The following is a 72,089-nucleotide window of genomic DNA, read 5'->3' as shown; positions in this document are numbered from 1 at the left end:
ATTGCTATGAATTCTACATACCTGTCAGGATATTATATATAGCCCAGTTTCTATGGCATTTATTCAGAGACGCTGAGAAAGGGTTACTGTGGGTAAATTCAGGCATTTTCTCAATATAGAATTTGGTCAACATGCATTCTGAACAGCAAAATTTCACACTGCTTTCAATTTTCCTACAGTAATTGCCACCTCAACAAATGCAGGATTAAGTATAATGGATCATAAGAAGTTAGAAAGGAAAGATGGAAGAAAAGAAGGAAGGTAGAAAAAAGTTGTGTATGGAGTACATCAACATTTATGTAAAGAGTGGACCTAAAACAAACCTGAGGTTACCCTAAATAATTATTATATGATATAGAAGCTTAAATGAAAAAATAAAAAAAACCCAGCAAGGAAAACTCAAAGGTTCTTTGTTTTTTTCACTTTACTGCATATACACGTCCATCTTAAACAATTTATATGCTTATATCCAATAAGAGAGCATTGTTTTGCAAGGCTATTTGGGTTCTATCAGCATGTAAAGGTCGGACAGCTCAACTTTAGCAGAGTTAGCCTTCAGGTGAATAACTGCTTCTTTCAGGTTGTGAGCATTTGAATTTTCCAGAAATGTTTCCCAAAAAATGAAAACTAAAAGAGTCCTAGGACAGCGTCCTTTAGAAGTTTTATACTATCAAGGTTTTTGGAGGAAGAGTATCCTTGTCGATTATCAACACAATGATTTCAAGTAGGTCAATTTATGCTGAGAATATTATATAACAGAACCCACTTCACCTCCATTATACTGACAATGATCTTCCTTACTTCAACCTTGTGCTTCTTAGTAAAGTTGAAAATACTGAGCCAAGAACAGACAGTGACAATGCCAGAGACTCAGATGTACCTATAGGTGCCTTCAGACAACATCAGCCACCCAGGCTAAAGTCCTGGTTTAAAACATCCCAACATGAATGAATCTCAAAAACCATGTGCTGAGCAAGTGAAGCCAGATCAAAAGGGCACCTACTGTATTATTCAACTTACAGGAAATTCTAAACTGGGCAAAATTCATCTCTAAAGATAAAAACCAGATCCGTGGTTGACTTGGGGTGGGAGATGGGGATACTTTTGCAAAAGCCTAGGAGAAACTTTCTAGGGTTTTAGAATTGTTATCGATCTTTACGGGGGTGGTAGTTATACAAATGTATACATTAATTAAAAGTTACTGAACCGTTGACTAAAGATGTCTGCATTTTATTGTATGTAAATGATACCTTAATAAGGTTGATTACAAAATGAACCAAAAACAAAACAAAGCAGAAAAAAAAAACCTCTCAAGACCTCAAAGGAAATACACTGTTTTCTTCCAGGGTACCAGATTGGAAATGAGGCATTGGTCTGTTCTACCCTCAGATTATCCCTAGGATTATCTAGTCTATTTTAAAGCACTAGAGTCCCCTACCAGAAAAACTCACCCCATGTTTAATTACTTCGATTTCTTCTCTGCCTCTTCTCCCAACACAGTGAAGTCATTTACGGAAGAAAAACCAGTTTTTCCAAATTTGCATCATCACGTATTCTTTTCAAAGCTATTATTTATGGAATAAAATTTGGCTACACTTTGTAAAAATCTAGTTTTTTGAGCCTTACACATCTTAACAGTTAACCTAATTGCCTCCATTGGAATTTGGAAAAAACATTATTTTGAAAATGAATAGCTGAGATTTGACATTTTTGTTTTTTGTGATTTTCTCTTCCCCTAAGAGAGAAGTGAGTAGGAATGAGAAACACATACATAAAGAAAAAACAAATTATCTTGCTGCCTTTGCATGGTTGTAATTTATAGGAGGCCCTTTTCAACAATAATCTATTATCAGAATCAATAAAATATAATCTCCATGAAGGCCAGGCCAGGATATTTGTCTGTTTTTCAGCAGATTGCAATACAAACCACATTCATGGATATGCTTCTTGATGATCTTTGTAATACTGTAACAGTTGACCATTTCCTCATGCCTCTTTGCCTTAACTTAAATATGGCTTTTCACTAATGACCTCACATTTCCTTCTCTATCACTTGGTTGTCGGCCTCTTTTCCAACTCCAACTCCAACTCGCATTTCACTCTGGTACCAAAGGAAGACTCACACCTTCCTGCTTTTTTGTGATACCTCAAGGTCATTACTATATTGTGATCACCCTGAAGAGTAGCCAGACAATTGTTATTTCAGAGCCATCTGACAGTTTGTATCTCTAAAAATTAACTAAGGACCGCATTTGTCAAAAATATTCTAGTTTAAGATTTTGGTAATACAGCAACAGTAATTCCGAAGTCATTTATGACAATCAGTGTGGGAAGCACCCTCCTTCGGGAAGATCCTTTGCCATACAATACTCTTTCCCTGTCAGGTAATAAGGAAGCACGGCCGTGGAAAGTAACCTTTTGTGGAAAGAAATACTTGGCTTCGAGAAGGCTTGAAGTTCATACATTCTTCTTGAATTAGATTCCCCATTAATTACTTTATCCACAAAGAGGTAATTATCAGAATTATGTAAGCAATTAAGGAGATGCTACTCCACATTCTTTCAGCTTGTTGACCTTTCTCACTTTATTTCATGTGGCTATCTGAAACATCAGTGATTTACAGGTCTTTCTTTTTTTTTAAACAGATTTCTGTGTGTGTGTGTCCCCATGATGAAAACATCATTAAAATAAAATATCATGAATAGACTCTTAAGAAGCAGAGTCTACTTAAAGTCCTGGAAAATGTGAAAGCACTAATATTCATGGACAACGCTACACTCTGAACGTTACTCCAAATTTTATTGATCTCTATTTTGTCTAGGAGTTTTTCAAATTTTCTACCATGATCATTTGTTAGTTTTATAATTACATAATAAAGGCATTACCTCATACAATCTTTTGTTATCCATTGCAGTTTTAAAACTATTCCTTTCCTTGTTCTCAGCAGATATGTCATAGATTATTAGTACACAAGCAAAGACTTTCAACGTAACAGTACGTTATAGTGAGAAGAACTATACTGAGCTGTCTCTATCCTAAAACAATGCACTAGGAAAGCACTAGGAATTCTTAAGCACTAGGAATACAGAGACGATCAAGGGGCAAGTTTCTTGCCTTCGAGTATACATAATCATTATAGCAAATGCTTAAATAGCACTTAGTATATAACTCACCACAGCAGTCTTATTATACTCGTTTTTAATAGGTGAGGAGAGGAAGTCACAGGGAAGTCACAGGGTAAAGCCAGAATTTAAACCTAGGTAGACTCTTCATGGCTTTAACTACTACGATAAAAAATATATATGTAAACGTTATATATATATATATATATATATATATATATATATATATATATATATATATATATATATAACTCCAAGTATTCCAGTTACAAAACACTTATCTACCAAAACTCAAAAAGGAGCACACAAACTTGCATAGAAAATAAACATGTAAAAGGTCATAAATAAACCACAATATAACCTGCTCCACATAATATACTGACTGCAGTGTCCTGGGCCTCTCCCATCCTTAGGTAGCTGGAAATTACAACAAAATAATACTTTTCACCTTTGGAAGCCATACCATCTCTCATACCAACCAAACAATTACTTCCTTAGAGAGAATAGGAAATTAACCTGAATAGCATATATATATATATAGCATTACTGATGTAGAATCTTTGTTCAAATACAATAACTTCAATAGCAGAGGGAATTTTACCATTGCAGGCTTCAGATAACCTCTATATTTCTCAGATTGTATGTTAAATCATAAAATGCCATATTGTGTCTGAAGCTATTTTTTCAATAGTCCATTTTCTTAAATGGACTAGCAAAGCAGTAAATACTGAGGAACATTTTGGCTCCCAAATCCTAAAGCCATTCTGATTATTCCTGGGTGATCATGGGGACATCATCGGAACTACCAGAGGACTGGCTGAAATACCAGTGTTCTGGCCAGCTTATAAATTAGAAATTATATAGAATCCAATTTTATTTTTTTGTTAAGTAATTCCTATGAGGCTTTTGGGATATCAATGTAAAGTCCTTTGATGTGTAATCTTTATCCATTAGATAGGGAACAATGCCAATCCCCATCATAAATACTTTCACAATCTGACACTGAAAATCCACTGTAGGGCATAGGACCTGCAAATAGGATATGAATCACACACATCCATTCATTCAGACAATCCACAAATATTCATTTTTAAGTCTACTATATGCCAATAATGTACCGGGCTCTAAGATGCTAAACCATGCTAAATGCTGAAACAGACATACTCAGTTCTGGCCCTCCTGGGACTTATTACCTACAGAAGTGCCTTCATTTTAAATGGTCAGGTCTCAGCCAATGCTATTATCATCAGCAGGTGACCAAATGATAGAGCTTGCTTTGTAAACAAGCTCCACACTCTTTTCTTTCAACATTTTTGCTTTCCTTCAAGGCACATAATCCAGTGGTCAGTTTCTCCCAGTTAGTGAGGTTTGGGGAAAATGTACCCAGTGAACAATTCCTTGTGGCCTCACTCTTTCCTCACACTCTCCTCTGTGCTCTTGAGCTAAAGAGACCTGGATTCAAGTCACTTGCTCTAACCTTATTATTTTAAAATAGGGCTGCTCCTGCTTTGAGGATTTCCACTGGACCAACACAGTAGCAAAGCAGCACTGAATCAGAAGCAGGTAAATTTCAAAATGACAGCTCTAAAAATATCCACTCTCCTTTTGTTCTCCTCCTATCCCTGAACACCTCTGCCCTGAGGCTTTGCCTTTACCCTTCTCTGATTACTGCTGCAAAAGGGTTTCCAAGAGCGGGGAGTATTTATGGTTTCATTTGCTCCCAAGTCCTTGGTGGAAAAGGATGCTTGCTTCCTGATTCTTACTAATTCCACACTCACATCGTTAACACAAAAATCATCATTTAAAAAAAATTTCCTCAGCTTCATATTTCTTCTGGGCCAACACTGAAAGAATATTTTCAAAGAAACAATATCCTCTCTCCTTTGCTCTTCTGAGTTTCACGTTCTTACCTCCAGTCTCATTTTCAACCCTTATTACGGGATGCATCACAAAAATAGAAGAAAGTTCTTTGTGCTTTCCCTGTACCAGCCAATTATTCTAATTTGTTCTGTCTCTAATGAACAGAATGCAAAATCAACACAAAGCCTGATTATGCGACCTCTTCCAAGGGAAAGGTCTGAGAGTTGTCTATTTACTAATGAAGCTCAGTGTGTATTAAGGGTTGACTGAAGCAATCATCAGGAATTTTCATCCCTTAAATTAGTGTTTTCCACCAGATGCACATCTTTCATTTTGGATAATATAACTTTTAAGTTCAGGATACAGCTGGACAAAAGAAAAGAAAAAAAGGTAACCAACACAACATTTGCAGTAATAACACAGTAACAGCTATCATCCTTCCCTGAGGAATTCAGTCTATTTTATGGACACAATTTAGTACAAACTCATAAGAAAGCTAACAAAGCCCAAAACCACTTCACAATAGCGTAGAGAGGTAAAGGCCAAAAATTATTACTGCCAGGCCCAGCAGACAATGGCACCTACTGGAAAGAGCACAGGGCAGGAAAACCTGGAAGCCTGTGTTCCAGTTTCGATTATTCCTGTAAGCATTAGTATGATCTGAATGAACTCAGCCTGCCCTGCTTTTTCCGTTTATAAAAGCCTACATCATCTTCTCAGTAGAATGAGATGCCACATCTGAAAAGTTGCAGATCTCTTTAGGAAAGAAACAAAACTCATGCTTTCCAACCAAAATGGGATAATTCAGTCAATGGAAACAATAAAAATCTGCTGTAAAGCAACTGTTTACTTGAAATCTATCTTTTGTGGTATGTTTATTGGGGTAAGGAGTGTAAGGAAATCATAATTAGAGTTACCAATTATTCCAGAAATCAAGATCATTAAGTTCAGATTCCAACTTTGACCTTGACCCAGGCTTACAGAGATGTAAGATGTCCCAATACCTCATATCCACCATACATAGGAGAAACAAGGTATGCCGACAGATCCTCTTATAAATATACCATATGTAGTGGTTTTAATACAGGGTCTCAGATTCGTTGCCATTCTCCGCATCCAGATGTGGCCATTTTCCCTTGAATTTGGGCAGGCTTTCCATGGCTTCAAACAATAGCACAGGGATCAGTTAATTATGGCTGGTGGGCCAAATCCAGGCCTCTATCAGCTTTTACAAATGAAGCTTTATTGGAACACAGCCATGTTCCTTAGTATATGTATTGTTTGTGTCTGTTTTCACATCACAGCAGCAGAGCTAAGTAGTTGCAAAAGAGACTGTATGGCTTGTAAAGCCTAAAATATTGACTGTCTTGACACTTTATGGAAAAAGGTCTCCAACGCCAGCAATAGTATATAATGAAAGTGATGCTATGTAACGTCTAAGACTAGGTCATAAAAGGTCATGAAGCTTTTGCATGATTCTCGTGGAATGCTTGAACCCTGGACACTCATTCTTGGGATACTCTATCTTGAATCCTAACTACCACGTTATGAGAAGTCCAAGCCACATGGGCAGCCAGATGGGCAGCCATCTATAGGCACTCCAGACAACAGTCCTTGTTGGGCCTAGTCTTCAAGTCATCCCATCTGAAGGGCCAGACATGTGAATTAAAATTATCTAGATGATTCCAGCCCCAGCCATTTGAATCCTCATGAGCTGAGGTTTCAGACATCAGTCATGGAGCAGAGACAAGCCACCTCCTCTGTGTACTGTTAAAATTGCTGACCCACAAGATCTGGGCACATAATTAAAATTTTTGTTTATTTCACCACTAAGTTTGGACTTCTTTATTATGTAGCAATAGATAACTATAGCACTGTGTCTGTAAACAGGAGATCTACATTTCACAGAGCACATACTTTTAGATGTGAATGTTGACTGCTCAATTTCTAAGAAGAACGTATACACACATATAGGTACAAAATGTTTATGTATATGTAAATATTAGACCTATATAAACTAATCTATATTATCCATAAAATGAGGGGCCCTTGATAATGGCTAACATTTATTTGCAGTATTTATTGTGTTCCAAGAACTGATAAATTCTTGCATTGTATGAATTTTCTGTTTTAACCCTCATAGCAACCCGTTGAGAGAAGTAATGTTATCTCTATTTTATGGATGAGAAAACTCAGGCAAAAACAGATAACATGCTCAAGAGTACTCAACAAGTAAATTTTAGAGTCAAGATTTGAACCCAAGTTCTCAAGTTTTAGATCCCTTACTCATAGTCACCAAGCTATATACTGAGGAAGGGGATGAAAGCTGAAACCATTACCTCATGCTCAAGAAGTTAGATGGAAACATAGCAGGTATGGTTGAAAGAAGACAGGACTTGGAGTCATAAGTCCAGAGCTTGAATTATGAAATGAATTCTCCTCTCATCTAGATATAGGTTTGTTTTTAGAAAATGAAGAAGAGCACTGCATATTTTGATTGTTAATTTCTGTACTTAATGATTACCAAAGAATGGAATTTTTCCAGGGAGCTATTTTGCAATGACATAAATTATTGATTCAAAATCAAAACTTTATTATAAATTATTGATTAAAAATCAAATCTTTATTAAGTCTCCCTTGCATCAGAAGTCTTTCCCACTCTTCATTTCTTTTTAAACCCTTTCCTGTCTACTCTTGGTGAAAGCTTGAAGCCTAATTTAACATTTGGAAATAAAATAATGAAATAGTCATAACACAGCAATTCCAATGTCTATTGAAACGGAAGCTCTAAATAATTTTTCAGATAATTTAGGAAATTAAAAATATTTACATCATAGATGCAAAGACAGGAGTTATTTGTGTAATAAAATAAATGGTGAGACAAAAAGTTTCTGGTCAAGTAGATTTGTTTAAATATGAACACTAATCTGAGTTCTACCCCTGTGCTAAAACCCAGTGACAGGTTGCATACAGCTTCTAAAGGGATAGTTCAGTGCATTTGGTCAAATTCATGCTATAAAAATGTAGACACCACACCTCCTTCCCAGACTGTCATTTTCCAGTCTGCCCTGTCTCCAAGTAGAGCCACTACCCATTTCACACGGCTGTTCCTAGTTCTGGAAACACACCACTCACTGGTAACAATGTCTCAGCCCATGCCTCGACTCATTTACCTGCAATGCTGGCCAACAGATAGACCAACTCTTCAAAGTTATGACAGAAAATTGAGTAAGTTATATGCTTGGAATTGCATTTATTATTATTAACAAGCACAGTTGTAGTGCTTAGACTATAACAAGTAATATTCTAAGTGCTTAGCAAATATTGACTCACTTAATCCTCACAATGGCAATCCTATCGGTAGGTAATATTCATAATATTCACCTTTTTGGGTGGAACCTGTGGCCCAGAGGGGTTCAATAGCTTGTCTAATGCCACATGGTAAGTAGGGGGCAGAATCCCAGGATGAAAACCAGACTGTGTAGATTTTCATCACTTTGCTGTGTCACCTTATTAGATGTTGTGGTTAGGGAAGGGACTAAACTGACAAGACTCTGAACTAGAGAAGGGAGAAATGAGAAAATGACTGATCCTAGAAACTAGAGAGGATTTCAGCTCAGAAATTTCTGGTGATGAGACCCGGAAGAACAAGAACTTGGTTGGAATATTAACTTGGGGTAGTATCTGAATCCATTGAGAAATGGTTTTCTTTTTTTTTTTTATTTAGAAAGGCCAGTTGGATGAAGATTAATGAAAAAAAAAGTAGAAAGGAAAAGAGGAAGGTGCCTTAAGTGAGACATAACCTCTTCCATCTAAGTACTAGGGGTGGGCGTCCTGTGGGAAAGGATGGAGCTCTCTCTACAGGTTTGTCACCAGGATGAACAAGGAGAAACATGGCAACCATTGTACTAGTTTTGATGATCCCTCAAAACCAAGGCTTCAGTTTCCAAGAACGACCTACGGTAGCATACCTACCGTGTGTCAGACATGCCACCAAGTGTGTTTCCAGGCACACATTTTAATTGGAGAAATAGTTCCTATGAGGTACGCATTAGTTCCCTATGGCTGCTGTAACAAATTACTACAAATGTGCTTGCTTAAAACAAAACACACTTATTCTCTTATGGTTCTGCAAGACAGAGGTCCAAAACCAGTTTCCCTGGGCTGGAACCAGGAGTTGACAAGGCCGTCCATCCTCCTTCTAGAGGCTCTAAGGGAGAATCTGTTTCCTTGTCAGCATTCCTTGACTTATGGCCACATCAATCCAACCCCAACTTCATCATCACATTCTCTTTGGAGTAAAAACTCCCTCTGCCTCTCTCTTATGAGAACACCAGTGGTTACATCTGGGTCCATCCAGGTAGTCCAGAAGAATCTCCCCATCTTAAAACCCTTACTTTCATCCCATTGGCAAAGTCCCTTCTGCCATTTAAGGTGACATTCACAGGTTCTGGGGATTAGAATGTGGACATTTGGGGCAACGGTATTTATTCTTCAGTCTACTACAAGGTAGATACTATTATCTTTCTCAGATGTAGGAAATGAAGTTTAGGGAAGTAATTTGTCTCAGGTCTACAATTCCAGAGTAGAGATAGAAATTCTGCCAGTGAGACTTTAGGACACACTTTAAACAACTTTCACCTGTGTCCTTAATTACTGCATAATCCTTGGTTAAGAGTCACACTTAGGTATCAAGACCCAATTGAATATAACACAAGTACTGTCTCCTCTTTCACTATGTCTGCCTGGTGTATTTATGAATCTTGCCCAGAGCAGAAGAGTTCAGAAAATTGTTATGCACGTTTACTAAGAGAAAACATTTACTGTTTGATGTGCACAGAGTAATGGAAGGCTATTTAAAATAAAATAAAATATGCCACCAAATAGTCAAGGGTCACAACAGAGGTAACCCCGTGGGAGTCTTGAGGAGACTAAAATGATCTCCAATTGTGCAGGTGAGAAAAGTTTCATTAAAGGCAGGTGTAGTTGAGCGAAACCCTACAGCACAGAAGTAGGAATTTGGATATGTACGAATGGGAAAAAAGACATTTTAGGCATGGGAAACAGTTTAATGCAGAATGGATGAGAAATATGCTTCGACCTTTCTAAATCAACTGACTTATTAACTCAGTAAATCAGATTTAGTCAGTCAAACTAGTTTTAACTGATTACTTATCCAGGGGATAACTGTTCAGAGTAATTTTTGTCATAGAACAGTAAATAAAATTGTTGAACTATAGCTTTAGGCTTGCTAAGTGAAATAGATTGCTCTAGATGATTTTCAAGTGACTTACTTGGTACTATTCACGAAATTGGGGGTTAACAATTGCTTAAGACAACACAGAGAATTGATCTTAAATAGTACTTGAAGTAGTTACTGTGTAAAGTATCTGTTCAGTAGCTCATGTTAAATGGATGTTTAAAATCCCCATTGGACAACCAACTACTTTTTTGCAAATGGTAATGTGAATTGCTGTTGCATAAACTATAGTAATGACCACCTATCTAATTTGTTGTCCAAACCAGAAATCTTCTAACAATACTGGTCTCCTAATAAAAATAAGCATGAAGGTAACACACACTGGGTGTCTCCCATGTGCCTGTGCATGCATCTATATCTCACTGAACCCCCATAACAGCCCCCAAGAGAGGGACTCTGAGTGTCCCCATGCTGCTGGTGGAGAAACAGGCACAGGAAGGTTCAATAGTTTATCTACCTAAGATCACACAGAGGGTGGGAGAGCCCGTTTTTAAACCATCTGCCTCCAATTCCAGGTGCCAGGAGCCAGACTCAGCCTACAGGCCTCTTCTGCTCGTCTGGAGGTGAAACCATGTGTAAGGATTAGTCAAATCCTGTCTTCACTCATCAAGGTAGCTTGAACACTTGCACGTCCTCCAAGTAGCATGTAGCATAAGCAATAAGATGTTTGTTTGCCCCGGTATTGTCCAGGAACTTGGAATCAGCTGTGTCTAGTTAGGCTGAGCTGGTTAAGACTGGAGAGGACCGCCGATCTTCCACCTGGGCAAGTGCCTTTTGACCTCATGCCATCAGAGGGCCGAAAACTCCAGCCTGAGAATGTGCTGAGCCCTGTAGCCTAGTTATGCCAGCTCAGAACAATGATGAGCACACCTTTTTCCAATCACCTTTCCTCATGCTCCCCATGCCTCATACTGCCCTGCTTCTTGATTCTTTATCCCACAGATACCCCAAGCCCCTTGCCTTTGGGGAGGCAGATTTGATACCTATTCTCATGTCACTTCCTCGCTTGGCTGCCCTGTGAATAAACCTCCTCTTTGCTGCAAACCTCAGCATCTCAGTGTTTTGGCTTGCTGTGCCTCAGACAAAATGGTTGGGAGCAGTGGTAAAGGTCCCTTGCCTGTAAGGGAAACTGGTTACTACAAGTCACGTTGCGGATGTTTGCTCCTCCCAGGGGGCAGAGGTCATGCTCTTCCAGAAAGAAGGGAGAAACGCAGGAGCTGGACCCTTGCTCTCAGCTTCACCGTCACCTAGGAGCTCGTTAGAAGCACAGAATCCAGGCCCCACCCAGAACTACTGAATAACAGCCTGCATTTAACAAGATCCACAAGAGAGGCATACCCATATGAAAGTTGGAGAGGCACCAAGCTGGAGTCCAAGTAGCTCATCCCTAGGGTCATCCTCTTCTCCACAGCTAATGAAAACGAAGCAAAGATTCATCCTGAGCCTACTCTGCCTCAGTCACTTGGATATCACATGAGCTCATTTAATCCTCCCCAGAACCTGCAAATGAGACTGAGGGTCAGAGTGGTCAAGGACCCAAGATTCCATAAAAGAGCATGACCAAGGCTCACTGGAGCCGAGACCTCCAAAGAAGAAGGCCCCTGAGCACAGCATGGCACCACAGCAGCCCAAACCATGGGCCTGGAGTGTAGGCCAGGGTCCCCAGAGTTCACACCATTCAACAGATGCCCACAGCAGACCACAAGGCAATATGAGAAGTAAGTTCTGATTGTGGAATCTCTCAAGTTTGAGATGTAAGGAAAGAAATCTGTTTGGGGGGGCTGGTTAAAACAGTTCTACTAAGGAGTAAAGAGAGGGCATCTCAAGGCCCCTTCCGGACTTCGAATTTAATGCCTATTTATTGAGAACCTCTCCGTGCATTTGCTCAGTCCTACATCAAGAAGAACTTCTTTGTGCCCTAGAAGCTTAGGTTCTAAAAAGGCCACAGAAATGGGTGAGACCCAAAAAATGCCAGAACAATGCAACGGCCTTAATCAGACTTTTTTTGCTTTGCTTTGCTTTGCTTATAAGTCACTGACTTTAAACTGAATATGGTGTCATGTCTTTATTTTTCTTGAAGTTTTTCTTTTAAAGATCATATAAAGATTTTCTTCCATGGTAAGACTTTTATATTGTATTTTTCTTAGAATGGAGTGTGGAGAGATCACGGGGGAAGATGGCGGAAGAGTAACATGCAGCAATCACCTTCCTCCCCACAGATACATCAGAAATTCATCGACACGTGGAACAACTCCTACAGAACACCTACTGAATGCTGACAGAAGACCTCAGACCCCCCAAAAGTCAAGAAACTCCCCACATACCTGGGTAGGGCAAAAGAAAAAAGAATAAACAGAGAAAAAAGGATAGGGACAGGACCTGCACCAGTGGGAGGGAGCCGTGAAGGCGGAAAGGTTTCCACACACTAGGAAGCCCCTTTGCGGGCAGAGACTGCGGGTGGCGGAGGGGGAAAGCTTCAGAGTAGTGGAGAGTGCAGCAACAGGGGTGCGGAGGGCAAAGCGGAGAGATTCCCGCACAGAGGATCGGTGCCGACAGGCACTCACCAGCCCGAGAGGCTTGTCTGCTCGGCCTCCGGTGCGGGCGGGGCTGGGAGCTGAGGCTCGGGTATCGGGTTTCAGTTGGAGCGCAGGGAGAGGACTGGGGCTGGTGGCAGGAAGAGAGCCTGAAGGGGTTAGTGCACCACGGTTAGCCCGGGGGGAGTCTGGGAAAAAGTCGGGAGTTGCCGAAGAGGCAAGAGACTTTTTCTTCCCTCTTTGTTTCCTGGTGCGTGAAGAGAGGGGATTAAGGGCACTGCTTAAAGGAGCTCCGGAGACGGGCGCAAGCCAGGGCTAAAGGCGCGGACCCTAGAGACGGGCGTGGGACGCTGGGGCTGCTGCTGCCACTGCCAAGACGCCTGTGTGCAAGTGCAGGTCACTGTCCATGCCCCCTTTACGGGGAGCCTGTGCAGCCCACCACTGCCGGGGTCCCGGGATCCAGGGACAGCATCACCGGGAAAGTGCACAGAGCGACTCGGGCTGGTGCAACGTCACACTGGCCTCTGCCGCTGCAGGCTAGCCCCGCACTCCGTACCCCTCCCTCCCCTCGGCCTCAGTGAGACAGAGCCCCCAAATCAGCGGCTCCTTTAAACCCGTCCTGTCTGAGAGAAGAACAGATGCCCTCCGGCAACCTACATGGAGAGGCGGGGCCAAGTCCAAAGCTGAGACCCAGGAGCTGTGAGAACAAAGAAGAGACAGGGAAATCTCTCTGTGCAGCCTCGGAAGCAGCGGATTGAAGCTCCACAATCAACTTGATGTACCCTACGTCTGTGGAATACATGAGTGGACAGCGAATCATCCCAAATTGAGGAGGTGGACTTCGAGAACAAGATTTAAGATTTTTTCCCTTTTCCTCTTTTTACAACGAATTATCCCAAATTGAGGAGGTGGACTTTGAGAGCAACATTTACGACTTTTTTCCCCTTGTTCTCTTTTTGTGAATGTGTATGTGTATGCTTCTGTGTGAGATTTTCTCTGTATAGCTTTGCTTCCACCATTTGTCCCAGGGTTTTATCCGTCCTTTCTTTTTAATAATTACTTTTTTATTTTAATAATGCTACTATGTTTTATCATACTTTATTCTATTTCATTTATCATCTCTCTTTCTCTTTTTCCTACCTTCCCTTCCTCCCTCGCTCCCTCCTCCTCCTTACTTTTTATTTCTTTCCGTCCTCCCTCCCTCCCGCCTTTCTTTTTTCTTCCTTCCTTTCTTTCTTTCTTTCTATCTTTCTTTCTTCTACTAATTCTTTCTTTCTACTTTTTCTCCCTTTTATTCTGAGCCGGGTAGATGAAAGGCTCTTGGTGCTACAGCCAGGAGTCAGTGCTGTGCCTCTGAAGTGGGAGAGCCAACTGCAGGACACGGGTCCACAAGAGACCGCCCAGCTCCACATAATATCAAGTGACAAAAATCTCCCAGAGATCTCCATTTCAACACCAGCACCCAGCTTCACTCAATGACCAGCAAGCTACAGTACTGGTCACCCTATGCCAAGCAAATAGTAAGACAGGAACACAACGCCACCCATTAGCAGAGAGGCTGCCTAAAAACATAATAAGGCCACAGGCACCCCAAAACACACCACCAGACGTGGACCTGTCCACCAGAAAGACAAGATCGAGCCTCATCCACCAGAACACAGGCACTAGTCCCCTTAACCAGGAAGCCTACACAACCCACTGAAACAACCTTAGCCACTGGGGACAGACACCAAAAACAACGGGAACTACGAATCTGCAGCCTGCAAAAAGGAGACCCCAAACACAGTAACATAAGCAAAATGAGAAGACAGAAAAACACACAGCAGGTGAAGGAGCAAGATAAAAACCACGAGACCTACCAAATGAAGAGGAAATAGGCAGTCTACCTGAAAAAGAATTCAGAATAATGATAGTAAAGATGATCCAAAATCTTGGAAATAGAATAGACAAAATGCATAAAAAAGTTAACAAGGACATCGAAGAACTAAAGATGAATCAAGCATCGATTAAATACACAATAAATGAAATGAAAAATACTCTAGATGGGATCAATAGCAGAATAACTGAGGCAGAAGAATGGATAAGTGAGGTGGAAGATAAAATAGTGGAAATAACTGCTGCAGAGCAGAATAAAGAAAAAAGAATGAAAAGAACTGAGGACAGTCTCAGAGACCTCTGGGACAACATTAAACGCACCAACATTCGAATTATAGGGGTTCAAGAAGAAGAAGAGAAAAAGAAAGGGACTGAGAAAATATTTGAAGACATTATAGTTGAAAACTTCCCTAATATGGGAATATTGAATAGTTAATCAAGTCCAGGAGGCACAGAGAGTCCCATACAGAATAAATCCAAGGAGAAATACGCCAAGACACATATTAATCAAACTGTCAAAAATTAAACTCAAAGAAATCATATTAAAAGCAGCAAGGGAAAACCAACAAATAACACACAAGGGAATCCCCATCAGGTTAACAGCTGATCTCTCAGCAGAAACTCTACAAGCCAGAAGGGAGTGGCAGGACATATTTAAAGTGATGAAGGAGAAAAACCTGCAACCAAGATTACTCTACCCAGCAAGGATCTCATTCAGATTTGATGGAGAAATTAAAATCTTTACAGACAAGCAAAAGCTGAGAGAGTTCAGCACCACCAAACCAGCTTTACAACAAATGCTAAAGGAACTTCTCTAGGCAAGAAACACAACAGAAGGAAAATACCTACAATAACGAACCCAAAACAATTAAGGAAATGGGAATAGGAACATACATATGGATAATTACCTTAAAGGTAAATGGACTAAATGCTCCCACCAAAAGACACAGATTGGCAGAATGGATACAAAAACAAGACCCATATATATGCTGTCTACAAGAGACCCACTTCAGACATAGAGACACATACAGATTGAAAGTAAGGGGATGGAAAAAGATATTCCATGCAAATGGAAATCAAAAGAAAGCTGAAGTAGCAATTCTTATATCAGACAAAATAGACTTTAAAATAAAGACTATTAGAAGAGACAAAGAAGGACACTACATAATGATCAAGGGATCAATCGGAGAAGATATAACAATTGTAAATATTTATTCACCTAACATAGGAGAACCTCAATACATAAGGGAAATACTAACAGCCATAAAAGGGGAAATCAACAGTAACACAATCATAGCAGGGGACTTCAACAACCTACTTTCACCAATGGACAGATCATCCAAAATGAAAATAAATAAGGAAACACAAGCTTTAAGTGATACATTAAACAAGATGGACTTAATTGATATTTATAGGACATTCCATTCAAAAACAACAGAATACACATTTTTCTCAAGTGCTCATGGAACATTCTCCAGGGTAGATCATATCTTGGGTCACAAATCAAGCCTTGGTCGATTTAAGAAAATTGAAATTGTATCAAGTATCTTTTCCGACCACAATGCTATGAGACTAGACATCAATTACAGGAAAAGATCTGTAAAAAATACAAACACATGGAGGCTAAACAATACACTACTTAATAGCGAAGTGATTAGTGAAGAAATCAAAGAGGAAATAAAAAAATACCTAGAAACAAATGACAATGGAGACACGACGTCCCAAAACCTATGGGATGCAGCAAAAGCAGTTCTAAGGGGAAAGTTTATAGCAATACAATCCCACCTTAAGAAACAGGAAACATCTCGAGTAAACAACCTGACCCTGCACCTAAAGCAATTAGAGAAAGAAGAACAAAAAACCCCCAAAGTTAGCAGAAGGAAAGAAATCATAAAGATCAGATCAGAAATAAATGAAAAAGAAATGAAGGAAATGATAGCAAAGATCAATAAAACTAAAAGCTGGTTCTTTCAGAAGATAAACAAAATTGATAAATCCTTAGCCAGACTCATCAAGAAAAAAAGGGAGAAGACTCAAATCAATAGAATTAGAAATGAAAAAGGAGAAGTAACAACTGGCACTGCAGAAAAACAAAAGATCATGAGAGGTTACTACAAGCAACTCTATGCCAATAAAATGGACAACCTGGAAGAAATGGACAAATTCTTAGAAATGCACAACCTGCCAAGACTGAATCAGGAAGAAATAGAAAATATGAATACACCAATCACAGGCACTGAAATTGAAACTGTGATTAAAAATCTTCCAACAAACGAAAGCCCAGGACCATGGCTTCACATGCGAATTCTATCAAATATTTAGAGAAGAGCTAACACCTATCCTTCTCAAACTCTTCCAAAACACAGCAGAGGGAGGAACACTCCCAAACTCACTCTACGAGGCCACCATCAACTTGATACCAAAACCAGACAAAGATATCACAAAGAAAGAAAACTACATGCCAATATCACTGATGAACATAGATGCAAAAATCCTCAACAAAATACTAGCAAACAGAATCCAACAACACATTAAAAGGATCATACACCATGATCAAGTGGGGTTTATTCCAGGAATGCAAGGATTCTTCAATATACTTAAATCAATGAATGTGATACACCATATTAACAAATTGAAGGAGAAAAACCATATGATCATCTCAATCGATGCAGAGAAAGCCTTCAACAAAATTCAATACCCATTTATGAGAAAAACCCTGCAGAATGTAGGCATAGACGGAACTTTCCTCAACATAATAAAGGCCATATATGACAAACCCACAGCCAACATCATCCTCAATGGTTAAAAACTGAAACCATTTCCACTAAGATCAGGAACAAGACAAGGCTGCCCACTCTCACCACTCTTATTCAACATAGTTTAGGAAGTTTTAGCCACAGCAATCAGAGAAGAAAAGGAAATAAAAGGAATCCAAATTGGAAAAGAAGAAGTAAAGCTGTCACTGTTTGCAGATGACATGATACTATACATAGAGAATCCTAAAGATGCTACCAGAAAACTACTAGAGCTAATCAATGAATTCAGTAAAGTAGCAGGATACAAAAGTAATGCACAGAAATCTCTGGCTTTCCTGTACACTAATGATGAAAAATCTGAAAGTGAAATCAAGAAAACACTCCCATTTACCATTGCAACAAAAAGAATAAAATATCTAGGAATAAACCTACCTAAGGAGACAAAAGACCTGTATGCAGAAAATTATAAGACACTGATGAAAGAAATTAAAGATGATACAAATAGATGGAGAGATATACCATGTTCCTGGATTGGAAGAATCAATATTGTGAAAATGACTGTACTACGCAAAGCAATCTACAGATTCAATGCAATCCCTATCAAACTACCACTGGCATTTTTCACAGAACTAGAACAAAAAATTTCAAAATTTGTTTGGAAAATCAAAAGACCCCGAATAGCCAAAGCAATCTTGAGAACGAAAAACGGAGCTGGAGGAATCAGGCTCCCTGACTTCAGACTATACTACAAAGCTACAGTAATCAAGACAGTGTGGTACTGGCACAAAAACAGAAAGGAATGGAACAGGATAGAAAGCCCAGAGATAAATCCACACACATATGGTCAACTTATCTTTGATAAAGGAGGCAAGAATGTACAGTGGAGAAAGGACAGCCTCTTCAATCAGTGGTGCTGGGAAAATTGGACAGGGACATGTGAAAATATTAGATTAGATCGTTCCCTATTACCATACACAAAAATAAGCTCAAAATGGATTAAAGACCTAAATGTAAGGCCAGAAACTATCAAACTCTTAGAGGAAAACATAGGCAGAACACTCTATGACATAAATCACAGCAAGATCCTTTTGGACCCACCTCCTAGAGAAATGGAAATAAAAACAAAGATAAACACATGGGACCTAATGAAACTTCAAAGCTTTTGCACAGCAAATGGAAACCATAAACAAGACCAAAAGACAACCCTCAGAATGGGAGAAAATATTTGCAAATGAAGCAACTGACAGAGGATTAATCTCCAAAATTTATAAGCAGCTCATGCAGCTCAATAGCAAAAAAACAAACAACCCAATCCAAAAATGGGCAGGAGACTTAAATAGGCATTTCCCCAAAGAAGATATACAGACTGCCAACAAACACAGGAATGAATGCTCAACATCATTAATCATTAGAGAAATGCAAATCAAAACTACAATGAGATATCATCTCACACCAGTCAGAATGGCCATCATGAAGAAATCTAGAAACAATAAATGCTGGAGAGGGTGTGGAGAAAAGGGAACACTCTTGCATTGCTGGTGGGAATGTGAATTGGTACAGCCGCTATGGAGAACAGTATGGAGGTTCCTTAAAAAACTAAAAATAGAACTACCATATGACCCAGCAATCCTGCTACTAGGCATATACCCTGAGAAAACCATAATTCAAAAGAGACATGTACCAAAATGTTCATTGCAGCTCTATTCACAATAGCCCGGAGATGGAAACAACCTAAGTGTCCATCATCGGATGAATGGATAAAGAAGATGTGGCACATATACACAATGGAATATTACTCAGGCATAAAAAAATGAAACTGAGCTATTTGTAATGAGGTGGATAGACCTAGAGGCTGTCATACAGAGTGAAGTAAGTCAGAAAGAGAAAGACAAATACAGTATGGTGACACATATATATGGAATTTATGAAAAAAAATATCATGAAGAACCCAGGGGTAAAACAGGAATAAAGACACAGACCTACTTGTGAATGGACTTGAGGATATGGGGAGGGGGAAGGGTAAGCTGTGACAAAGCGAGAGAGAGGCATGGACATATATACAGTACCAAACATAAGGTAGATAGATAGTGGGAAGCAGCCGCATAGCACAGGGAGATCAGCTTGGTGCTTTGTGACTGCCTGGAGGGGTGGGATAGTGAGGGTGGGACGGAGGGAGACACAAGAGGGAAGGGTTGTGAGAGCAGATGTATATGTATGACTGATTCACTTTGTTATAAAGCAGAAACAAAAAAAAATGGAGTGTGGTATATTTACCCTCCATCAGATGATTGCTTATAAGTCACCTTGCTTTATTAAGAATAACGCTAGAGGCTTCTATGCCCCTGCTATTTTCAGGCCCATTCAAACCAATGAAAATCCAAGTTTTCAGAGCACAAGATAATGAAAATTCTCTCAATCGGCATCTTTTCCTACTTTTAATGTGTTAACCGACCCTAAATGTCTCAGATGAAAGGTACTGTAGCGGGAATTGCCATCGTTTAACAGCATTCCATACAGGTAACTCTTGATTGTTCCGATTTCTCAAAAATTCGGACACATTTACTGCCTCTATAACATCTCTAGGGTGTGTGAAAGAAAAAAAAAGAGGCTTGTACAATGTATTTCTCAAAATATACACAGAAATATTTTGCACATACAAACAGGGAAACCTTATAAATAATGTATGGGGAGCAATGTAATGTCGGTAACATAACTACTCATTTTGAAAGAAAATACTGTCACCAAGTGTCCCCTCACCAAAACTGACTGGGAATTTTTAGGGGCCGCCAAAGCAGAGGTGGAGATTTATAGGAACCTGGGATGTTTGAAAAGTGGTTTTGGACGACCTCCTTGAGGAAGGCACCAAGCGCCATCCCTAATTGCAAAAATGGGTCCAGGTTGAATCCTTGTGTCCTCATTCTTTGCCGTGTGACATTCCAACTTCTCCCATCAAGAGGCAGAGTTGATTTCCCCACCCTTTTATTTAGGTGACTTGCCATGGCCAATAGAAGGCAGCAGAAATGACGGTTGTGCCAGCTCAGAGCTAGGTCCCACGATGCTTCTACTCTCCCTCTCAGAGCCCTGCTACCCCCATGGGCACAAGCCCCAGTTACTAGCTGGGGCATAAGAGGCTTGTGGCCCAGGCAGGCCCATGGCCCGGCTACAGCCAGCCCCCTGCTGACCCCACAGTTGTAGCAGCAATTCCAGCCATGATAAGCAGGGTTGTGTGGAAGAATTAAGAGCATAAGCATATGCTATAATTTATAAACCACTCTGTCAACCTACGACATTATTTTTCAAAAGCATTTTTGTTATTTGAATCCCTGCGTGGACATATTGAAAACAGCACTTCAATGATGTTGGAGAGCAAAGGATGCAACCTGAAATTGAGAGTAAAACATATTAGTTTATCCAGATTCACATATTTGTATCAATTACTAGAAAATCATCTGAAGAAAAACAGACACGAATGAAAAAAACAGTGCAAAGGACACGGGTGAAGAAACATGGAAATTTAACACTAACCACTACATCACAGATGTAATGGAAAGTATACGTTTGGTTCTCTGTATAATTTTCATCACAAAAGCATTATTTGATTTGTACATACTTGGAAGAAAACAAAGCATTAAGATTATCTGCTGGTGTGAAAACTGCCCCCTATACACAGAGGGCAACGAGAGACTGAAGAAAGAGGCACCCCGCTCCAGACTAGTCAGTGGCAGTTTTAACAAGCAAGGGAACCTGCTTACAAGGCTGGCCTTAGTCAGATGAAAGACGAATAGATCTCAGCACCCACCCACCAGGATCTTGAGTTTACACAGAGACCTTAACAGGGTTCAGTCACGTATACTGTCCACATGGTCTCAAGAACACATCACTCTCTCAAGGCTGAGTTCTTGAAAATGGTTCCCACTGTGGGAATGGCGGATAGAATGTATATTCCAAGGTCAGGGGAGGGGGTGGGAGTCTCTGATTGCCCGGGTCCAGCTCTTGGGTCAACTGGAGGTTATGCCCTCTCAATGGCCTCCTCTGACATTTCAGCAAGGAAGGATACCAGAAAAGAGAGCCTAGGGCAGAAACCACTCAACTTGTTATCATGAATGCCAGGGCAACCCAAGCAAGTGGCTATACAAGCCTACGTAGGGCCTGGAAGTAGGAAGCATTTGGGGATTACACCTGGGCTGGTACTGACCCCCCACCCCAAAGGGACAAGGAGAGCAGAAACCTGGATGGAGTCAACAGAGAGAACAAAGAAAGGCAAGGCTGGATACGGAGCAACACGTGGATCCAGGAGCATGTGTCTCAGAACTGCCGGGGCTCTGCAGACCAGCTGCATCCCCATTCTCCTTGACCCTCAGTGGTATAATTAACTCAGGGTGGGCGCATTCCGGCTGCCCAGTCACTTCTACCTGTCCATGGAGTTCACAGTTACTTGCTCACCGTGAACCAACCTCTCTGGACCTAACAGCTACTGCAGGAGGCGGTAGTGGAGAACAAGGTGACGACGACGACCAGATGCAAAGGAGGAAGAGACACTCAGCGGACCGACTGGGTGCATTGATGGTGTGGGGTTAAGTCTGCAGAGCTAAAAGGGCCAGATGTAGAAAAGGGAAGGGGAATCATGAGGATATGGTCTAGCCCCATCGTGTGGATATTTCATCCATATGTTGTATACAAATTCCATTAAATTTGCTCTGAATGAAAAAGAGAGGACAAAATTATCCTTTAAACCATGTCAGTGACTTTATTTACCATCTCATTTGATGAGCTCATAGCCCAGGGTCAGAGGGAAATGGAAGCTGTGAGTCTGCCATCTCTCAGGAAGTCTCAGGTCTCAGAGGCCCCTCATAGCCAAACTACCTCAGCTTTTGCACTTTTCAAGCAACATTATTCCTAAGTGCGAGTCACCCTCTTCATCGGGTTCTCCAAGAAACAGCAATCTCTCTCAATGAGAGAGGAAAAATGGGCTACTTTGGCTTTTTGAGGAACAATATGTAGTTCTCCAAAATGGTACCTCCCTGGGGGATTTTTCAAGAAAATTAACCCATCAATAGTGATTTGTTTGTCTTCACATAAAGTATGACCAAGATGTGCTGAGAAATAAGAAAAGGACGAATGAATCAAGGGCAGCTGATCCAAGGAGGCAGGGGGCAACTTCCACAGCCTATGTAGAAAGCTAGAGGAAAGGAACATCCAACTGGTGGGAGCTGAAGACAGGGGCCAGTCCACCTTGGGCTCGGGATGCCACCCTCTCTTCCTACATCTTCACGCTCTCCTTCTCTGTTGGTCCCTCCCACCCAGATTAAAGAGCCACAAGGAAATGCCCTCCTCCATTCTATTCTCCTGTCCTTCTATCCACCCCTCCCTTATTTCCCTTTGCCATCAATTTCTTGACTTGCCCCCCATTGCTCCCCTCCCATCTACACTGCGATCTGGTTTCTTCCCCACTACTCTCATGAAACTGGTCTCCTTGAATCCCCCAATGATTTCTCCATTGACACATCCAGGGGACTACTTCTCAATCCTTAGCTATGGGACCACCAAGCCTAGTTAGATCTTAAACAATGTCTCTGTCTTGAAAATCTCTTCCCTTGGCTTCTGCATCATCTTTCCTTTTCTTTTCATGAGACTGATCACAACCAGCACTGCAGATTCCATCGAATTAAGGAATGCTGTTGCCTACATGAGTAAATGAGCTGTGAGTAAAGTACTGAAGTAGAGGACACCTAAGGTGAAACGTCTTCATGAATGTCCATGTGGCTGAGCAGCAAGTTAACCTTTCACAGATGTGCTAAAGAAGAAGAGTTGGCTTTTATTTTATGTACTTTTCCCTGGACTGTGTTGAATGACTATCATCTACAAGTTCAGGCTACTTTTTGCTGAGGATTAATGCACTGGGAGAGCTGAGAGAAAATTGAACAGTAGAGCTGTCTTTTTCTTGACCAGTTCACCTTAGTTTCCCAAACTCTAAGTCTTTCCCTAAATCTTTCTCCTTTTTATTGTAGTAAAATGAACAGAACACAAAATTCACCATTTTGATCATTTTACAATTCACTCTACCATTCAGTGGAATTTACTACTGTCACAATGTTGTGCAACTATCACCACTGTCCAGCTGCAAAACATTTTCATCACCCCAAGAGGAATCCTACATCCATTTTAAGGAGTCATTTCCTATTTCCCTCTCTTCCAAACCCCTGGCAACAACTAACGTACAATATCTTCTGTGTGTATGGATTTGCCACTGCTGGACATTTCATATAAATGGAACCATACAATATGTAGCCTTTCGTGCCTGACTTATTTCCCTTAGTTGCATCCATGATGTAGCATGTATCAGAAATCCATTCACTTTTATGGCTGAATTCCCTGATCCTGTTCTCTTCATACTGTTTGAATACAAAAGTAAAAATATGTTGAGAGTGAAGCTCTGTTTTAATGGCACATCTATTACGCCAATTCATTTAAAGAAGGTGAAAATAGAGGTACTGTTGTGAAATGATCATCGTTGAGAAGCCTCAGCCAATTTGATAATGAAAAGTTTGGGAAATGTTGCAAAAAATTATCTGCTTTATATTAAAAGCCTTTTAAACAAGGATTCAGGAGATTGTCTTTTTCTTGCAGGTAACTTAAATGAGGCAGAAAGAAATAACTGCCCTTTAAAACAGATTTGAAAGGATTCAATTTATTCTTAATAGATGAATGCGAGGACAGGAAGTTCACATCCAGTATGGACTCCCTGTCCAAACACTGTTTAGCGTTCTAGCCACCACTATCGAATTATATTTCTTGAGAGTAAGGCAGCTCAATTCCTGCATATTACTTTTTAAAATTCATCTATCAAATCCATTAATACAGTATAAACAAGAGATGTTCATGTTTAAGTGCAGTTCAAATATCAGGTATAAAGAACCCCCAGTAAGAAAAAGAATCCTATATCTCTTGCCAGAATGTGGTCAGCTCTGGGGTGCTTTGCTAGCTGAAAGACACATTCATTATTAAGAGGATACAGGCTGTTTAAGAGGGATGAGAGCCAAAAAATTTTAACTACATGTATGTGTTAAGAACAGTGCTAGGTTATCTCATATTCTATATCAATCAAGGCTCACCATTTTACATACGTGAAAAGCGAAGTTAAAAGTGTATTAGTAGGGCTTCCCTGGTGGCACAGTGGTTAAGGATCTGCCTGCCAGTGCAGGGGACATGGGTTTGAGCCCTGGTCCGGGAAGATCCCACATGCCACGGAGCAACTAAGACTGTATGCCACAACTACTGAGCCTGCGCTCTAGAGCCCGTGAACCACAACTACTGAAGCCCACACACCTAGACTCCATGCTCAGCAACAACGAGAAGCCACCACAATGAGAAGCCCTCGCACTGCAACAAAGAGTAGCCCCCGCTCACCGCAACTAGATAAAGCCTGCGCACAGCAACGAAGAGCCTATGCAGCCAAATATAAATAAAGAAAGAAATCTATTTTTATTTATTTATTTATTATTATTATTATTATTTTTTTGCATTACACGGGCCTCTCACTGTTGTGACCTCTCCCGTTGTGGAGCACAGGCTCCGGACGCGCAGGCTCAGCAGCCATGACTCACGGGCCCAGCCACTCCGCGGCATGTGGGATCTTCCCGGACCGGGGCACGAACCGGTGTCCCCTGCATCAGCAGGCGGCCTCTCAACCACTGCACCACCAGGGAAGCCCAGAAATCTATTTTTAAAAAAGTGTTTTACTAACTTACTAAAACGCATGCAATCAGTACATTTGAGCAAGAATTCAATCCCAAGTCTGTCACACTGAAGTTTAAGCTAATACTTGAGATTAATAAAAACAGCACTAAATTAAAAGTTCAGAGATATTTTTTATTTCATACTCTTTCACTAACGCTCTTTGGCAGATGTTGAAAAGTTATCTGATAACATGAAACAGATAGTTTCCGTGAAAATGCTCTGTATGTTAAAAACAGGAGACTTAATATGACAGAGTATTCATCAAGAACCAACAAATAACAAAAGACAAATTAGGATAAATATTAACATCATATCTAAAAAACCCTATTGAACCAACCATAGGAGCCAGAAACTTAGGAATCACCATCACTGACAGCTATTTCTCCCTCACCCTCATCCTCAACCCACCACCAGTGCTAACAATGATACTGCCTACATACCTCTAGAATCTGTCCACATCTTTCCACCAAAATGACCACCATACCCTGGTCCCAGCCACCATTATGCCCAATTTCTACAAAAGTCTCCTAACTTGTTTCCTCGCTTCCACTCTTTCTCCCTGCAGTGTATTCTCCACTCGGTAGCAAAATGATAGGTTGAAAATGCAGTTGGGTATGTTCCACACACTCACCTTCAACAAAAAAAGTTCAATGCTTTTCTATTACTCTTAAAGTCTGAAACTTTAAACATAAGCCTGCACGATCAAGCTCCTACCCACACTTGTAGCTCCATTATAATCACATGCTCCCCCAACAGCCCCAGCTTTCTGGCCAGTTCCTCCAACACAGCATATGCTTTCCTCTTATAGGGTATTTTGCTATTCCTTATGCTCAGAAATCTCTCCCCAATGTCCCTATCTGGTTAATACCTACTCATCCTTCAGATATCAGCTGAAACATCCCTAAATAAACCTCTAATCTCCATGATGAGATCAAATCCTCCCTAAAATATGCTCTCATGGTACCATGTTCCTCTCCTTGGCACTTATCAGAGTTGTAATTCTACATGCAGAGTATGAACCTTGAATATCTATTCACTCTCTTGACTGTTAGAACTCACAAAGGGCAGGTCAAGCTTCTTCACTCACAAAATTTCACAAGTCTTTTTGCTAGCACCCAGCACAGTGCTTAAACATAACACGTGCTCAATAAGTATTTCCTGCATGAACAACAATAAATTGGTACAGTGTAGCAACATCCACCAAAAGCATAAGGGCATAAATTCTATGATGCAGAAGTCCCATTCTGAATGAAGTAAACTGAGACAAAGCATATATATTCAAAGGTGCTCACACAGAAATGTTCATTACATTCACGTTTTATAATATTAAAAACTTCTGACTTTTATATGTTCATCAGTGAACAAAGGAACAATGCAGCATTAAAAATAAATAAATAAACAAATGGGACCTAATGAAACTTAAAAGCTTTTGCACAGCAAAGGAAAGTATAAACAAGATGAAAAGACAACCCTCAGAATGGGAGAAAATATTTGCAAACGAATCAACAAAGGATTAATCTCCAAAATATATAAATAGGTCATGCAGCTCACTATTAAAGAAACAAACAAACCAATCAAAAAATGGGCAGAAGACCTAAATAGACATTTCTCCAAAGAAGACATACAGATGGCCGAGAGGCACATGAAAAGCTGCTCAACATCACTAATTATTAAAGAAATGCAAATCAAAACTACAATGAGGTATCACCTCACACCGGTTAGAATGGGCATCATCAGAAAGTCTACAAACAACAAATACTGGAGAGGGTGTGAGGAAAGGGAACCCTCTTGCACTGCTGGTGGGAATGTAAACTGATACAGCCACTATGGAGAACAGTATGGAGGTTCCTTTAAAACTAAAAATAGAATTACCACATGATCCAGCAATCGGACTACTGGGCATATACCCAGAGAAAACCAAAATTCAAAAAGACATATGTACCCCAATGTTCAAGGCAGCACTATTCACAATAAGTAGGTCATGGAAGCAACCTAAATGCCCATCGACAGATGGCAGGATAAAGAAGATGTGGTATGTATATACAATGGAATATTACTCAGAGATAAAAAAAGAACGAAATTGGGTCATTTGTGGAGACGTGGATGGACCTGGAGACTGTCATACACAATGAAGTAAGTCAGAAAGAGAAAAACAAATATTGTATATTAATGCAGATATGTGGAATCTAGAAAAATGGTACAGATGGACCAGTTTTCAAGGCAGAAATAGAGACACAGATGTAGAGAACAAATGTATGGACACCAAGAGGGGAAAGCGGGGCAGGGCAGGGGTCGGTGGTGGTGAGATGAATTGGAAGATTGGGATTGACATATATACGCTAATATGTGTAAAATAGATAACTAATAAGAACCTGCTGTATAAAATATAAATAAATTTTTAAAATTCAAAAATAAATTTTAAAAAACTAATTAATTAAATAGTTAAAAAAAAGAATGAGGTTGGAAGACTGTCAAAACAGCACACAGATCTCACACTCAAGCCACGGAAGATGAGAAAGGGCCTTAAGTCCCCCACTTCGGATGACATCTCCCTGTCTCCCAAGTCTCAGTCCCACTGGGCTAGCTTTGGCAAGGGGACAGAGCTGTATCAGGAGCCGCTGCTGCCATAGCTGGATCAAGTTCCAGTTTTGGTCTATCATCCAACAACTAGCCAGACTCACCTAGGATCTCAGCTGAGAGGAACCAAATAGCATAGCTCAAAAGAATAGGCCTCATACAGCATCAGCCTGAAGGAGTTTATGACCCTGGAAGAAATGGATCAGAAAAAAGGATCCGGGGGACTTCCCTGGTGGTGCACTGGCTAAAGACTCTGCACTCCCAATGCAGGGGGCCTGGGTTCATTACCTGGTCATGGAATTAGATCCCACACGCATGCCGCAACTAAGAGTTTGTATACCACAACCAGGGAGCCCACCGGCTGCAACTAAGACCCGGCACAACCAAAAAAAAAAAAAATCAATCAATAAAATACAACAAATATTAAAAAAAAGATTTCTGGAAGAATACGGTATTAACTTTTGCTTACCTTTTTTATTTTTATTTTTTATTTTTTTTAATTTTATTTTATTTATTTTTTATTTTTTGCGGTACGCGGGCCTCTCACTGTTGTGGCCTCTCCTGTTGCGGAGCACAGGCTTCGGATGCGCAGGCTCAGCGGCCGTGGCTTATGGTCCCAGCCGCTCTGCGGCATGTGGGATCTTCCCGGACTAGGGCATGAACCCGTGTCCCCTGTATCGGCAGGCGGACTCTTAACCACTGCGCCACCAGGGAAGCCCTGCTTACCTTTTTTAAAGGAACTTTGAAAGCAATGAAACGAGTCGCAGGCATCTGCTGTCCAACTGGGAGATAGTCTTTCCACTTATTAATATATTTTTTGTTAGGCAAATTTTATGTTAGGCTGTCTACCTGCATAGGATGAATGCGCCCTGAAAATGGAAATCATATCCGTCTATAATAGGTCCCTCTTCTTTCTGCTTTGCATTTTCCTGCTCCACTTATTTACCCCCACCTTGTAATAAGCTATACTTCCCTTGTTCCTGTTTTCCCATCTTGAAAACAGATAAAAGGCAACAAAGCAATGCAAAAGTCTCAACAAATAAGGGATATCTAAACCCAGAGATGGCCAGAATTTCTGTATCCCTGATAAAACCTAGCCCGGTGTTGACTACTATGGTATCATTAATACATGCATGTTGACTGAAAGAGTTAGAACTCAATTCTTCCACTTCACAGTTTAGTTTTAGTCCTCATACAAAACCTGATAATAAAATTTCTTAATGCTAGGAATCACAGGGAACAATAATATCTGAACTGACTTCTGTAAGATTAGTGAGAACTAAGGTTAATTCAGTGTATCTGAAGCATAGAAAGTGAAGGCAATACAGGCACAAGATGGGGCTAGAGAAGCAGAGAGGATTCTAGACAACACGGAGTCTTAAAGGCCAACAGTTTGTTTTCTATTCTCAAAACAATGGTTTTGAACGCTGTCTATGAGCAATGTTCCAACTTGCTTTTAAGGTTTCTTGTGTGAAGAATGGATTGGAAGTACGCTAGTTAGGACCTAATTGCAACAGACAGGCAAGTTCAGTATTAGGATGTTGAGGAAGAGTTGACAGATTCAAAAGAAATTCAGGATATAAACTGAAGCAGGCTTAATGGGCTATGAGATGGAGGAAGGAAGGTCTTAGGGAATTAAAGGATTTACTGCACACATGAGCAAAGTCTCAAAATTAATCATTTGAACGTACAGAGGTAGATCTCTCAAATGACACCAGTTAGGAAGCAACAGTACACCCTTTATAATTCCTAGAGACAACACAAATCAACTGTTTCGATGGAAAATTTGGCAGTACCCGTGCGTTTTTTCACTCAAACTTAGTTCCAGTTCCTCTTACTCACGTTTTCTCTGCCAAAACAACACAGCTTGAGGAATAGAAGGGGATTCCATTTTGGTAATTAAGGAGTGTCCCCAACACTGACAGTCCCATCTTAAAAAGCAGTCCCTCTGCATTTTACCCGAGGAGCAATGGCCAGAGCCTCCCTTTTAAAACAATGGGGGGAAATCAGAACATCTCACACTGTCCCTTTCAGCCACTGTGAACTGAGCCACGAGACGATCAATACCCCCTAGCACAGCGCGGACGGGGCAGCACGCAGGGGCAACAGTGACAGGAGACAGCACAAGAGATGAAGCCGAGGCCCAGGGGCTCTGACCTCCACCAGCAACGCCCAGGGGCCAAGGCATATTACCTTTCCGGGATGTGTTTTCCGCCCTTCCTCCTGACAGACGAACGTCCGGAAAAGCCGCGACGCTGACCCCAGTGCCCATGGGCATGATGCCACTGGCTCATGTCACCCCCAACATGCCACCCAACCAATGCCAAGAGTGCCAAAGCCGCCAACCCGGCAGCCCTGGTGCCAGCACAAGGCCCTGAACCACAAGCGCCTAGGCACAATCCCACGCAGCTCACACACCTCCTTCTACTGTGCATGCGCCACCACCAGTCCAGATGACGTCCTCACGCCGGAGGACTGAGAAGCTTCATTAGGAAAGAGGACTCTGATGCCTGCAATTTCCCTTCTTAGCCAGAGGCTGGTAGCGGAGGTTCATTAGTTCATGTGTGTACCTTCAGAATTCCAATCATACGGGACATGGAAAGTTGTCCCACTCTCCCAGTTTCCTGTGTGGTTCTTTCAGGTATTTCCCAAGTGCTTACATTCACACTTGTTCTATCTTGTATGTATTTCTACGTAATGGATATCCTGTATTTTATAGAAGAGCAGTATCCTATACACAGTCTACAATCTGTCTTGGATAGTGATTTTCCCAGTCAATTTTTGCGTACATCCATTCTATTCTCTTTAATAGCTGCATCACATTACATAATTTACATGGCCAATCCAATATTGATGGACTTTTAGTTGTTTTCAGTTTGGGGGTATTTTGTTTGTTTTTTGTTTTTGGCCTCTGTTACAGATAGGCTGCAATGTGAACCTCTTTATACATGTGTAGAGCTATATATAAATTTCTAGACGTAGAATTTCTGGAATGAAAGAGATGCAAACTTAAAATATTGAAAGATTTTCAATCAATCTAATCTGCCTAATCAACCTTCAAAAATATTCTATCAAATTATACTCCACTCATAGTGAAACATTTATTGGGTTTCTATTATGTGCCTAGTATCATGCTGGAGGTTGGTTGACAGTATGTATTTACATTTTAGACAATACCAAAAACAGCCTGAGAGAGATAAGAGTGGAGTGCAAGTATAACATTTCCTCACAGTATCAGGCATAGGGATCTGTACCTGTTAGAAAAACTATGAATCCTGCCAGAAGTGGAACAGCAAAGAACAGCATGTCCTACAGTAGGTCTGAAGGTATAATAGCATACTAAATTCCATTCTTATTGATAATAACAAGTGCTTTTTCTTAGGTTTACTTTTTAGTTTCTAATTTCTGAAAGTATCTTACATACACAGTTCGTAATCTTCACAACCATTTGAGCTGGATAAGCTGAGTCAGGAAGGTCAGAATTATTGAATGAATGAATGAATGAATGATTGAGTAAAAAGGTCACTAGCTTTAATGTATCTGGGACAGTCATAATCTAACCAAGTTTCAATCCATGCGCATTTATTTACAATTCTGAAAACTTCCACATAATTACAAATGGGTCAATACTAGTAAAGTACTATTTGGATAAAGAAAAGATACAAGTGAGCACAACATAGTTTACAAACTTACAATTAGGCACATTCAATTTGGTGCTAATATATTCTTTTGCAATTTATGAAAAATATCCAATAGGCATGTAATGGCCAGAAAGTACAAATGATAGAAATATCTATAGACATGACAATGTACAAATTGTGACATAAATCTATCAGAAACTAGAAAATCTATGTTGGCCTTATAGTTCCAGCTTGCTAAAAGATACAGGCTTTGGGTGGGAACACAAAAAAATCCAGACCTGGGCATAACAGGGTTTCCAGAAAGTATGGGAAGTAGCAAAGAGTAGGCCTCTCGATGGGAGTGGGTGCAACATGAGATGAAACAATGCCTTAGTGTGTATGCAGTATGCTGGGATGGAAAATATAGGAGCAAGGGATATTTGGAGAATCAGACAGCTAAGTATTTGACACTAACAAAATCGACCAGTATCCCATAGGGCCTCAGGTACCATGCAAGGGTTTGAGGGATTCCAGTATTTAATTAAATTGCAATGTGACAATGGGAAGAATTAAGGGGAGCCTCAGGGGTAGATGAACTGGGGATGTTACACTAAGACATGTCTCAGTTAACCTGATGGGTTCAAAATGCAGGAAGTGGGTATATGGGAAAAGACAATACCCTAACTATAAGAATAAAGGTTTAGGTCAGGGTAGGGCCTGATGTTCCTAAGTGTTGAAATAGAGCTCTTTAGTTTCTTCCCCCTACATGTAAGATTCTTTTAGAGGTTCAGATGAAGCTGAGTCTGCAAGCTAATGTTAAATGGCTGGAACTAGGGAGAGAAAATAAGTTACATAGGCTCGGAACCAGGAAAAGCCTAACTAAGGGTTTGCCTCAATAGAATTGAATGTTGGAACTGAATATTTTAATATGTAAACATTTTACTGATACCAAAATGTGTCTTACCACACTTCCCCCAATCTCACACCACCCACCCTGACCTGCAGTAGCTATGGGTCCCTTGATTTCCATGGAAATATAGAGAAAAGAGACACTGATCTGGCTTGCAGGTATTTAGTAAGTTGTTAGCCTCACATCACATACTAGTATCATGTAAGTAGGCCATCTGAAGTAGGAAGCTTAGGGGAAAAACCTTAAGAAAAACTTAAAGCTTAAGCTACATCTCTATACTACAACACCTTTCACAATTTCTCCTCAGATAAGCATCATATCCATCAGTGAAACAACTCATATCTCGTAATAGGAAAAACAGGCCTAAAAATTAAACGTGTGTCTTCGGAGGTCCTATCTATGGGATATCTTCCTGGTACTAGAAAAGTCTCCAGAAAGATCAATCTTTGCACCCCTCCCTGAAAGCTTACCACCAAGGAAAATGACTAGATCCATGCATTTCCTCCCTCAAACCAGCTAACCTCACATATAAATCAACAGCCACTCAGCTCTTACTCACATTATCACAGTCACAAGAGCGGTTAGGGAGAAAAGCACTAACCACGGCAACTAAAACAGACGCAATCCAGGCCAAGTTGGGCTGATGGCAGATATCTGCTCCTTACGCTTGGGTGCATAATGCGACTCACCACAATGCCTTTTTCACAGACCCTTTTTAAACTTTCTCCACAAAATCCAACAGGTCAAGTTCGTTCATGATGCTTCAAGATAAACAATCGTCACGAGAAAAACATGCAATATGTCTTACAATGTTGGAGTCCTTAAAAATATGACAAGGGAATAACCATGTAGACAAAACCATGTAGACAAAAACCATGTAGACAAAACCATGTAGAGCATTTTAAAAAACCTGTATTCTACAAACATACCAGTGAATTCTATTAATAAGGTAATATGACATAAAACAAAATGAGAAATACATGTAAGGCTGTTCTCTTTAGTGTACAGAATTCATGGCAGTTGCTGCACTATTGAGCTACTTATATCTATATCTGTCTGCTCTGGTAATACAAAATGAGGCCAAAGTGTGTCAACCTGTTTCCCACAGAAGCCAACAGATCTACATGAATCTCTTTTCTCCTGGGCCCTTTCACCTTATCTGCTCCCAGTTCTCCATGAATGTCCTCTTCTCTAATTATTCTCCTCTTCATTTTGCTTGGCCTTGCACCCAAGCATGCAAGACAGAGAAATCCTAGAGGTCCAAGATTCTAGAGTGGCTGTTTGCAAAGGGGAGGAGATTACAGTAACTGCCACACTGTATATACTTCTGTGCAAAGACAAAAGGGACATATTCAGAATGTCTCTCACATATAAAAGAGCTGGATGGTAGGATACCTGTGTGGCCCAAGGAACCAGAGGTAGTAAATTATGGGCAAAAGAATTGCAACCAAAGGCTGGAAGAGGAAAGATCTGCAACCAGCTCTGTCTCCTAGATCTCTGCTATTTTCTTCCAATGGGCAGGGTCTATTTTGTGAAGCATCAAGCACTGAAAAGAAGACTGGGGTTCTCAACTTTATATGATGTGGGCCCTCTGGTGTGAGTTCACTCCTGCCTGGTTCCCATCCGCTTGGTGCTCTGGACCTTCTTGTGTGAGGTGGATCCTGCTGGGTGCCTTGTCCCCTTGCTGATGTTGGCCCTCTGGTGTGAGGTCACTGCTGCCTGTTTCCCATTCAATTAGTGATGAGGGCCACTCGTGTTAGGTCAGTTCTGCCTGGTCCCCATCTCAAGGTTATTTGTGCCCTCTAGTGTGAGGTCACTCATGCCTCTTTCCCATCACCTTACTGATGTGGGCTCTCTTGTGTGAGGAGGAACTTACTGGGTTCCTCACATTTTCATGATGTGGGCCATGTTGTGTGAGGTCACTCCGACCTGGTTCCCATCCCCTTGGTGATGTGGGCCCTCTGGTGTGAGGTCACTCATGCCTGGTATCCAGACCCTTTGTGATGTGGTCCTTCTGGTGTGATTTGAATCCTCCTGGGTGCCTTAAACCCTTGGTGATGTGGGCCCTATGCTTTGTGGTCCCTCCTGCTGGGCATCTCACCTTTTTATGATACGGGCCCTATGTTGTGAGGTCAGTCCTACCTGATTCCCATCCCGTTTGTGATGTTGGCCCTTTGGTGTGAGGTGGTTCCTGACTGGTTACCATCCGTTGGTGATGTGGGCCCTCTGATGTGAAGTGTATCCTGCTGGGTTCCTCTTCCCCTTGGTGATGTGGGCCCTCTGCTGTGAGGTGGTTCCTGCTTGTTACCTTGACTTTTTATTATGTGGGCCCTCTGGTGTGAGGTCACTCCTGCCTGATTCCCATCCCCTTTGTGATTTGGCCCTCTGGTGTGAGGTGGATTCTAATAGGTGCCTCTTCCCCTTGGTGATGCAGGCCCTCTGGTGTGAGGTCACACCTGCTTGGTTTCCTCACATTTTTGTGTTTTGGGGCCTCTGCTGTGAGGTCACTCCTGCCTGCTTCCCATCCCCTTGGTGATGAGGGCCGTCTGGTGTGAGATGGTTCCTGATGGGTTCCCATCCACTGGGTGATGTTGGCCCTCTGGTGAGTGTTCACAACTGTAGGTTTCCTCACCTTTTTATGATGTGGGCCCTCATGTGTGAGGTCAGTCCTGCCTGGTTTCCATGCCCTTGGTGATGTGCGCCCTCTGGTGTGAGGTGGAATCTGCTGGGTTCCTCATCCCACTGGTGATGTGGACCTTCTGGAGTGAGTTCACTCTCTCCTGGTTCCCATCCCCTTTATGATGTGGGCCCAATAGTGTGAGGTGGAGCCTACTGGGTGCCTCTTCCTCCTGGTGATGTGGGCCATCTTGTGTGAAGTCACTCCTGCTTGGTTTCTCACTTTTTTATGGTGTGGGCCCTCTGCTGTGCGGTCAGTCCTCCCTGGTTCCCATCCCCTTGCTGATATTGGCCCTCTGGTGTGAGGTGGATCCTGCTGGTTGCCTTATCCCCTTGGAGATATGGGGACTCTGGTGTGATATCACTATTGCCTGGTTCCCATCCCCTTGCTGATGTTGGCCCTCTGGTGGGAGGTCACTGCTGCCTGTTTCCCATTCAATTGGTGATGTGGGCCCCTGGTGTGAGGTCAGTCCTGCATGGTTCCCCTCCTGGCTGCCTCAAACCATTGGTGTTGTGGGCCCTATGTTGTGTGGTCACTCCTGCAGGGTTTCTCACTTTTTGTGATGTGGGCCCTCTGTTGTGAGGTCACTCCTGTCTGATTCCCATCCTGTTTGTGATGTGGGCACCCTGGTGTTAGATGGATATTGCTTGGTGCCTCATCCCCTTGGTGATGTGGGCCCTCTTGTGTTGGGTCACTCTTGCCTAGTTACCATCTCCTTGGTGGGCCATCTGGTGTGAGATGGTTCCTGCTGGGTTCCTCACCTTTTATGATGTGGGCCCTCTTGTGTGAGGTCATTACTACCTGGTTCCCATGCCCTTGGTGATGTGCACCCTCTGGTGTGAGGTCACTTATGCTTGGTTTCTCACTTTTTATGATGTGGGCCCTCTGGTGTGAGGTCACTCCTGCTTGGTTTCTCACCTTTTTATGATGTGGGCCCTCATGTGTGAGGTCATTCCTGCCTGGTTCCCATGCACTTGGTGGTGTGAGGGGAGTTCTGCTGGGTTTCTCATCCCCTTGGTGATGTGGGCCCTCTGGAGTCAGTTCACTCTCGCCTGGTTCCCATACCCTTGGTGATGTGGGCCCTCTGGTGTGAGGTGGATCCTGCTTGGTGCTTCATCCCCTTGGTGATATGCACCCTCTGGTGTGAGTTGGATTCTGCTGGGTTCCTCATCGGATTGATGATGTTTGCCCTCTGGTGTGAGGTGGTTCCTGCCTGGTTCCCATCCTCTTGGTGATGTGGCCATCTACTGTAAGGTCACAAGTGATGGGATTCTCAACTTTTTATGATGTGGGCCCTCTGGTGTGAGATCACTCAGGCCATTTTCCCATCCCCTTTGTGATGTGTGGACCCTGCTGTGAGGTCACCCTTGCTTGGTTTCTCAACTTTTTATGATGTGGGCTCTCTGGTGTGATGTCACTCCTGCCTGGTTCTCATCTCCTTGGTGATGTGGGCCCTGTGGTGTGAGGTGGATCCTGAAGGGTTCCTCATCACCTTGATGATGTGTGCCCTCTGGTGTAAGGTCAGAACTGCTGGGTTCCTCACATTTTTATGATGTGGGCCCTCTGCTGTGAGGTCATTCCTGCCTGCTTCCCATCCCCTTAGTGATGTTGGCCCTCTGGTGTGAGGTGGATCCTGCTGGTTGCCTCATCCCCTTGCTGAAGTGGGCCCTCTGCTGTGAGGTGGTCCCTGCTGTGTTCCTCGCCTTTTTATGAGGTGGGCTTCTGCTCTGAGGTAGCTCCCGCTTGGTTCCAATTGCCATGGTGTTGTTGGCCTTCTGCTGTGAGGTGGATCCTGCTGAGTGTCTCATACCCCAGATGATGTGGGCCATCTAGGCTGAGGTCAGTTCTGCCTGGTTCATATCCCCTTGGTGATGTGGGCCCTCTGTGCTGAGGTCAGTTCTGTGTGGTTCATATCCACTTGGTGATGTGGGCCCTCTAGCGTGAGGACAGTTCTGTCTTGTTCATATCCCCTTGGTGATGAGAGCCCTCTGCTGTGAGGTCACACTTCCTTGGTTTCTCACCGTTTTATGATGTGGGCCACTGCTGTGAGGTCACTCTTGCTTGGTTTCTAAACTTTTTTGATGTGGGCCCTCTGATGTTAGGTCACTCCTGCCTGATTACCATCTATTTTGTGATGTGGGCCCTCTGGTGTGAGCTGGATCCTGCTGGGAGCCTCATGCCTTTCGTGATGTGGGCCCTCTTCTGTGAGGTCGTCCTGCATGGTTTCCATCCCTTTGGTGATGTGTGCCCTCTGGTGTGAGGTCACTCCTGCCTGGTTCCCATCCCCTTGGTAATGTGGGCTCTCTGGTGGGGGTTGGATCTTGCAAGGTTCTTCATCGTCTTGGTGATGTGGGCCCTGTGGTGTGAGATCACTCCTGCCTAGTTCCCATCCCTTTGATGATATAGGCCCTCTGCTGTGAGGTCACTCTTGCCTGGTTTCTCACCTTTTTATGATGTGGGACCTCTGGTGTGAGGTCACTCCTGCCTTAATCCCATGCACTTTTTGATGTGGGTCCTCTGCTGTGAGGTGGATATTGCTTGTTGCCTCATCCCCTTGATGATGTGGGCCCTCTTGTGTGACGTCACTCTTGCCTGGTTCCCATCCCCTTGGTGATGTGGGCCCTGTGGTTTTAGATGGATCCTGCTGGATGCCTCATCCCTTTGGTGATGTTTGCACTCTTGTGTGAGGTGGTTCCTGGTTGCTTCCCATCCCCTTGGTGATGTGGGTGCTCTGGTGTGAGGTGGATCCTGCTGGGTGCCGCATTCCTTTGGTGATGTGCGCCCCCTCTTGTGAGGTAGAATCTGCTGGGTTCCTCATCCCCTTGGTGATATGGGCCCACTTGTGTGAGGTCACTCTTTCCTGGTTCCCTTCTACTTGGTGATGTGGGCCCTCTGGTGTGAGGTGGATCTTGCTGGGTGTCTCATCCCCTTCGTGATGTGGGCCCTCTGGTGTGAGTTGGATCCTGCTGGGTTCCTCATCACCTTGGTGATGTTGGCCCTCTGCTGTGAGGTGATTCTTGCCTGGTTCCGCCCTTGGTGATGTGGGCCCTCTAGTGTGAGGTCGCAACTCATGGGTTCCTCATATTTTTATGATGACCGCCCTCTGCTGTGAGGTCACTGTTGGCTGGTTTCTCACATTTTTATGATGTGGGCGCTCTGTTGTGAGTTCACTCCTGCCTTGCTCTCATCCCATTTATGATGTGGGCCCTCTGGTGTGAGGTGGATCCTACTAGTTGCCTCTTCCCCTTGGTGATGTGGGCTCTCTGGTGAGAGGTCACTCCTGCTTGGTTTCTCATCTTTTTATGATGTGGGCCCTCTGGTGTGAGGTCACTCCTGCCTGGTTCCCATCCCCTTGGTGATGTGGGCCCTCTGCTGTGAGGTCACTCTTGCTTGGTTTCTCACCTTTTATTTTTTTCAACATTTAACAAGTATTTATTAAGTACTTATTATGAAGCAGGCATTGTTTTACATATACAGAGACATCAGTTAACAAAACAGATGATGTCTTTATTTTCATGGAAGTTATGGGGGAGAAGAAAGAAAGAAAGAAAGATGATAAGTACTGGGAACAGAACTGCTTAAGGTAGGAGGATGATCAGAGAAGTGTTTAGGTTGAAGTGACGGTCAAGCTGAGACCTCAGTGGTGAGAGGAGCCAGCCAGGTAAACACCTGCGGGAGGGGGCGTTTTCAGGTGGAAGGAACAACACAGGCAAGGGAAGAAATGATCATGATCATGGCCTGCTGGAGAAACAAAGAGGACAGAGCAGTGTGCTGGGGTGGGAAAAGTGGTATGAATAATCTAAAGGGTGTTTGGGTTGAGTCACTGGTGCTGAGAAAGGCATTTCTAGTATAAACTACTTATTTATTAATTTTTTAAACCCATACAGTGTGTTGTCACTTGTCAAAACTGGAAGTTTTGGGAAGATCTCAGTTGCTAATATCTCTTCTCTGAAGTGGGGCTTGGCTCTGTATGTTTTTTTTTTATATATATATTATTAGTTTCTGCTTTATAACAAAGTGAATCAGTCATACATATACATCTGTCCCACATCCCTTCCCTCTTGCATCTCCCTCCCTCCCACCCTCCCTATCCCACCCCTCCAGGTGGTCACAAAGCACTGAGCTGATCTCCCTGTGCTATGAGGCTGCTTCCCACTATCTATCTACCTTACGTTTGGTACTGTATATATGTCCATGCCTCTCTCTCCCTTTGTCACAGCTTACCCTTCCCCCTCCCCATATCCTCAAGTCCATTCTCAAGTAGGTCTGTGTCTTTATTCCTGTCTTACCCCTAAGTTCTTCATGACATTTTTTTTTCTTAAATTCCATATATATGTGTTAGCATACGGTATTTGTCTTTCTCTTTCTGACTTACTTCACTCTGTATGACAGCCTCTAGGTCTATCCACCTCATTACAAATAGCTCAGTTTTGTTTCTTTTTATGGCTGAGTAATATTCCATTGTATATAAGTGACACATCTTCTTTATCCATTCATCTGATGATCAACACTTAGGTTGTTTCCATCTCTGGGCTATTGTGAATAGAGATGCAATGAGCATTTTGGTACATGTCCCTTTTTGAATTATGGTTTTCTCAGGGTATATGCCTAGTAGTGGGATTGCTGGGTCATACGGTAGTACTATTTGTAGTTTTTTAAGGAACCTCCATACTGTTCTCCATAGTGGCTTGTACCAATTCACATTCCCACCAGCAACGCAAGAGTGTTCCCTTTTCTCCACACCCTCTCCAGCATTTATTGTTTCTAGATTTCTTCATGATGGCCATTCTGACTGGTGTGAGATGATATCTCATTGTAGTTTTGATTTGCATTTCTCTAATGATTAATGAGGTTGAGCATTCTTTCATGTGTTTGTTGGCAGTCTGTATATCTTCTTTGGAGAAATGCCTATTTAAGTCTCCTTCCCATTTTTGGATTGGGTTGTTTGTTTTTTTGTTACTGAGCTGCATGAGCTGCTTATAAATTTTGGAGATTAATCCTCTGTCAGTTGCTTCATTTGCAAATATTTTCTCCCATTCTGAGGGTTGTCTTTTGGTGTTGTTTATGGTTTCCATTTGCTGTGCAAAAGCTTTGAAGTTTCATTAGGTCCCATTTGTTTATCTTTGTTTTTATTTCCATTTCTCTAGGAGGTGGGTCCAAAAGGATCTTGCTGTGATTTATGTCATAGAGTGTTCTGCGTATGTTTTCCTCTAAGAGTTTGATAGTTTCTGGCCTTACATTTAGGTCTTTAATCCATTTTGTGCTTATTTTTGTGTATGGTGTTAGGGAATGATCTAATCTCATACTTTAACATGTCCCTGTCCAGTTTTCCCAGCACCACTTATTGAAGAGGCTGTCCTTTCTCCACTGTACATTCCTGCCTCCTTTATCAAAGATAAGTTGACCATATGTGCGTGGGTTTATCTCTGGGCTTTCTATCCTGTTCCATTGATCTATCTTTCTGTTTTTGTGCCAGTACCACACTGTCTTGATTACTGTAGCTTTGTAGTATAGTCTGAAGTCAGGGAGCCTGATTCCTGCAGCTCCGTTTTTCATTCTCAAGATTGCTTTGGCTATTCGGGGTCTTTTGATTTTCCAAACAAATTTTGAAATTTTTTGTTCTAGTTCTGTGAAAAATGCCAGTGGTAGTTTGATAGGGATTGCATTGAATCTGTAGATTGCTTTGGGTAGTAGAGTCATTTTCACAATGTTGATTCTTCCAATCCAAGAACATGGTACATCTCTCCATCTATTTGTATCATCTTTAATTTCTTTCATCAGTGTCTTATAATTTTCTGCATACAGGTCTTTTGTCTCCTTAGGTAGGTTTATTCCTAGATATTTTATTCTTTTTGTTGCAATGGTAAATGGGAGTGTTTTCTTGATTTCACTTTCAGATTTTTCATCATTAGTGTACAGGAATGCCAGAGATTTCTGTGCATTAATTTTGTATCCTGCTACTTTACCAAATTCATTGATTAGCTCTAGTAGTTTTCTGGTAGCATCTTTAGGATTCTCTATGTATAGTATCATGTCATCTGCAAACAGTGACAGCTTTAATTCTTCTTTTCCAATTTGGATTCCTTTTATTTCCTTTTCTTCTCTGATTGCTGTGGCTAAAACTTCCAAAACTATGTTGAATAAGAGTGGTGAGAGTGGGCAGCCTTGTCTTGTTCCTGATCTTAGTGGAAATGGCTTCAGTTGTTTACCATTGAGGACGATGTTGGCTGTGGGTTTGTCATATATGGCCTTTATTATGTTGAGGAAAGTTCTGTCTATGCCTACTTTCTGCAGGGTTTTTATCATAAATGAGTGTTGAATTTTGTTGAAAGCTTTCTCCGCATCGATTGAGATGATCATATGGTTTTTCTCCTTCAATTTGTTAATATGGTGTATCACATTCATTGATTTACGTATATTGAAGAATCCTTGCATTCCTGGAATAAACCCCACTTGATCATGGTGTATGATCCTTTTAATGTACTGTTGGATTCTGTTTGCTAGTATTTTGTTGAGGAATTTTGCATCTTTGTTCATCAGTGATATTGGCCTGTAGTTTTCTTTCTTTGTGATATCTTTGTCTGGTTTTGGTATCAGGGTGATGGTGGTCTCATAGAATGAGTTTGGGAGTGTTCCTCCCTCTGCTGTGTTTTGGAAGAGTTAGAGAAGGATAGGTGTTAGCTCTTCTCTAAATGTTTGATAGAATTCGCCTGTGAAGCCATGGTCCTGGGCTTTCGTTTGTTGGAAGATTTTTAATCACAGTTTCAATTTCAGATTGGTCTATTCATATTTTCTATTTCTTCCTGATTCAGTCTTGGCAGGTTGTGCATTTCTAAGAATTTGTCCATTTCTTCCAGGTTGTCCATTTTATTGGCATAGAGTTGCTTGTAGTAACCTCTCATGATCTTTTGTTTTTCTGCAGTGTCAGTTGTTACTTCTCCTTTTTCATTTCTAATTCTATTGATTTGAGTCTTCTCCCTTTTTTTCTTGATGAGTCTGGCTAAGGATTTATCAATTTTGTTTATCTTCTGAAAGAACCAGCTTTTAGTTTTATTGATCTTTGCTATCGTTTCCTTCATTTCTTTTTCATTTATTTCTGATCTGATCTTTATGATTTCTTTCCTTCTGCTAACTTTGGGGTTTTTTTGTTCTTCTTTCTCTAATTGCTTTAGGTGCAGGGTCAGGTTGTTTACTCGAGATGTTTCCTGTTTCTTAAGGTGGGATTGTATTGTTATAAACTTCCCCCTTTGAACTGCTTTTGCTGTGTCCCATAGGTTTTGGGTCATCGTGTCTCCATTGTCATTTGTTTCTAGGTATTCTTTTATTTCCTCTTTGATTTCTTCAGTGACCACTTCGTTATTATGTAGTGTATTGCTTAGCCTCCATGTGTTTGTATTTTTTATAGATCTTTTCCTGTAATTGATGTCTAGTCTCATAGCATTGTGGTCGGAAAAGATACTTGATACAATTTCCATTTTCTTAAATTTACCAAGGCTTGATTTGTGACTCCCGATATGATCTATCCTGGAGAATGTTCCATGAGCACTTGAGAAAAATGTGTATTCTGTTGTTTTTGAATGGAATGTCCTATAAATATCAATTAAGTCCATCTTGTTTAATGTATCATTTAAAGCTTGTGTTTCCTTATTTATTTTCATTTTGGATGATCTGTCCATTGCTGAAAGTGGGTTGTTGAAGTCCCCTACTATGAGTGTGTTACTGTCGATTTTCCCTTTTATGGCTGTTAGTATTTCCCTTATGTATTGAGGTGTTCCTATGTTGGGTGCATAAATATTTACAATTGTTATATCTTCTTCTTGGATCGATCCCTTGATCATTATGTAGTGTCCTTCTTTGTCTCTTCTAATAGTCTTTATTTTAAAGTCTATTTTGTCTGATATAAGGATTGCTACTTCAGCTTTCTTTTGATTTCCATTTGCATGGAATATCTTTTTCCATCCCCTTACTTTCAATCTGTATGTGTCTCTATGTCTGAAGTAGGTCTCTTGTAGACAATATATATATGGGTCTTGTTTTTGTATCCATTCAGCCAATCTGTGTCTTTTGGTGGGAGCATTTAGTCCATTTACATTTAAGGTAATTATTGATATGTATGTTCCTATTCCCATTCCCTTAATTGTTTTGGGTTCATTATTGTAGGTATTTTCCTTCTGTTGTGTTTCTTGCCTAGAGAAGTTCCTTTAGCATTTGTTGTAAAGCTGGTTTGGTGGTGCTGAACTCTCTCAGCTTTTGCTTGTCTGTAAACGTTTTAATTTCTCCATCAAATCTGAATGAGATCCTTGCTGGGTAGAGTAATCTTGGTTGCAGGTTTTTCTCCTTCATCACTTTAAATATGTCCTGCCACTCCCTTCTGGCTTGTAGAGTTTCTGCTGAGAGATCAGCTTTTAACGTGATGGGGATTCCCTTGTGTGTTATTTGTTGGTTTTCCCTTGCTGCTTTTAATATGATTTCTTTGAGTTTAATTTTTGACAGTTTGATTAATATGTGTCTTGGCATATTTCTCCTTGGATTTATTCTGTATGGGACTCTCTGTGCCTCCTGGACTTGATTAACTATTCAATATTCCCATATTAGGGAAGTTTTCAACTATAATGTCTTCAAATATTTTCTCAGTCCCTTTCTTTTTCTCTTCTTCTTCTTGAACCCCTATAATTCGAATGTTGGTGCGTTTAATGTTGTCCCAGAGGTCTCTGAGACTGTCCTCAGTTCTTTTCATTCTTTTTTCTTTATTCTGCTCTGCAGCAGTTATTTCCACTATTTTATCTTCCACCTCACTTATCCATTCTTCTGCCTCAGTTATTCTGCTATTGATCCCATCTAGAGTATTTTTCATTTCATTTATTGTGTATTTAATCGATGCTTGATTCATCTTTAGTTCTTCGATGTCCTTGTTAACTTTTTTTTGCATTTTGTCTATTCTATTTCCAAGATTTTGGATCATCTTTACTATCATTATTCTGAATTCTTTTTCAGGTAGACTGCCTATTTCCTCTTCATTTGGTAGGTCTCGTGGTTTTTATCTTGCTCCTTCACCTGCTGTGTGTTTTTCTGTCTTCTCATTTTGCTTATGTTACTGTGTTTGGGGTCTCCTTTTTGCAGGCTGCAGATTCGTAGTTCCCGTTGTTTTTGGTGTCTGTCCCCAGTGGCTAAGGTTGTTTCAGTGGGTTGTGTAGGCTTCCTGGTTGAGGGGACTAGTGCCTGTGTTCTGGTGGATGAGGCTCGATCTTGTCTTTCTGGTGGACAGGTCCACGTCTGGTGGTGTGTTTTGGGGTGCCTGTGGCCTTATTATGTTTTTAGGCAGCCTCTCTGCTAATGGGTGGCGTTGTGTTCCTGTCTTGCTATTTGCTTGGCATAGGGTGACCAGTACTGTAGCTTGCTGGTCATTGAGTGAAGCTGGGTGCTGGTGTTGAAATGGAGATCTCTGGGAGATTTTCATCGCTTGATATTATGTGGAGCTGGGAGGTCTCTTGTGGACCCGTGTCCTGAAGTTGGCTCTCCCACTTCAGAGGCACAGCACTGACTCCTGGCTGCAGCACCAGGAGCCTTTCATCTACCCGGCTCAGAATAAAAGGAAGAAAAAAATTAACAAAACAAAACAAAACAAAAAAACAGATGGATAAAACCCTGGTGCAAATGGTGGAAGCAAAGCTATACAGAGAAAATCTCACACAGAAGCATACACATACACATTCACAAAAAGAGAACAAAGGGAAAAAAATCATAAGTCTTGCTCTCAAAGTCCACCTCCTCAATTTGGGATGATTCTTTGTCTATTCATGTATTCCACAGATACAGGGTATATCAAGTTGATTGTGGAGCTTTAGTCCGCTGCTTCTGAGGCTGCACAGAGAGATTTCCCTGTCTCTTCTTTGTTCTCATAGCTCCCGGGTCTCAGCTTTGGATTTGGCCCCGCCTCTCCGTGTAGGTCGCCGGAGGGCGTCTGTTCTTCTCTCAGACAGGACGGGTTTAAAGGAGCCGCTGATTCGGGGGCTCTGGCTCACTCAGGCCAAGGGGAGGGAGGGGTACGGAGTGCGGGGTGAGCCTGCAGTGGCAGAGGCCGGCGTGACGTTGCACCAGCCTGAGGCGCTCTGTGCACTTTCCCGGGGAAGCTGTCCCTGGATCCCGGGACCCCGGCAGTGGCAGGCTTCACAGGCTCCCTGGAAGGGGGGCGTGGACAGTGACCTGCGCTCGCACACAGGCCTCTAGTCGGTGGCAGCAGCAGCCCCAGCGTCCCATGTCCATCTCCGGGGTCCGCACCTTTAGCCGTGGCTCGCGCCTGTCTCTGGAGCTCCTTTAAGCAGCGCTCTTAATCCCTTCTCCTCGTGCACCAGGAAACAAAGAGGGAAGAAAAAGTCTCTTGCCTCTTCGGCAGCTCCAGACTTTTTCCCAGACTCCCTCCGGGCTAGCCACGGTGCACTAACCCCTTCAGGCTCTCTTCCCGCCGCCAGCCCCAGTCCTCTCCCTGTGCTCTGACCAAAGCCCGAGCCTCAGCTCCCAGCCCCGCCCACCCCGGCGGCCGAGCAGACAAGCCTCTCGGGCTGGTGAGTGCCTGTCGGCACCGATCCTCTGTGCGGGAATCTCTCCGCTTTGCCCTCCGCACCCCTGTTGCTGCACTCTCCTCCACTACTCCGAAGCTTTCCCCCTCCGCCACCTGCAGTCTCCGGCCGCGAAGGGGCTTCCTAGTGTTTGGAAACCTTTCCTCCTTCACGGCTCCCTCCCACTGGTGCAGGTCCTGTCCCTATCCTTTTTTCTCTGTTTATTCTTTTTTCTTTTGCCCTACCCAGGTGTCTGGGGAGTTTCTTGACTTTTGGAGGGTCTGAGGTCTTCTGTCAGCATTCAGTAGGTGTTCTGTAGGAGTTGTTCCACGTGTCGATGAATTTCTGATGTATCTGTGGGGAGGAAGGTGATCTCTGCCTCTTACTCTTCAGCCATCTTCCCCCGGGATCTCTCACCTTTTTTTTGATGTGGGCCGTCTTGTGTGAGGTCACTCCTGCCTGATTCCCATCCCCTTTGTGACGTGAGCCCTCTTGTGTGAGGTCACTCCTGCTTGGTTTCTCACCTTTTTATGATATGTGCCCTCTGGTGTGAGGTCACTCCTGCCTGGTTCCCATCCACTTGGTGATGAGGGCCCTCTGTTCTGTGGTCACTCTTGCTTTTTTTCTCACCTTTTTTGATGTGGGGCCTCTGGTATGAGGTCACTCCTGCCTGACTCCCATCCCCTTGGTGATGTGGGCTCTCTTGTGTGAGATGGATCCTGCTGGGTTCCACATCCACTTGGTGATGTTGGCCCTCTGGTGTGTGGTGCTTCCTGCCTGCTTCACAACACCTTGGTGATGTGTGCCCTCTAGTGTGTGGTCACAAATGATGGTTTCCTCACCTTATTATGATGTGTGCTCTCTGGTGTGAGATCACTCCTGCCTGGTCCCCATCCCCTTTTTGATGAGGGCCCTCTGGTGTGAGGTGGATTCTGTGGGGTGCCTCATCCCCTTGGTGATGTGGGCCCTCTGGTGTGAGTTGGATTCTGCTGGGTGCCTCATCCCCTTGATGATGTTTGCCCTCTGGTGTGAGGTGGTTCCTGCCTGGTTCCCATCCCCTTGTTGATGTGGGCCATCTAGTGTGAGGTCACAACTGATAGATTCCTCACCTTTTTGTGATGTGGGCCCTCCAGTGTGAGATCACTCCTGCCATTTTCCTATCCCCTTAGTGATGTGGGGACTCTGCTTTGAGATCACTCTTGCTTGGTTTCTCACCTTTTTATGATGTGGACCCTTTGGTTTGAGGTCACTCCTGCCTGATTTCCATCCCCTTTGCGATGTGTGCCTTCTGGTGTGAGGTGGTTCCTGCCTGGTTTCCATCCCCTTGGTGATGTGTGCCCTCTGGTGTAAGGTCAGAACTGCTGGGTTCCTCACATTTTTATGATGTGGGCCCTCTCCTGTGAGGTCACTCCTGCCTGGTTCCCATCCACTTGGTGATATTGGCCCTCTGCTGTGAGGTGGTCACTGCTGTGTTCCTCGCGTTTTTATGATGTGGTCCTTCTGTTGTGAGGTAGCTCTTGCTTGGTTCCAATTGCCATGGTGATGCTGCCCTTCTGGTGTGAGGTGGATCCTGCTGGGTACTGTTCCCCTTGGTGATGTGGTCCCTCTGGTATGAGGTGGATCCTGCTGAATGGCTCATCCCCCACATGATGTGGGCCCTCTAGCATGAGGCCAGTTCTGCCTGTTTCATATCCCCTTGGTGGTGTGGTCCCTCTGGTGTGAAATCAGTCCTTCCTGATGCACATTCCCTTGGTGATGTGGGCCCTCAGGGGTGGGGTCACTCTGCCTTGTTCCCATTCCCTTGGTGATGAGGGCCCTCTGCTGTGAGGTCACTCTTCCATGGTTTCTCACCTTTGTTTGACGTGGGCCCTCTGGTGTGAGGTGGTTTCTGCCTAATTCCCATCCCCTTTGTGATGTGGGTCCTCTGGTGTGAAGTGGATATTGCTTGGTGCCTCATCCCCTTGGTGATGTGGTTTATCTGGTGTGAGTACACTCCTGCCTTGTTTCTATCCCCTTGGTGCTGTGGGCCTTCTTGTGTGAAGTGTATCCTCCTAGGTGCCTCATCCCCTTGGTGATTTTGTCCCTCTGCTGTAGGTGGTTCCTGCCTGGTTCCCATCTGCTTGCTGATGTTGGCCCTCTAGTGTGAGGTCATTCCTGCCTGGTTCCCATCCCCTTGCAGATGTGGGCCCTCTGGTGTGAGGTGGATCCTGCTGGGTGCCTGAAATCCTTAGTGATGTGGGCCCTCTGGTGTTAGGTGGATATTGCTTGGTATCTCATCCCCTTGGTGATGTGAGCCCTCTTGTGTTAGGTCACTCTTGCCTGGTTACCATACCCTTGATGATGTGGGCCATCTGGTGTGAGATGGTTCCTGCTCGGTAACTCACCTTTTAAGATGTGGCCCTTCTACTGTGAGGTAGATCCTGCCTGCTTCCCATCCCCTTTGTGATGAGGGCCCTCTGGTGTGAGGTGGATCCTGGTGGGTTACCATCCACTGGTTGACATTGGCCTTCTGATGAGTGGTCACAAATGCTGCATTCCTCTCTTTTTATGATGTGGGCCCTCACGTGTGAGTTCATTCCTGCCTGGTTTCCATCCCCTTGGTGATGTGGGCCTTCTTGTGTGAGGTGGATCCTGCTGGGTGCCTCATCCCCTTCATGATGTGGGCCCTCTGCTGTGAGGTGGTTCCTGCCTGGTTTCCATCCTTTTGGTGATGTGTGGCCTCTGGTGTCAGGTCACTCCTGCCCTGTTCCCATCCCCTTTATGATGCGGGCCCTGTGGTGTGAGGTGGATCCTACTGGGTGCCTCTTCCCCTTGATGATGTGGGCCCTCTGTTTTGATGTCACTCGTGCTTGGTTTCTAAACTTTTTATGATATGGGCCCTCTGGTGTGAGGTCACTCCTGCCTGGTTCCATTCCCCTTGGAAATATGGACCTTCTGGTGGGAGGTGGATCCTGAAGTGTTCCTCATCACCTTGATGATGTGGGCCCTGTGGTGTGAGATCACTCCTGCCTGGTTCCCATCCCCCGGTGATGTGGGCTCTCTGCTGTGAGGTCATTCTTGCTTGGTTTCTCACATTTATTTGATGTCAGCCCTCTGGTGTGAGGTCACTCCTGCCTGATTCCCATCCGCTTTGTCATGTGGGCCCTCTGGTGTGAGGTGTATCCTGCTGGGAACCTCATCCCCTTGGTGAGGTGGGCCCTGTGGTGTGAGGTGGATCCTGAAGGGTTCCTCATCGCCTTGGTGATGTGTGCCCTCTGGTGTAAGGTCAAAACTGCTGGGTTCCTCACATTTTTATGATGTGGGCCCTCTGCTGAGGTCATTCCTGCCTGATTCCCATCTCCTTGGTGATGTTGGCCCTCTGGTGTGAGGTGGATCCTGCTGGTTGCCTCATCCCTTTGCTGAAGTGGGCCCTCTCCTGTGAGGTGGTCCCTGCTGTGTTCCTCACCATTTTATGATGTGGGCCTTCTGCTGTGAGGTAGCTCCTGCTTCGTTCCAATTGCCATGGTGATGTTAACCTTCTGGTGTGAGGTGGATCCTGCTGGGGACCGATCCCTTGGTGATGTGTTTCCAATGGTGTGAAGTGGATCCTGCTGAGGGCCTCATCCCTTGGTGATGTGTTTCCAATGGTGTGAAGTGGATCCTGCTGAGGGCCTCATCCCCCAGATGATGTGGGCCCTCTAGCATGAGGTCACTCTGCCTGGTTCCCATCCCCTTTGTGATGTGGGCCCTCTGGTGTGAAGTGGATATTGCTTGGTGCCTCATCCCCTTGGTGACGTGGGTCATCGGGTGTGAGGTCACTCCTGCTGGGTTTCTCAACTATATATAATGTGGGCCCTCTAGGGTGAGTTCACTCCTGCCTGCTTCCCATCCCCTTGGTGCTATGGGTCTTCTTGTTTGAGGTGTATCCTGCTAGGTGCCTCATCCCCTTGGTGATTTTGGCCCTCTGCTGTAGGTGGTTCCTGCCTGGTTCCCATCCCCTTGCTGATGTTGGCCCTCTGGTGTGAGGTCAGTCCTGCATGGTTCCCATCCCCTTGGTTATGTGTGCCCTCTGGTGTGAGGTCAGTCCTGCCTGGTTCCCATCGCCTTGGTTATGTATGCCCTCTAGTGTGAGGTCACTCCTGCCTGGTTCCCATGCCCTTGTTGACGTGGGCCCTCTGGTGTTAGATGGATATTTCTTGGTGCCTCATCCCCTTGGTGATTTGGGTCCTCTTGTGTGAGGTCACTCTTGCCTTGTTAACATCCCCTTGGTGATGTGGGCCTTCTGGTGTGAAGTGGATCCTGCTGGGTGCCTCATCCCATTCATGATGTTGGCCCTCTGCTGTGAGGTGGTTCCTGCCTGGTTTCCATCCCTTTGGTGATGTGTGCCCTCTGGTGTGAGTTCGTTCCTGCCTTGTTCCCATCCCCTTTATGATGTGGGCCCTCTGGTGTGAGGTGGATCCTACTGGGTGGCTCTTCCTCTTGGTGGTGTTTTCTGAGCAGCACACCAGGCCTGGGAATGTGGACACGTGATCCACGTGGTCTGGATGCCCAGTCTTGATCCAAGCAGATTAGCTCCGTTTTTATGAGCCATCAGCTTGACTGTCCACATTGGTGAGCATGCTTTTTGCAGGAACACATCTCTGTTCTAAGCAGAAGGCTATGCGCCTACACCTGTGACCATCTCTGTAGGAGCATGTGTACATGCGTGTGTGCATGCGTGCATATGCGTGACTGAATGAAAGATTTTCAAAATTTCTACATAAAGCAGATCTAATATACGAAGATCTCCATTTACAAAAACGCCTTCATTTTTTTATCACGCAGCAAGTCACTGAAATATTACACTATTTTGTGTCCAGCATCTCCCTTCAAGGAGCTATGAAAACATGAAGCATCACTGATGTCAGAAGTCACAGTCTAGCTGAGAAGACAAGTGACAGACCCAAAACAGAGACCACAGCAAATGTCTGACACCAAGTGTAAAAGCTTCAGGAGTTCACAAAATCCAAAGTCACTAAAAGCCCAAGTTGCTGAGAGGACTTGGAACAGTGGGTGTTAAGAAGGGCAGGAAAGATGGTAGGTTTTAGATTACTAAAGGGGCGGAGGTGGCATTTCACGGAGGTATAAAAAGCAGAAACAATGACTTAGAAGCAAAAAGAAGCCTTCTGTTTGCCGACAGCCGTGACAGCACCTGCCCTGATCAGAGCCACAGGAAACAGGGCTCATTATAGGGTAGGGACACGTTATGAAAGGGTAACAAGCTGCCCAGAGAAGTTGATTTGTTACATTAGGGAGTCATTTTAGCATCCTGAATAGGAGCAACCAGGCTTTCCTTCCGTATGGTGAGAACTCACCCCAGGATTCCTTTAAAGAGCACGCTCCCCTTGACACTGAGTTAATGATTTCATTTGCACTCAGCTTTCCAATATCCCATCTCAGTGGTTCCCAACTTATGGACCACAGAGTTATGGCAGAGGTCCCTGAAGTCAGATAAGCACTTCCCAGAAACGACTTGCTCCTGGCATACTGCCACTGTCTCGTTCTAATATCTGTAGATACCATGTGAGCCATAAAATGCAAATTCACTCCAAAGCAAAAGTCACCTGAGTTGCCCCAGGCGCCAGCCTATGGCTACACATGGAGTCACTTTAACAGTAGCCCAAATGGCACCCACCTCCCATCTCCCTGCTGTTCATGCAGGACTTCAGCCTCCAGTAAAATGCCCCTCAAGCATTCCTAGGAGTTCCCAGGGATTTGGTGCCTGAGCCTGCAAACAAGGTCGTCGTCCTCTCAGAGGCCACTGGGCGGCGCTGGGTCCACACATCTCCCTCTCCTGCGCCTTCAAGCACCCCGAGGCCTCCGCAGGCCAAACTGCAGGATGGTCCATATGGAGTGGGGAAAACATCTCATTCCTCTTTGGAGCTACCATTCCCAACGCAGTCACACTGGTGCCATACACGATATCTTACCGAGGGTATTTTAGAAAAACAACTCTTACAGTTGTTACTTACAGCCCTCAAGCTGTAAATGAAAACTGTATGTGAAGGTGAATCTAGCAGAGGTTGGACAGGAAGAAAAATACCAGGGACAGAGCCCATGCCGTGCTCACAATCAACCTTCCCATAATGTGCTATCAAAATGCACATCATCCTGTTTGACCCAGCAAATTAAACTTTTAAGTGCACAAGGAAAAGTGTAGGAGGATTTTCAATGCAGATTATTTGCAAGAGTGAAAAAGGAGAAACACACATCTCCCAGTACAGAAGGGGTTACATTATGACACCCTGACAGCGTAGAATACAGGTAGCTGTTAAAAACAATGACGTCGGCTTGGAAGTACCACTGGAGATCTCTGCGATGCATCGTGAGGTGACACAGTGCCAGTTAGAACAGGGCTCCACAGCCTGCTGGGAGCCGGGGTGAGCGGTGGGCAGGCCAGCGAAGCTTCATCTGCTGCTCCTCATCGCTTGCATGACTGCCTGAGCCCCCTGCCCCCTCCCCCGTGGAACCACTGTCTTCCACGAAACCGGTCCCTGCTGCCGAACAGGTGGGGGGCCGCTGAATTAGAAGACATTAGGGACAGCGTGATCGCATTTCAAAAGTGTGGAGGAGGGGCCGGGGAGGGGTACGTATGGATATTATATGTCAGGAACAAAACCTATGGAGCTGTTGACAACCTTTCTCCCTCATACCCATGCCTAAAGGGGAGTCTTTTGTTTACCACCCAGATCCTTTATGGAACTGATCTGGGAGACAGTAAGAGAGATAAAGAGTCCTCAAATGGCCAGATTTGTCTTCATGAGAAGAGATGAAAGAGGAAGTAGTGGATGAGAGAGGCAGGCAGCCAGCCAGCCAGGCAACCAGGCTATGGAAGAAAAGAAGCACCTGGAGTTTTTAAAGACGGGGGAGGGGGAGGTCCTGGAGCAGCTACTGAAGACTCGCTGTATGGGAGAGAAGGCTGGGTGATGTAGGTTCCACATGTTCTGCCATGTCATGTGCTGTGTGACCCCTCCAGAGTCTACAAATACACCCGTGACAACGATCTAGAACACGCATGAGGTTTTGAGATCAGACTGGTGTTTCTTCCCCATGTTTCTGTGCTGCCCATGAGGTGAGAACAAAAGCTAGTTTAAGGTTGTACATGTATGAAAAACGCCAGGAAAGACACCCCAGAAATTGTCCCAGCAGTAACATCTGTCAAAGTTAATTATGTACTGGTGGACTTTGTTACAACAAAAGTGTATCGCATGTATAATTTTCATGGGCATGTAGCTTACTTTCACTCAGGACAGGGATGTGGGTGAGGCAAGCAGGGTGACTACAGTGCAAAATTTAAGGAGACACCAACTCTTAGCATCTTGCTGGTTCAGAGCCGCATGTAAACACCCCCGTGAGGGAGTGCCTCCTTCACTTAGCGTTCTACCCATCCTGCTGGCCTCACCCCATCCTGGCTCTGCTTGCCTTGTTGATCAGTTCTGAATCTCATTGAAATTCAAACTGGGATGCTATCTGCCACACACACTGTATACAGAGTACACTGCCATTCTGAAAGCACTTTTGTATATGTATTTCACTGTCTCTTCATGACAATCTCAGAGGAAATTGAGACTAGTATCATAATTCCCATTCTACAGATGGAGACCAGAAAGGTTAAAAGACCTGTTCCAGATCACACTGCTGAGTGACAGAAAACTCAGTTCAGCTGACTCTAATGATTATCATCCCCAAGTATTTCCATGATACCACCCACATACAAAACAAAGCAAACAAAAATTATCACTCATACCTATCATGAAAACAATGAATCTCTGAGGTGAACCTAGCCTAGATATTCATGCCTCCCATCAAATAAGGCCCAGCAGCTCCCATCTGCCCCCTTGGAAACCACGGAGGCAAAGCCCACAGAAGATATAGGCAGCCTCTAGCCAAGATGGCGCCCCATTAGCACAGCTCCTCTGAATTCTCTATTAGCAGCAGGTTTTCCGGATGAGCAGTAGGTCTTCACGAGGGCCTACAGGCAGGTCCGTGGCTGCTGGTTGGCACCAGGTGTGAGCCATGGGAACTCTGGGAGCTTGGCCGGTGTGTGTGTGTGGGGGGGAGCATCTGCACAGGAGACATGAGCCTAAGAGAATCTCTCAGCATTGGACATCCCAAAAGGGGTACATGCAGCTACTGGTGGTCGGCACTTCCGGGTTTTCACCTTGAGGTGAGCGGAAAGGAATAACACGGCATCACTAGCCATTAGCCTGGAGCTCAACCAGCCGGCCTGGCAACCTAGAAATTTGCTTAGGGAGTTAATCCGGAGTTAACCCAGGCAGACCCTGAACTACCCTGTTCATCTAGCTGTGTTTCAGAGCACAGCACGATTTCAACACTGCCTGTAATAAAAACGAAGAATACCCCTCCCCCTGCCCTCTGCAGATTCGTTTTTCTTGGGTCCCACTGGTACTTTCTTTTAAAACTAAGTTTAAAAATAAATCAGCAAAGCACACTCACTTGCCAATTGTGCCTTTTTTCCTTCCTTCACAAACCTAATTCATACCTGGCAGAATTCACCCTGTTCTTGTTTACCTGTTCCTCTAAGAATATGAATCCATTTCCCTCCAGCCTGGGTTTAGTCAAGCCTTTACCTTCCTCTTCTGTTAAAAAGAGGCAAACATACAGCAAACTCAAGTTCTATATTTGTGAAAACGTTAAGAGGAAACTACCCTAGGATGCTTACACAAGCTGTGTAAAGTGGCTTTAAAGAGGCTCTAGGGCGCCCTCGCTTCCTGTGCGTGCCTAGGTCGTGGCTGGCCATTGTTACCCTGTCTTGGCCTCTTGCGGGCAAACATTTTTGGGCCTGTGGAGCTGGACGCCGTCCGGGCCGGCCCGCAGCCAGCGGGAGTGGGCTGTGTGGGCGAGGGTTCGCGCAGGCCCGGTGGAGGCTGGAACTGTGACCCCCGAGCTCGAGCCGCAGAGGCTGGAACTGTGACCCCCGAGCTCGAGCCGCGGAGCCTGCGTTTGGGCTGGAGTGGCCGAGCGGCTGGCGGCGGTGCAGTGCCCGTCCGTCTGCAGCGCGCGGCAAAGCGAGGTCCCGGGAGGGACGTGGGCCTGAAGGGAGCTGGTGCCGTAGGCCCAGAGCCGGCTCCTCTGGCCCAGTGGTCTCGGGAGGCGGAGCGGAGGGACCCCGAGAGAGGAGCGCACCCAAGGAGCAGCCACCAGACCGGAGCCTCGGGAGGCCGGGGCCAGTGAGCGAGTCCTGACGGGGTCTGCCTCCGCTGTCACAGTCCTGCACGTTGTTCCAAGAGCAGCGGAAAATGCATCAGCCTCTGAGGCTTCCGACCTTCCTGATTGGAAGGACCAGACTCCTTGGTGCTTGGCAGCAGTAGTAGACAATAGAATCTCGCCAGAGCTTCTCTCCATTGACAGTTGCCCCGCACCTTGGAGAAGGGATGACAACTTGTGTTTAGCCCAAGTCCAGAAGAAGAGTTGGGACAAAGCAGAATCTAGGCTTCGAGGAAGAGAAGAGTTTGGGAGACATCATGGGCAATCGTCAACCGAGTTCCCAGGCTGAGGACCAGAACTCCCAGTCCAGCTTCTCAGGGTACCCCCTGGAGGTGACTGTCTATGAAGAAAGCCCAGGACCGTCAGCCCCCTGGGCCGGTTGCAGCTCCCTGCCTCAGCGCCCCGAATGTAACAGGAAGAGGTCAGTGGCGTTCAGAGTGGAGGTGGAGGGCGACACGGCCACTGAGGCTTAGGACACCTCGGTCGTGGAGTCGCTGAGTGGGCTCAAGATGAAGCTGAAGTGACAGCGGGTGTCTTCAGTGCTGCCTGAGCACCACGAGGTCTTCAACAGGATGCTCGAGGATCCCGTCAGTAAGAAATTCCTCTCCTGGGACAAAAACCTGGAAGTTTCTGACAAGTATCTCCTGTCGATGGTGATAGCTTATTTTAGCCGGGCCGGGCTCTTCTGGCAATTCCAGAGAATCCATTTCTTCATAGATCTCTATGTGGCCAGCGACATGGAAGAGGACAACCAGGCCCCCAAACAGGCCATCTTTTCGTTCCTCTATGGAAAGAACCGCTCCCAGCGTCCCTTGTTCCACAAAATGCATTCCCAGTTCATCCGTTCCATGGGCTGGAAGACATGGGTCACTCGGGAAGAGTGAGAGTAGATCCAGGCTTTTGATCCAGAGCTCTGGGTGTGGGGAAGAGATCGCGCCCTCTTGCCCCAGAGGCCCCAGGACCATGCAGGCCTGACGTCATTGGCCTGCACAAAGATCACAGAGCGCAGGAGAGATGGGGATGTTCAACACGAGGTCAATCCAGACACTGATAACAGCCGTGAGGAAGGAAGGGAGAAGCCTTTTGTGCAGATCATCGGGAAGAAGCCAGCATCTTCTAGAATGAGCTGAGGAGAGTTTTCGTGTCATACTCCTAGGAGTGGGGCGTGCTTCTAGGAGTCTGTGGCAGGACAATAAGAAAACAGGGTTTTATCAGACTCCACCCTTTTGGAAGGCACCACCCCAATTTTCAGATCATTTCATTCCCATCTCCCCTGAGATGAACATTGGAGGTCCCATTTTTTATAAACTTGTTTGCCCCAGTCTAGAAACATTTGAAGGTGGAGTGTAGGGGTTCAGAATAGGAGGGAATAACTTTAAAATATATAATTAGAGCCATAGGGTTCTGACTGATGACAACTTTCACTGGCTTATTTTGAAAATGTCACCTATAAAATTATTGTATTTTTATATTTTATATTTATATATTTATTTTAAATAGTTTTGAAATAGTCTTCATTTTGAAACATCTTGTTCCTACAAAGTATTTTTTTTTAATTTTATTTTATTTTTTTTTGCTTTATAACAAATTTAATCAGTTATACATATACATATGTTTCCATATCCCCTCCCTTTTGCGTCTCCCTCCCACCCTCCCTATCCCACCCCTCCAGGCGGTCACAAAGTACCGAGCTGATCTCCCTGTGCTATGCGGCTGCTTCCCACTAGCTATCTACCTCACGTTTGGTAGTGTATATATGTCCATGCCGCTCTTTCACTTTGTCATAGCTTACCCTTCCCCCTCCCCATATCCTCAAGTCCATTCTCTAGTAGGTCTGTGTCTTTATTCCTGTCTTACCCCTAGGTTCTTCATGACATTTTTTTTTCTTAAATTCCATATATATGTGTTAGCATACAGTATTTGTCTTTCTCTTTCTGACTTACTTCACTCTGTATGACAGACTCTAGGTCTATCCACCTCATTACAAATAGCTCAATTTCATTTCTTTTTATGGCTGAGTAATATTCCATTGTATATATGTGCCACATCTTCTTTATCCATTCATCCGATGATGGACACTTAGGTTGTTTCCATCTCCGGGCTATTGTAAATAGGGCTGCTATGAACATTTTGGTACATGTCTCTTTTTGAATTATGGTTTTCTCAGGGTATATGCCCAGTAGTGGGATTGCTGGGTCATATGGTAGTTCTATTTGTAGTTTTTTAAGGAACCTCCATACCGTTCTCCATAGCGGCTGTACCAATTCACATTCCCACCAGCAGTGCAAGAGTGTTCCCTTTTCTCCACACCCTCTCCAGCATTTATTGTTTCTAGATTTTTTGATGATGGCCATTCTGACTGGTGTGAGATGATATCTCATTGTAGTTTTGATTTGCATTTCTCTAATGAGTAAAGATGTTGAGCATCCTTTCATGTGTTTGTTGGCAGTCTGTATATCTTCTGTGGAGAAATGTCTATTTAGGTCTTCTGCCCATTTTTGGATTGGGTTGTTTGTTTTTTTGCTATTGAGCTGCATGAGCTGCTTATAAATTTTGGAGATTAATCCTTTGTCAGTTGCTTCATTTGCAAATATTTTCTCCCATTCTGAGGGTTGTCTTTTGGTCTTGTTTATAGTTTCCTTTGCTGTGCAAAAGCTTTTAAGTTTCATTAGGTCCCATGTGTTTATTTTTGTCTTTATTTCCATTTCTCTAGGAGGTGGGTCAAAAAGGATCTTGCTGTGATTTATGTCATAGAGTGTTCTGCCTATGTTTTCCTCTAAGAGTTTGATAGTGTCTGGCCTTACATTTAGGTCTTTAATCCATTTTGAGCTTATTTTTGTGTATGGTGTTAGGGAGTGATCTAATCTCATACTTTTACATGTCCCTATCCAGTTTTCCCAGCACCACTTATTGAAGAGACTGTCCTTTCTCCACTGTACATTCCTGCCTCCTTTATCAAAGATAAGGTGACCATATGTCCGTGGGTTTAACTCTGGGCTTTCTATCCTGTTCCATTGATCTATCTTTCTGTTTTTGTGCCAGTACCATACTGTCTTGATTACTGTAGCTTTGTAGTATAGTCTGAAGTCAGGGAGCCTGATTCCTCCAGCTCCATTTTTCGTTCTCAAGATTGCTTTGGCTATTGGGGGTCTTTTGTGTTTCCATACAAATTGTGAAATTTTTTGTTCTAGTTCTGTGAAAAATGCCAGTGGTAGTTTGATAGGGATTGCATTGAACCTGTAGATTGCTTTGGGTAGTAGAGTCATTTTCACAATGTTGATTCTTCCAATCCAAGAACATGGTACATCTCTCCATCTATTTGTATCATCTTTAATTTCTTTCATCAGTGTCTTATAATTTTCTGCATACAGGTCTTTTGTCTCCTTAGGTAGGTTTATTCCTAGATATTTTATTCTTTTTGTTGCAATGGTAAATGGGAGTGTTTCCTTGATTTCACTTTCAGATTTTTCATCATCAGTATATAGGAATGCCAGAGATTTCTGTGCATTAATTTTGTATCCTGCAACTTTACCAAATTCATTGATTAACTCTAGTAGTTTTCTGGTAGCATCTTTAGGATTCTCTATGTATAGTATCATGTCATCTGCAAACAGTGACAGCTTTACTTCTTCTTTTCCAATTTGGATTCCTTTTATTTCCTTTTCTTCTCTGATTGCTGTGGCTAAAACTTCCAAAACTAGGTTGAATAAGAGTGGTGAAAGTGGGCAACCTTGTCTAGTTCCTGATCTTAGTGGAAATGGTTTCAGTTTTTCACCATTGAGGACGATGCTGGCTGTGGGTTTGTCATATATGGCCTTTATTATGTTGAGGAAAGTTCCCTCTATGCCTACTTTCTGCAGGGTTTTTATCATAAATGGGTGTTGAATTTTGTCGAAAGCTTTCTCTGCATCTATTGAGATGATCATATGGTTTTTCTCCTTCAATTTGTTAATATGGTGTATCACGTTGATTGATTTGCGTATATTGAAGAATCCTTGCATTCCTGGAATAAACCCCACTTGATCATGGTGTATGATCCTTTTAATGTGCTGTTGGATTCTGTTTGCTAGTATTTTGTTGAGGATTTTTGCATCTATGTTCATCAGTGATATTGGCCTGTAGTTTTCTTTCTTTGTGACATCCTTGCCTGGTTTTGGTATCAAGGTGATGGTGGCCTCGTAGAATGAGTTTGGGAGTGTTCCTCCCTCTGCTATATTTTGGAAGAGTTTCAGAAGGATAGGTGTTAGCTCTTCTCTAAATGCTTGATAGAATTCGCCTGTGAAGCCATCTGGTCCTGGGCTTTTGTTTGTTGGAAGATTTTTTATCACAGTTTCAATTTCAGTGCTTGTGATTGGTCTGTTCATATTTTCTATTTCTTCCTGATTCAGTCTTGGCAGGTTGTGCATTTCTAAGAATTTGTCCATTTCTTCCAGGTTGTCCATTTTATTGGCATAGAGTTGCTTATAGTAATCTCTCATGATCTTTTGTATTTCTGCAGTGTCAGTTGTTACTTCTTTTTCATTTCTAATTCTATTGATTTGAGTCTTCTCCCTTTTTTTCTTGATGAGTCTGGCTAATGGTTTATCAATTTTGTTTATCTTCTCAAAGAACCAGCTTTTAGTTTTATTGATCTTTGCTATCGTTTCCTTCATTTCTTTTTCATTTATTTCTGATCTGATTTTTATGATTTCTTTCCTTCTGCTAACTTTGGGATGTTTTTGTTCTTCTTTCTCTAATTGCTTTAGGTGCAAGTTTAGGTTGTTTATTCGAGATGTTTCCTGTTTCTTAAGGTGGGATTGTATTGCTATAAACTTCCCTCTTAGAACTGCTTTTGCTGCATCCCATAGGTTTTGGGTCGTCGTGTCTCCATTGTCATTTGTTTCTAGGTATTTTTTAATTTCCTCTTTGATTTCTTCAGTGATCACTTCGTTATTAAGTAGTGTATTGTTTAGCCTCCATGTGTTTGTATTTTTTACAGATCTTTTCCTGTAATTGATATCTAGTCTCATAGCATTGTGGTCGGAAAAGATACTTGATACAATTTCAATTTTCTTAAATTTACCAAGGCTTGATTTGTGACCCAAGATATGATCTATCCTGGAGAATGTTCCATGAGCGCTTGAGAAAAATGTGTATTCTGTTGTTTTTGGATGGAATATCCTATAAATATCAATTAAGTCCATCTTGTTTAATGTATCATTTAAAGCTTGTGTTTCCTTATTTATTTTCATTTTGGATGATCTGTCCATTGGTGAAAGTGGGGTGTTAAAGTCCCCTACTATGATTGTGTTACTGTCGATTTCTCCTTTTATGGCTGTTAGTATTTGCCTTATGTATTGAGGTGCTCCTATGTTTGGTGCTTAAATATTTACAATTGTTATATCTTCTTCTTGGATCGATCCCTTGATCATTATGTAGTGTCCTTCTTTGTCTCTTCTAGTAGTCCTTATTTTAAAGTCTATTTTGTCTGATATGAGAATTGCTACTCCAGCTTTCTTTTGGTTTCCATTTGCATGGAATATCTTTTTCCATCCCCTTACTTTCAGTCTGTATGTGTCTCTAGGTCTGAAGTGGGTCTCTTGTAGACAGCATATAGATGGGTCTTGTTTTTGTATCCATTCAGCCACTCTGTGTCTTTTGGTGGGAGCATTTAGTCCATTTACATTTAAGGTAATTATCGATATGTATGTTCCTATTCCCATTTTCTTAATTGTTTTGGGTTCATTATTGTAGGTCTTTTACTTCTGTTGTGTTTCTTGCCTAGAGAAGTTCCTTTAGCATTTGTTGTAAAGCTGGTTTGGTGGTGCTGAACTCTCTCAGCTTTTGCTTGTCTGTAAACGTTTTAATTTCTCCATCAAATCTGAATGAGATCCTTGCTGGGTAGAGTAATCTTGGTTGCAGGTTTTTCTCCTTCATCACTTTAATTATGTCCTGCCACTCCCTTCTGGCTTGTAGAGTTTCTGCCGAGAGATCAGCTGTTATCCTGATGGGGATTCCCTTGTGTGTTATTTGTTGTTTTTGCCTTGCTGCTTTTAATATGATTTCTTTGTGTTTAATTTTTGACAGTTTGATTAATATGTGTCTTGGCGTATTTCTCCTTGGATTTATTCTGTATGGGACTCTCTGTGCCTCCTGGACTTGATTAACTATTTCCTTTCCCATATTAGGGAAGTTTTCAACTATAATCTCTTCAAATATTTTCTCAGTCCCTTTCTTTTTCTCTTCTTCTTCTGGAACCCCTATAATTCGAATGTTGGTGCATTTAATGTTGTCCCAGAGGTCTCTGAGACTGTCCTCTGTTCTTTTCATCCTTTTTTCTTTATTCTGCTCTGCAGCAGTTATTTCCACTATTTTATCTTCCACCTCACTTATCCGTTCTTCTGCCTCAGTTATTCTGCTATTGATCCCATCTAGAGTATTTTTTATTTCATGTATTGTGTTTTTAATCGATGCTTGATTCATCTTTAGTTCTTCTAGGTCCTTGTTAACTGTTTCTTGCATTTTGTCTATTCTATTTCCAAGATTTTGGATCTGGGAAATAGAATCTTGGATCATCTTTACCATCATTATTCTGAATTCTTTTTCAGGTAGACTGCCTATTACCTCTTCATTTGTTAGGTCTGGTGGGTTTTTATCTTGCTCCTTCTCCTGCTGTGTGTTTTTCTGTCTTCTCATTTTGCTTATGTTACTGTGTTTGGGGTCTCCTTTTTGCAGGCTGCAGGTTCGTAGTTCCTGTTGTTTTTGGTGTCTGTCCCCAGTGGCTAAGGTTGGTTTAGTGGGTTGTGTAGGCTTCCTGGTGGAGGGGACTAGTGCCTGTGTTCTGGTGGATGAGGCTGGATCTTGTCTTTCTGGTGGGCAGGTCCACGTCTGGTGGTGTGTTTTGGGGTGTCTGTGGACTTTTTATGATTTTAGGCCACCTCTCTGCTAATGGGTGGCGTTGTGTTCCTGTCTTGCTAGTTGTTTGGCTCAGGGTGTCCAGCACTGTAGCCTGCTGGTCGTTGAGTGAAGCTGGGTGCTGGTGTTGAGATGGAGATCTCTGGAAGATTTTCGCCGTTTGATATTATGTGGAGCTGGGAGGTCTCTTGTGGACCAGTGTCCTGAAGTTGGCTCTCCCACCTCAGAGGCACAGCACTGACTCCGGGCTCCTCAATTTGGGATGATGTGTTGTCTATTCATGTATTCCGCAGATGCAGGGTACATCAAGTTGATTGTGCAGCTTTAATCCGCTGCTTCTGAGGCTGCTGGGAGAGGTTTCCCTTTCTCTTCTTTGTTCTCACAGCTCCTGGGTCTCAGCCTTGGACCTGGCCCCGCCTCTGCGTGTAGGTCGCCGGAGGGCATCTGTTCTTCACTCAGATAGGACAGGGTTAAAGGAGCAGCCTCTTCGGGGACTCTGGCTCACTCAGGCCGGAAGGGAGGGAGGGGCATGGAGTGCGGGGCGAGCCTGCAGCGGCAGAGGTCAGCGTGACGTTGCACCAGCCCAAGGCGCGCCGTGCGTTCTCCCAGGGAAGCCGCCCCTGGATCCCGGGACCCCGGCAGTGGCGGGCTGCACAGGCTCCCGGAAGGGCGGTGTGGGCAGTGACCTGCGCTCGCACACAGGCTTCTTGGCGGCGGCAGCAGCAGCCCCAGCGACCCACGCCTGTCACTGGGCTCCGCGCCCTCAGTCGCGACTCGCGCCCGTCCGTGGAGCCCCTTTAAGCAGCGCTCTTAATCCCCTCTCCTCGCGCACCAGGAAACCAAGAGGGAAGAAAAAGTCTCTTGCCTCTTCGGCAGCTCCAGAGTTTTCCCGGACTCCCTCCCGGCTAGCTGTGGCACATTAGCCCCCTTCAGGCTGAGTTCTCGCCGCCAGCCCCAGTCCTCTCCCTGCGCTCTGACCGAAGCCCGAGCCTCAGCTTCCAGCGCTGCGTGCCCCGGCGGGCGAGCAGACAAGCCTCTCGGGCTGGTGAGTGCCGCTCGGCACCGATCCTCTGTGTGCGGATCTCTCCGCTTTGCCCTACCCAGGTATGTGGGGAGTTTCCTGCCCTCTGGGAGGTCTGGGGTCTTCTGCCAGCGTTCAGTAGGTGTTCTGTAGGAGTTGTTCCACGTGTAGCTGTATTTCTCCCTACAAAGTATTGATGAGTATCATAGCTGTTGTATATTTACACATATATACAATTTTACTCACATTTTCAAGAGAGATTCTTGATTTTATCTATTACATAATATACATTTTACCTATTACATAATGTTTCCATTCTACTTATAGCTAGGTCGGTATTTCCCCCCAATTCTTGTAAGCATAAATTTTATTTTTTTAGTTCTCATTATTGAATTGTGGAAATTCAGTCATAATTTTTTAACTTGTTTCAGCATGTTTGTATGTCATTTCAGATTATTAATCAGTACCGTGCGATGCAGCTTCTGGGGAAATACAATAAAGTTGAAAGTCTTCTCACAGAAAAAAAAAGAGACTCTAGTATTCCAGTATTACCCATACTATATTCGAATTAATACTTCCCAGAAAAAGTAAACTTTAAATAAGATCAAATCAGGATCAACTGCACACCCACCTGAGTAGCTGAACAAAATCAATGGAGCAATTCTTTGGTCATTGGACTAAAAGATTCAAGATTGACTTTTTCTCCCTTTTAGTAAAATATGAAACTCCCTGGTAACCTGAAGTATTATTGGGTCCTGTATCTTGCAAGGATTTAAGGGCAATTTATCTAAAAACTGTCTTTCAACAGCTACACGAATGGCTGAAATTGCCTTGATCTCATCAGGCAAAGAGTTTTTAAAAACATTAACCTCAGAAACAGAATATATATATATATATATATATATATATATATATATATATATATATATATATATATATATACACACACATGCATGTCTTGTGCTAAGTACCAGAGTTTTCAATCATGAAATTAAATATTCCTTTGCAAACTCAGCTATATCCTAAAACAGCCAATGATAACCTCTTGCAATACTCAGCATTCTGTGGAGAATTGAGTTTCTAAAGGGCCTTATACTGTCCTGAACGTAATGGGAGATTCCTTTAAGGGAGTTTTTCCTTCTGAGGAAAACAGTTCCACACCATGGACTGCTGAGAAGCCCTGCTGGGCCTGTCTTGTTAGGAGGTGTCTCCACAGTGGGCTCTTCTGTGTTCACAGGGCACCTCTCCTCTTAGTGAGGGTGACCACTACCGAGCACTGTATTAGGCTCTCAGCGTATATACACACACTGACAACTGGGCACCATTAGCCTCATTTCTCAGCGGAGGAAACAGGGTTAAAAGTCACTTACCTGAGGTGGCAAAGTTCAGGGAGAAGCGGAGCTGGGATGCAGTCCTAGCAGTGAAACCGCGAGGCCTGTGCTCTCCAAGGAAAACTCCCCCCTAAGGCCACCCCCACTGCCTCTTTTAAAACCTCCTCCTTACCTGGTAGGCAGGCACACCTGAGACCAGTAGTTCCCTGGGGATAAGAATCACCTGGGAAGCTTGTTCACTCTACCTTCCCAAAGCCCCTACCCTGGAGATTCTGACTCAGCGGTTCCAAGCTGGACCCAGAAATTGTCTTTTTAACAAATGATCCAGGTGATTCTTATCATCAGAGGACTGTGGGAACGGTCTTAGATCAGGGGTGGCCGGGGCCAGGGAGTATTTTTGGCTTTGTGGGCCGTTAGGTCTCTGTCACAACTACTCAACACAAAAGGAGCCAGAGAAAATTCATGAATGAACTGGCCTGGCTGTGGTCCAATAATTTATTTACAAAAACAGGCGGCTGGCTACAGTTTGCTGACCCTTCTCTTAGACCATTCATCATACCATTGAAAAAGAGAAATTAATGCCTGCTATTTGTCACCTCACTAAAGCAATGTCTCAATCAGGCAACTGACCCAATGAAAATCTTCCCAACACCATGAAACATCACTCTCATCAAGAGGATAAAGCCAAGGTTGTGTCTTCCCTCCCTCTTTAGCAGCACATTTAATGTCAGATGCAGGCTTGTGACATCCTCTGTCACATAGGGGACAATGTAAGTCAGGTACCAGCAGATAAGCAAAGCTTTCACTTTGGCATTGGTGAGTGCAGTAGGTGGAATTCTAAGATAGCCTCTAGGATCGCCATCCCCTGCTGAATACACACCTTCCTCCAATGATCCAATCACACTAATTTAAGTGCTACTTTGCAGGGATTTTGCAGATGCAATTAAGGTCCCAAATCAGTTGACCTTAAGATAGGGGAATCACCCTGATGGACTTGATAAAATCAAGGGAGCCCTTTAAACCCGAGTCTGGAATTCAGAGGTAGAGAAGTCAGAGAGAATTAAAGGGAGAGGAGTATTCAACATGGAAGAAGAGTCTCCGTTCCTGGAGTTAGAGATGGAGGGGCCATGTGGCAAGGACGTTGGAGGACCTCTAGGAGCTGAGAGCACCCCTGCTGCCTGCCAGCAAGAACAGGGGTGCTCAGTCCTACAACCAAAAGGAACTGAGTTCTTCCAACCAGTGTGAGCTTGGAAGCAGACACTGAGCCCCAGATTAGAACTGGAGCCCTGGCTAAGGCCTTGACAACAGCCGATGAGACTCCCAGCTCAGCACAGAATTCGGCCATGCCATGACTGGACTTCTGACCTATGGAAACTGTGAGATAATAAAGTTATATATGGCAAACTGCTAAGTTTGTACTGATTTGTTACAAGGTAATAGAAAACTATTACAGAGAGGCCCAGGAGTTTGATGTCGGAATTACTGCTGGGGATTTTGAAGTCCAATAACTTCTGGGTTTAAATATAGATGGATGTGTCCCTTTAGATCCATATTCATTCATTCCGTCTGAATTCTCATGTGGCTCAGGCCAGTGTACACAGCCCACCTATCAGGAATGTGATTATCAAGATACCAACTGCAGTAATGTTTACCCAAGACCAACTTGCAGGCTTATTTCAACACGCCTGTCACATGCAAAGCATTAAACCAGATACTGGGCACGGATGGGTGATAGGGGATGAAAAGATAGACAAGGAGTTTATATCTTGCAGGAGCGACAGACGTTTGGAAAACTAACTGTCAGGCAGGTATTATAATTGAAGTGTAAGAAAACCATATGGGAGCTCAGAAAGCAAGGATAGATGGTATTTACATGACAGGATGCAGTCTAAGCCAGAGAGTAGAAGCACACTGTATTTTAACGTACAAGACACACTGTATTTTAAAGGACAAGAATGAGGTGGTAACTATAAGATGCTGGTGGAGATTGTGGAGGGTTTTCTTCATGAAGTGGATCTTCGAGGGCCCCCCAAACTCTTCCTGCATCCTGGGAATTAGCAGCTCGGACCATCATATCATTTTTCCAGGTACCTACTGTTATATTTCTTTTTTTACTCCTTCATGAGGATAACTGATGCTCAGCTGAATTCAGAGGAGCATTTGATTTGCCTGCCATCCTCTGGGAATACCCCTGCTAAATGCATGAAAAGTCACTCAACATCAAAGATCATTCAGCTACAGATGTGAGAGCTACTGTCACCTTATAAAGCTTACAATAGCCAGTGTCCTCTTAAAATTTTCCCCAGTGCAAGCTACAGAGGTGGGGAGGGCTGGAGGAAGCACGGGTTGATACAGTGGAATTTCCTTTGGTACCAGGTCCAAGCAGTCTTTTAACAGAGATGTTTAATTGATCTTTATTGAGCAGAACCTTCCCTTCTGCTTATAAAAGAAACGATCACTTTTCCCTCGGGTTCTACCTGGAGAAGTTAATAGCCCCAGTTTTCTCTTAGAGCAGAGATACTTAATGACTGGGAGACTATCATAAATAGAGTTTATTGTCCAAAATACAAACCCGGTTCTAATCAACCTGCACAGTGAGATTGCCTTGCTTGTATCTGTTGATACTTGGAGGAGAGTTTCCCAACTGACGAGTGCATTGGTCTTTCCACTCAGGCTTTGCTGTCCAATTAACAAATTGGATAGTGAAGTAATCTATAGGCCTTTGCCAAAGACCACTGAGTATACCCTAATGTGTATCAGTTTGATCCTCACATGCGGTAGCTCCTAGATGAGGCCCGAGAACAGAGCCATAATCATTTGCCTACACAGTGCAGGAATATTTTGCAGGTGTGAAGATGATCTTTGCAATACTTCCAGGATACAGAGACACTTCCGGGATTCAGTACAAATAGAGCTGTTACTGCTTGGCAGCTATGAAGAGTGATGGAAAAAAAAAAAGAGTAATACTTACCGAGGTCCTTTAGCTCATTTATAAAGGGCTTTATTGATATTAGCATTACTTTTTGAAATACCTTCCAAACACAACAAGCAGGTATTAATACCTCCATTTTAGAGCTAGAAAATTTTGTATTAAATGTTCTGACTGCTGTGCTCCTTGAGGACTAGATTTAGCAGTAAACTAGAGGCTAGGACTTGCTGCTACAGTAAACTATTACTATTTGGGAATTTGTCCTAGAGCACGAATTTCCTGGGTCCTTTTCTTTGTCCTCTCCTCCTTCTGGCTGCTGGCTTTCCTCACCTGCCACCTGCCACGCCCTCCCCAGCCCTCCAAGTTGCCATCCTGGAATGGCAGGCACCGTCACCATGATTTCTGAACCACATTTTGGAACCTGTTGTATGAAAAATACCAGTGTTCTTAGGTGGACAAGAGGATAGAATTTTTGAAACCACAATTGTCCAGGAAATCGGAGACATGTGATCACTCTTATAGTGTCGCTCTAGCATATTCTCCAATGACGAGCAAAGGAAGGTGTGGAAGGGAAGCATCTACCATTTACTGACACAGTTAATAGGAATATAATCAAGGAAGGTCTAAAGCCCGGGCCTGAGGTCTTCCTGGGAACGTGAGAGGGAAGGAGGAGGGAGGCTTTATACCTGAGGTATTGGATTCCTTTTTCCCCCCATTTTACTGAGATATAGTTGTCATATAATATTATATTAATTTCAGGTGTACAACATAGTAATTTGATATGTGTATAAATTGCAAAATAACTACCACAATAAGTTTAGTTAACATTTACCGCCTCACATAGTTACAATCTTTTTCTTGTGATGAGAACTTTTAAGATCTATACTCTTAGCAACTGTCAAATTAAAAAACAGTATTGTTCAGTGCTTTGTGTCCACCTAGAGGGGTGGGATAGGGAGGGAGATGCAAGAGGGAGGAGATATGGGGATATATGTATATGTATAGCTAATTCACTTTGTTATACAGCAGAAACTAACACACCGTTGTAAAGCAATTATAGCCCAATAAAGATGTTTAAAAAAAAAAGAAAACAGCATTTTTAACTATAGTCATCACGATGTACATTACATCCCCAGGAGTTGTTTCTCTTATAACTGCAAGTTTGTACCTTTTGACCACCTTTCCCATCCCCCCTACTCCCACCTCTGGCAACCACTAAACTGTTCTCTGTTTCTATGAGCTCAGTTTTCTTTGATTCGTAAACGTGAGATCATACAGTATTTGTCTTTCTTTAATTTCACTTAGAGTAATGGGCTCAAGGCCCTATGAGTACATGGTGTACTACAGGCTGCTGGAGCATATTGGATGTAGAGTCAGCAATAGTTCACTCCCTCTCCAGCAGTCATTTCTCCAGAACAAGCAGGGAAAAGATACCAGAGACAGGGAGGTTCACCTTCAGCATCTAGACCCGGGTTTCTCAGCCTCGGCTCTAGTGACATTTTGAGCTAGGTAATTCTTTGTTATGTGTGACTGCCATGTGCACTGTAGGATGCTTAGCAGCATCCCTGTCCTTCCCTACTAGATGCCAGTAACACATCAGCTACTTGTGACAACCAAAAGTGTCTCCAGATATTGACAAATATCCCCTAGGGGACAAAATCATCCCCATTGAGAAGCACTTTTCTAAGAGAAACAGGAAAAGGTACTTCCTCAAGACACTATTTCCATCTGTCAGAAAGTTGTCATAATAATATATGCAAACGCTCTACATTTATGGTGTTGTACAGTGCACAACCTGCCCAACTGCCCATGGTCATCCACCTCCTCCCTCCCTCTCCTCAAGCTTCACAGGAAAATGAGGTTAATCTGCCCTACACTTTATCGCTCCTTTCTACTTTCCCAATTTCTGAGATACTATAAGGATACTATAAGGGCTTCCTGACTTAACTTGGGGTTCAGTTCGGGATTGACCTTTCTCCACCCTGAGGTAACGATTAAGAAAATAAAATCTGTGCTGATCTTTCTGATTTTCTAGTTCAGCCATTAATGTGACAGGCATGAGGTGCTGATAAAGTGGCCGATTTATTCAATCTCTTTAATGGAGAGAAAAAGTTTAAACTTTTATTGGTTTATCTTGCCCCCAAAGCAACTATCAAACGTTGGCAGGACACAATGAAGGCTTACCTTTGTTAACATAGTTAAGTCTCTCTCTCTCAGAACTAGCCCATTTAGCTCCAGGTTCCTTAGCGCACCCGACGCACTTACACAGCATTTAAGAGCTCTACACTACTCACAAGCTCACATCTTTATTTCTTATCACAGGAGCATGACTTCTGTAAACTTTATTTCTGTCACAACCTAAAGCAAAATTATTGTAAAATGAGTGATTTAAACCATACATTTTATCATCATTAAAAAGCACCTTAAAACAAACAAACAAACAAAAAAACCATCTGCTCTGTGCTAAGGATTAGAAATGACTCCTGCCCTTAAAGCCTGCATTAAGAAGGGATATGAAAATTTCAATCACATGATATAAAGAAGCATAAGCTTTATGCACAGAGTTTCCTTGGAGGCAAAAAGTTATATCTAAATGATGGCTTAATGATAACTCTGAAGCAGAATCTAAAAAGCTGAGGCTATGCAGAGTTGGAGTAGGAGGTGCATTAACTGCAGAGGGAGCACCTGTGCAAAGACACTCAAGGCTGACACCCGCTGGACACAGTAAATACTGCAGGTGGGTATGACTACAGGACAGGGGTCCAAGTGTGAGAACAGACAAAAAGGAAAATAGAGATGTTGGCCCAAGCAAGCCTGGAGGGAGCATGGCTTGTATCCCACAGGTGATGAGACCCGGGGCTACCACTGGCTGAGTAAGGGTGCCTCCGCTGATTAGAAAAAGGCTCCCCGCTGCTGATGGACAAATTAGATAAAGGGAGTGATCACAAAAAGCTCCCCTTCCTCAGGGCCAAAGAGGCCCATGAGGCTTGACCGAGCACAGTTCAGACTACACGCCTCTGTGCAGAGCACACGCTGGGCAGCTAGTATGCACTAACTCTGTGTGGGCAAGCCATTAGCAACATTAATTTAAGCGTATCTTTTTATGTTAGAAGATCATTCGACCCGAGTAGGCAGATGAACTTAGAGGAACAGAGCCCAGGGACTGAGAAACCACCCAGGAGCTTCTGCCATAGTCCAGGCAAAATGTAATATGGTTGAAGAAGCAAATTTAGGAGGAGGCCAAAATTTACAAGCTAGACCCACTGGATGCAAGACATGAAGTTCAATGAAGGAACTCTGAAGAGAATGGGCTGTGCAATAAACTTTTCTTACATTCTTTGTAAAATATTAGGCAAAATTAAGTACCATGGCCTTTCAGGTCCCTTCCAGCTCTAATTTCTTTTGATTTCTACATTATTACTCTGGTTAAGTAAAGTCCCTTCAGAGGTACAGAACAGTTCCTACACCTGAATGGGATGCAAAGAATAATCTGACTTCTCTTCACAAGGTGATGAGTTGAACTGTTCTTGCAGAGGAGATAACAGATGATGTGAACCCCAGATCCTAGAAGAAGGCCAGGCACATGGTAAGTATTCAGCTTTTTGAAAACAAATGAAAAATCATTTCCTTTCCTAGATCTTCACACCCTTCCTCTGCTGGATACTTTCTTTCAGCTTATAAACATCCTCAGGTATACCCACTTAAAAAACTCTCAGACTTATGATTCTTTGGATCTTCTTGTGGGTAACCTAAGTCTCTCCTATGCCTTCAAACACCTGTCCTCCCAAAAAGCAAAGATCTGTACCTTGGGCATAGACCCGTCTACCAGGCCCTTCTAAAGCACTGAAGATGAAGTAAGATCCTCTCCCCACCCCCAATCCCTTCCTACTGCACTCTGTATCTCACAAAAAGATGCAGCTGTAAACTGTCACCCACGCTTGCTGCCCTCCCTTTTCTAACTGTTCACCAGGCCTCACCCATTCTGTCTCGGATCTGCAAAATCCAGCCCCACCTTTTATAACTTAAGTGGGAACCTTAGATTACAATTCACCCTGCACTCAATCAACTGCCTTGCACATGGAGGTCCGAGAGAGCCTCTAAACCAGAAGTCCATCTCACTGTTCTTTAGTGTTTCCCATAGCCTTCAGGATAAACATCTAAACTTCTGACAGGACAAACAAGGCCCCTTTCTGTTGGGCCCCACTAGGTTTCCAGTATCAGCTCTCATTTCTTTCCCAAACCCTGAGTTCCAGTCCTGTATTTTAGTTTTGCCATATTTTCTTACATTTCTCAAACTTTGACATACACAGCTCCCTCCTGTCATCCGAGGAGCTTCTACATATCCTTAGAAAGGACGGCACCTCGTCCAAGAAGCCTACCCTGAACTTCCCCTTCTAAGATTCTGTGCTCTGCAAAGGGGAAGGGGGGGGAGGGATAAATTAGGAGTTTGGGATTAACACACGACTATATATAAAATAATCAACAAGGACCTACTACTGCATAGCACAGGGAACTCTACTGCATATGCTGTAACAACCTGTATGGGAAAAGAATCTGAAAAAGAATGGATATATGTATAACTGAATAACTTTGCTGTACACCTGAAACTAACACAATATTGTAAATCAACTATACTCCAGGTACAATGGACATGTCACAGCCAGGCTGAGCCGTCCAACTCCATGAGATAGTTATTATTTTCCCAGTAGAAATGACCACATATTAAATCCTCAGTGATTGCTCAAGAAAAGCTGAAATCTTGAATGTTACATCTATTAATGCCAAGGTTGGGTTTTTTCCCATGGGAACATTGGATGCTAAAATCCGCAGGGATTTTCAGCTCAAGTTGGCAGACTAGGAAACATATTTACTTTCTGTTCCTCCTGAAACCATATTTAAATGAAACTGTAGAAATACCAAAATTAATCAAGCAATAAAAGCCAAGACATTGTGGAAGTCATCAACCACAGAAAGATTTCAACACATTTTGAGAAGGCAAACAATGAAATGGAGGAGCCATGTATAAAATAATGAAGAAAAGACTACCCTAAGTAGGGTCTGCACAAAGCCAGTCAGCTTTTGCTGAGCTCTGGTTATAGTAAAGGGTAGAGGAAAGACGAGGGGCTGAAAACAAGGAGACAAAAGTCATTTTAGGAAAAAAAGTTCATTTAATGAGCTCCAGGG

At 43.3% G+C, this 72,089-nt stretch overlaps 1 pseudogene across 1 annotated transcript; it reads left to right on the top strand.

Moving 5' to 3' along the window:
* Window positions 1-54,987: 54,987 nt before the first annotated feature.
* On the top strand, window positions 54,988-55,860 carry LOC309797333 (speedy protein E4-like; annotated as a pseudogene). Its single transcript has one exon. The product of its transcript is annotated as a speedy protein E4-like (transcript).
* Window positions 55,861-72,089: the final 16,229 nt, after the last annotated feature.

The sequence above is a fragment of the Mesoplodon mirus genome (assembly GCF_964341445.2).
Source record: "Mesoplodon mirus genome assembly, contig: HAP1_SCAFFOLD_247, whole genome shotgun sequence".
Classification (NCBI taxonomy): Eukaryota; Metazoa; Chordata; class Mammalia; order Artiodactyla; family Ziphiidae; genus Mesoplodon; species Mesoplodon mirus.
The sequence above is the reverse complement of the archived record's forward strand: the minus strand, read 5'-3'. Positions and strand labels throughout refer to the sequence as shown.